The following is a 72,089-nucleotide window of genomic DNA, read 5'->3' as shown; positions in this document are numbered from 1 at the left end:
ATTATCCTAAACACAGACCACAACTCATCCGCCAAGCATTTTTTGCTGCTACAATCCTCAGTCTCCTCAAAAATCAAAATACACTCTCTGATCTTGGCACAAACGCTTGCTCTCACTTGTGGGCCTTTTCCATGGACTTTTATGTCTCTGTTTATTTTGTGTGTTTCATGAGTGGCTCATGCCTTTAAAGGAAATGCACTAACCTTGGCCTGTCATTATGGTCCTGTGCTCGCCCCACTCCTGGGATGGGTGAGCCTGGGCTTTTAATTTGCTATGATGGGAGATAATTGTTGCTTCAGTTTCTACCTCTGAAAATAAACCGGGGTGGTGCTTCCCGGCTGGAAATCCACAGAAGCAAGCTCACCCTTGGGGCCTGTGCCAGAGGAGGCTTAAGCCAGGGCTGGAGTGACTGATCTTAACATCCCTCACTCTTTTCCTTTTCTGGATTTCAAAACATACAATTAGTGTTTTCTTTAAGAGCACAAGATGGCAAAGTTACAAAAGTTCAAGGAGACTTCTTGACATTGTATGCAAGGATTCTAGAGGTGAGACTCTGGGCAACCGGTAACATATTTGATGGTGGAAACTCTGTAATTCCAGGACACTGTGTGAAGCAAGGTGGAGTGGAGCCCCCAGCCAACCTGCACTGAACATTTAATGAGACTGAGAAGTAAGCTTATCATTAGCTACTAAGATTTGGGAGTTGTTTGTTGCCACAGCATAAACTAGCCTACCCTGACTATAAAAAAACATGAAGTGCTTAGCATAGTCTCTAGAGCATCGCAGCCTCATAATAAGTGATAGCTCTTATTTTGATAGAGCTATCTTGAATTAATCACACAGAGTCTAGCACAGTTCTGAGCAAATGCTTGTATACTCTTTTACAATGACAGAGGATGAGTTCAAAGTCAGTAGAGGCTATCAGAACCCAGGAAAATACTGTGCCCAAGAAAAATGAAACCCTTACCAGAAACAGGAGAGGACTGCTATTTGCCCAACTTGTAGAGTCAAGTCATCGTATGCTCCAGTTTTCACTAACTAGAAACTCATTCCCATTTCTACTCTCAATGAAGCTATATCTGAGCCCTGAGTCTGATGCATTCTCAGTTCAGAATAACAGGTAGCAGAAGCTAGATACCTGATCCCCAAATTTATCATTGATTACTTAGTGCAGAAACCAAGATGTTATAAGGGTTTGTTTGTTTGTTTTTTTAATTTCTCTCAGTAAGTTACAAAACTCTAAGGACCTCAGTTACATTAGAGTAAAGGCAGCCACAGTTTAAAAAGCTGACCACTGTTTCCAGGGCAGTATTTAGTGCCAAAAGGAGTTTATCACATTGATTACAAATAAGAAGAGGCAGTGCAGGTAGAAGTTAAGAGTGTGGTCTTAGGTGCCCACCCACAAGATGTAGGCTTACATTCTAATTCCTTAGCTACAAGGTGATATGTGTTTAAGAACTTAGAACTATTCTTTATGCGTAGGGATCACTCAGTAAATAATAAGCCTCATCATACACACTAAATTGGTTGATGATTTTTAACATTCATATTATTGTTTTAGTCATTTATTTATTCAAAAAATATTTGCTTCAAACTTTCTCAGTGCCACTACCTCATTTAATCATCTCAGTGACTCTATAAGATCAGGGAAATTGCTCTCACTTTATACGTAATTAAACCGAGGCACAGAGACAGTAATTTTAAGACCACATAGCCAGTTATGTGGCTGGGTTTAAACCCAGATCTTAAATAGGAAAATCCTACAAAGTCTTAGTTCATTGGGAAGTGGATTTTGTGAGTCAATTCAAAAATTTTCACAGTTTCTAAAAAGGGGGAAGAGATTGTTCTAATACCACCCAGCCCACTCTGAGGTCCAGTTTGTACGTGATAGGGATATTTAATATAGAAAGGTATGCTGACAAGGGTGTGAGTCATCTTCTGAAGATAAATACCATCTGTGCATGGAACATGTGGTTAAATAAGGAAAATGCATGTCAATAAAGAGTGACCACTTCCCCTGAAAGCTGTGCAGACCCAACACGGTAGCCAAGGGCCACTATTCATTGCTCTCTCACCAAGAGGTTTCTTGAAAAAGGATGCAGAGTTGGACCTTGAAATCAGTCATTCAACACATGTCTAAATCTTTTCCAGTAAGTTAAACCCTCTCTCAGTCATCTTACCTTCATATAGCTTCACTGCATGAAAAAATCATGGATAAAAAGAGAAGTGCATGTTTAGACTCTAGTCATTAACACACACAAAGAGCTACTCTGATCGCCGGTGTTTCCTCGACCAAAAAGGGGCAAAGAGGGCTGAAGTGTTTTATGAGTTAGCCCATTCCTTGATAACTTCAGCTTTTAAGCTTTGCCAGCTGCTGCCAAACTGAAGAATTAGATGCATTGTATTTCATTATGTTTCATTCATTAATTCAACCAATATTGCTTGGGTACCCTCTAATGAACCTAATGAGTGTGGCCAGGCTCTGTGGGCAAGGCAAAGATGAATTCCCTGCCCTGGGGGAGCTTGTAGTCTGGTAGGAGACAGAAGTACCCCAAAGGAAGGCTCTAGAAAAGCAGGGTCAAACACAAAGTACTAGCTGCTGTCCAGGAGTGGAGTGGAGTCTGGACTGGAAGATGATGACAGTATTTGAGTCAGGTTTTACCAAAATACCTGTATTACTGGTAAGGTCAGTGTGCATCTCTGGCCAAGCCCTGAGAGGGTGGGAACTGGAGTCCTATGATAGAACCTGCTTCCCTGCCACTGGGGCCCTGCACCTCCCTGGTCTCTAGCAGATGCTGCCTCTGTGTTCAGCACAGAAATGGGAAGTCTGCCCCTCTCCGCCAGATCTCACAAGATTCCTCATCAGTGGGGCCTGTTCAGCCTCTGACTCACCCATTCCAGGGCTCAGTCTGAGGTGCCTGTGAGAAGAAAAGATCCAAGGCTGGGTGGGCGCCTTTCCTCTCTCTCTAGACTCAACCCCACCTGCCTAAGCACAGGACTTTTTCTTGATCTAAAATGAAAAGCCTCCATGTACATCCATTCCTTGAAACAATGCCTGGGGCTAGGGAAATGATCTCCTTTAGAGTGGCTGTAATTCATCATTCCAAACTGAGAAACTGTAGAGAGTGGCAAATGCAAGCTGGAAAGGACTCTAGAACCATAGTCCTAAGGACCGTCCCAGGAAAACTGAGATCTGCGGCCATTCTTGTTCCCAACTACATCCAGTCTCTCCTGGCCCTGCCACAGGCTCTGGGACTCAGTACTTTATGGGTGCTGCATTTACATTTGCTGGCCAAAAGATGCAAAATAAAACCATGGCCAAATTTCAATTGCCTGCCCAGAAATATAAGACCAGTACCTAGGAATTTGAATGAAGGAGCTGGTTTAGGGGTTTGAACTTCCACCAAATTGACTCCACCACCATGTAACTGGAGGCCCCAGTTTTTGGGAGATAGCTGTCTATAGTCTGGTTGGTGACATTTTTCAGGCAGAATAAGGAAATTCTCTCAGTCAAGAATGCATTTGTCCTAATTTGTACTGATTTGCTGCTGCCCGTTCAAAGGATCTTATTTAAGACCAGAGTAATTTGTTTTCTGTGCTGCCTTGAACAAAACTCCTCCCTGCACTTGAGTGTACAATATTTGTAGACATTTGTCTTCAGGCTAGTGTAGTAATCTTCCTTGTATGCAACTGGGTTTTCTCTGAAAAGACAGTTGTTTAAAGTTCAGCCCAACGTTTATTGACTTTTTTTGTGCTTATATCTACAGAGAAATCATAGTCACTGGTTTGAATGGACTAATCAAGACCTATGAACTGCTGTCTGCACTAATATCCACTTTCCCAGAGATCAAAGCCACGTGGCCGGAGAGAGAGACTTTCAGCTGCTTTTCTTGCATCCTTTTCTGATCAGAGTGATTTATCACTTGAATGCCATCATCAGGTCACAGGCTTTTTACTTCAGATATTTGGTATCAGACTGTTGAGTATCAGATGATTTAGCATTTGAGTTTATGCTTAATCTGTCTTATAAACAACCCCGTGATTTAAAAGAAAAAAATATAAAACCTGTTATATGAGAAAAGCCTTGTCTACAGGACTCTAAGAAATGGGAGGAGGCAATACTTAGGAAATCCAATAGGCCTCATTTAATCTCTTCCTCCTTTAAACCAGGGATAGACCTGCATGTTGTGATGAGGACGTTCTAGCCCTGAGCCAGGGTGAAATGGTGCAGGGTGAGGGCATAGTTCCTCACTGTGCAGGGAGGAAGAACAGGGATCCTTCAGCCCCATTTTTCAGAGGGAGAGGATCTGAGATTCCTGGCTCCTCTTGACCCTGAACTCACCGTTGTATTTTTGGGAAGAATACCCACAGTACTTCCACAGACAGAAAAACCTCGAGGGCAAGGACCAAGTGTTATGGTTCCTACGATCTCTCTACTAACCTCAAAGAATAAACTACAACATTCTAAGCAAATGGATCTCTATGTGGCCCCTGCCAGGAAAATTGTCTGAGTCTGGTACCAGCCCTTCAAATCCAGAAGAGCTTGGCCCTAAGGTGGTGCTGAGCATGTAGAAAAGGGGTTGCAAACCAATTTTCCTAGTTGCTATGACCATAGATCCTAGGGACCTCTTCAGTGTTAAGTTTCTCCCCAGACCCCACTGCTGCCCTTTGGGTTTGCTGGATATCACTTCTTGCACCAAGGGCTGCCTTCCCTCACCTTTGCCCTGCCATTTGATGTCCCAAGTCTTGACCAGGCCTGCGTGGCCTCACCTTGATAGCACCTTCACCATAGTAAGTATTCAGTATCTGGATTGGCAGACCACCAGGCAGGCCCAGTGAGATTGGCTGGTACCCAGTAGCAACTCAATTCATACTCCATGAATGACTGAAGGAAGTATGAAATTCCAGCCATGCTTCCCAAGGGAGAGTCTGCAGCCCTGACTCAGACGGAGATGGTAACAGGAGAAGTTTGAACCACCCATCACCACTCCAGCCTGGAGGCTCTGTGGGAAGAGACCAGGAGCAAGGGAGGAAGAGTAGGCCCTTGCTCTGGACAGATCCTCTAGTGCTGCCGCTGTGAGGCCAGAGCAAGGAGCCCTTGTAAGGATGAGAAAGGAAGAAGTGTCTCCTCTACAGCTCCGGCTAAGTCCAAGCAACCTCAGCATTTCTTCATTCAGAACCTTTGCTCAGCCTAGGATGTGTTGAGGACATAAAGAACGAAGTGATGAGTGCTGCCCTGACTCTCAGGGGTCCCAAAGGGGTCATCTGTGGTCTGACGATCCTCCTGGCTAAATGGTTCCTACAGCTGTTGCTTAGGTTCAGAAGAAAAGGGGCTTCCACACATCCATACCTCATCTGCTAGGATTAATATTAAAAGATAAGGCTAGTGGTGTTGCAGCCTCCTGACATCATCCTGGTCAGTCCACCTTAAAGATGGAACTTCACAGAAACGAAGGGGTGGAGAGGAGTTGTATGAAACCAGACATCTTCTGAATTCTGCAGAAAATGCTATGGCCAGATTCACTGTACAGATTCTGATAAATGCCAGAGGTGAGAGGGGGGTTTGGATGTGGTCACAGTCAGTCATAGGGCTGCAATATAGCCCATATGTCTCTGGCTTTTTTAAAGATTAATTCACAAAACAAAAAGTTCTCAAGTGTGCCTGGTAATGACAGGAGCTCAGTAAATAGTTGTTGATAGACTGACCCAGCATGTCCCTAGCTGCCTGTATACTGGTTGCATAGAGCCATTTTCCCGGAGGCCGAGGCAGATCTGAACCATGACTAGAATCCACGCAGGTGGTGATGTACACGTGGCAGCCTTTCCATTCCACTCATCCATAGCCTGTGTTGGCCAGAAGAGAAGCTCTGAATAGTAACTTCTCTATATTTTTGCTGTTAAAAATAACAAACCCTGGGCACTAGATCAGGAGCTATTTCTTTCCTTGTAGACAAGTAGGTCCTGCATGGAGAAGCAAGTCTCTTCTGCCCAGAGGATCCATAGTCAAATGCTTGCAGAGGAGATTATATTCTAGAAGCTCTGAAATAGTCAGAAATGCCCCCAGGCTCTCTGAGGGAGGGATTCATTCCAACCCAAAAGGATGTCTCTATACAGGCTCATGTGAGCATGGGGTAGCTAAAGGAGTCTTGGGCAGCAAGCACCTGCACACCTGGCAAGGGCCACAGTGACAAGTGAGACGGGTCTGAAGTGAGGGCAAAAGGACGTGGCTTTATGGAACCTCAGGCTGACTTCAGAGACACCCACCTCCTGCCCCTGCCAGCTGCTCAGCCTGGCCCCCAGGGCACCTCCCCAAAAGCTTACCAGTCATTCTCCAGCGATGGTATTTGTCACACACTGGCATTTCCTATACTCCTTCTACTGACCACATCTCCGGGGACTGCTGGGAGCCCACTGACCAAGCTCCCGAGGATGTGAGTCAGCAGGCTGGCATGCTTAAGAAAGGGGTGTTTGGTCCTGGCTTGAGAGCTTCCCAGACCCCGCATTCCTGCTCCCCTGCTATATCAAAGCCCCCAGATCACCATTTCTTAGAAAGATAAGAAGGGCATTCCATCCAGTCTTGGGCCTCTTTAATGTTCCTGCCCCATTGGTAGCCCCAGAGGGAGAGCATCAACATTATTCCTTTCGAAGGGCACTGGATGAAAACAGAAGAATCACTGAGAAGCTGTTAAACATTTAGATTCCTGGGCCCCACTCAAGACATTCTCTGGGGTGGAGGGTCAGAAGTAGGAAGCAACAATCTGCATTCAAATACATCCTCCAGGAGCTTTCAAGACCCTGCCAGGACTAGGAATTACTAAACATTAAAGAGTATAACAACTTCAAAAGTACATTAAAAATTTCCTTTTTTTTTTTTTTTTTTTTTGGCTAAGGCCTTTGGAAGAGGAATTTGACTCAAAGATAATTTTGCTTCCTGATAACTGCAGAAGTAGCTCTCTCTTTCCTTAAAACAGGGAGACCCTCTGGGATCTCTGTATATTTGAGGCCAGCAGGAATCTGAGATCATATCCAACTCAGTGTAGGCTGCAACTCGCCTTCCTAGGCATTCCAGACTCCCACAGACGATGCAGCTCCCAGCACGTTCCTGACTGCCAGAGACAAGTGAGGCTATGAGTTTCTGCCCAGGGCTTACCAGATTCTGAAAACTTCTAGAAGGGATTTTCCTGGGCTATCAAGCACTGACACCTAGAAAGAGGTAAAACTTGGTATATCTTGCAGGACCGATCCCCGGAAACCGCTTAAACTTCCCATATTATACGAAGGGCAGAGATGTGTCTTTAAAAAAAAAAAATCAGAGTGAAGCCAGAACATATGCTGCTAACAAGAATGAATTAGGTAATGAGAAAGACAATGTTTGTTGCCAGGACTGAGGCAGGAAATAAATCGTTTTTCTTTAAGGAATCTCTCTGTTTACATTGTTCTCTTTCCTCACAGGACTGGCTCAGAAAAGACCTGTTTTTGTTTTTGTTGTTGTTATTTTGTTTTGACTCCTTGGCCAGTAGGATTTGGTCCCATTGAGCCTCAGCCCAGGAGGGACCCACAGCTGAAGCCACTGTTGTGAGTCACAGCATATTCGAGGGGATGAGGGGTGAAGGCAGCTTCCCTGCTGGGGTGGCACCTGCCTGCTGCTGGCGGGGCCCAGCTGGGGCTGGCCTAGATGCTTGGAGGTCGGAGGGGGTCATGTCTGACTTTCTTACATTTGTATCCTTAGCTCTTAGTGCAGCACTTAACCAACACCTAACACAACAATGACAGGATGGTAAACGATTGATGGCTTTGAAGATGGGCAAGACAAATCTCTCTCTCTCTCAATCTCTCCACACACTTATACATATATATACACTGGGGAGAAGGAAGGAGGTGGAGGAAGAGAGGGAGAATGATAGATGCATGAAGTATTTCATAGGTCAGAATCATAGATGACTGCCTGGGGGGCTATGGGGAGGACTCATCCCTGTCACCATAGCTCAGAAGTTCCAGGCCCATCAACAGCCCATTTCATCTGTTCCTGGAATGCTGCATGAAGAGGTAGGAACAGGCCATGATTAGAAGGCCCCAGAGCAGAAAGCCCATCTGTACCCACTTTGACCCTCACACATGGTCTCTGGCCCACAGAATACCTCCTGCAGAATCATGTGAAGTCCTGCCCTTGTCCTGGTTGTTTCTCTTTCTCTGTATCTCAGAAACACACTGGTCTCATCTCTGGTTTCGCCACATCATGACATTACGTGCACGAGAGGGCTCTACCTCTTCATAGCATCATCAGCCAAGGGTGAGGAGAGAAGCCCCACTGTCCACAAGAAAATGAGGGTGGTGCCACCGCATTTAACTCCTTCCTTGCCCATCTGCTCTTTCCCTGGGAAAGGAGTGTCATGACAATATCAACCCTTATTCCACGAATAGTCACGGTTCTGTGGCATCAAGGACAGATGTCTTTGATGACAAAAGTGGCTGGTTGTGTGTGCAATGGAGAGATTGTACTTCATATGCATTTTTCTGCCTTAAAATAACCAGAAGAAAATCGCTGTTCTTTTGGCTCAAGCAAAAATAAAACTGTTTTTTTGAAAGCCTTATTTAAAGGGTTCATTATCTTGCAGGCTGCTAACTATATACTCTGCGCCACACTCAATAAAAGCTTCATATAACTGTCTTTGAAATTAACAGCCACCTCTTGTGCTTTTCAAGTTATTAAAGATGTTGGCATGGTGGAGAGATTGTAAACTTTCTATACTGGTGATTAGTCAGCGGGACCACATCCCACCAAATCCCCCAGAGCGCTCCTAACAAAAAGTTCCTTGTGACTGAAGCGCCAATTTTTCTTTCTTGTCTGTTCATTCTAATTCCACTCAATTACTCCTGAGCAAGCTGTTTTATTCCTGTCAACTCATGTTATTTACTGGAGCCTGTCAAGAGGACCGAAGTGGAGGCTGATATTATGTAGGATGTTTTGAGACTCATTAAAACACTTTAAAACAATCACCTATTGTGATATTCACAACCCTATGCGGGGTGGCCTTGCTCGGACCATTTGGAGCCTGGATCACTTTGTTTATTTGCTATTAAAAGCTTCAAGTTAGAATGGCTTTTCTTGCTGCAAAATTTTTGGACGTGGGGATGCAAGGTCTGGTCAGGGTTCCTGGAGATTTCTGGGCAAGGATCTGAAAATAAATGGATTAAGTGTGTGTGTGTTGGGGAGGCCGGGGGGAGGACTCCTGGACCCGCTCTGTATCTCTGACTGAACTGATGAGAAATGGGGGCCAGCCCCAACTTGCCAGAGAGCTCTTCCTCCTAGAACTGGGCAGATTTCCTTAGGAAAGTCGGTAAGAGCAGTTTTCCTTTGAAGATGAAGTTCCCTGCTGTGTCATTTTTAGTCCATCATTATTCATACAATAATGAACAATCTGTCTGAACAAGGCACCAGGGTAGATTTCCTGAGAGTGTAAAGCAGGTAACTCTATAGTCCTTAGATCATTAGCTGAAGAGTCCATTTAATTGATGCTATATGGAGTGTCAGGTGCCAGGTGGGCCACATGCAGCCTGAACTCTGGGCAGGGAGGGGCCAAGTCAGTCTCATTCTGTCCACACCCCTCCCAGCCTCCTCTTTCTCCCTACTCTTGTCTCCCACGTGCCGGCTGCCCATCCTCCCACCTGCTACCAGCATCTACCCCTGGCTGAGCGTTGCTAGGAACTCAGCCTTGACAGCCCCTGGGGTCGGAGGTTGATTCCTGTTCTAAGCTCCCTCAGAATGCAACAAAGAACCTGTGTTCAAGCTGGGGTGGAAGTTGAGGATTCTTGATTTCCAAGTCCCAAGATCTAGAATCCCTTATTTCTTAAAAAAATCCTTGAAAAAAAGGCCTCCTTTCTTCACTGATTCTAAGATACTCTACGATGGCACCGTCTCAAAGCAATACTGAGAAAAAGGCCAAGTCACCTGGGCCACTGCATGCATCATTTCACACACTTCTAGAACATGGTTTTTCCACCAGTATCTCATGTGTTTACACGTGTCATCGCTACCCCAATCTGGGGGTGTAGGATCAGGCAGAAGCAGCACAGGCAGAGGGGAATGAAGCGGGAGGTCCAGAGCCTATATCATCATGCAGGCGTGAGCTAGGCCAGCGCTTCCCACCTGTGTCCCTCCAGCAGTGGGATGCTAATCTCTACTCTAAGTGCAGATGGTTCCGGGTCATATAAGCCTGGGAAGGACTGCCCACTATATCCCCAGCTCCTATGCTGGTTCTCACTACCATGAGTTTAGAAAGTGCTAGACTAGTTGATTTCCAAGATTCTTCCTAACGCTTGAAATTCTAGGAGGCAATGAATAGAGAATGTGAACACACAAAAAAATTTATAAGGCATTTGCCTAAGGCAGGGGTTTTCTACCCTGGCTGTGTATAATAATCACCTGGGGAGATATATAAAAAATAAAAGCCCACAGGCCTATGTCCTTAGTCTGAGGACTAGGATTCATCAAGTCTAGGGTGAGCCCCAGCCTCTGCATTTCTAGCAACCCTCCAGTCAGTTTTGATGAACAGCAGGCATCAGAGCTGAGAAGTTGGGGCCAGGGGTGAAATCAGACACCTTTCCAGGCAGTGAGATGAAGGAAGAGCTGACGCAGGATTCTAACATGCCCGCTTCTGTTCATGGAGTTTGGCCCACGGGTGACTGTGCCTAGCACATCTTTAGGAGATACTTCTCCAGAAGTCAACAATTAAAGATGCAGTGAAACAGAATTTGTTTTGTTTTGTTTTAAACCTCAGACTGACACTCAAACCACATCCCAAGGGCAAACATCTTACAGCTTAATTGATAGGTAGCCACCAGCCTTAGCCATTGCTTGGAATCAGATGGAAAGCAGTGCTGGCTGCCCACCCTAGGAGCACTGGGGACCTGAGAGGACACAGGCCCCTGTAAGTGGTGGCCTCCTCAGTGTCCTCTGACTGCAAGCAGAGCTGACCCAGCCTTCTGTTCAGAAGGTCTCAGCTTCAGGACAGAGAGGCTGGCCTGGGTGGCGGGGTAGGACAGAGACAGCAGGAGTTCAGTAAGTGAATCAGAACAGCTGCCCAGGCCAGCGAGGTTCCTTCTCATAAACCAGGCTGAGTTCCTGGGTGAGGAGGACACTGTGGCCCCTGCATCATGGGTCCTCACATGCACACACACAGGAGAGCAGTTCAGCAGACTGACTGCTGGGCAAGTGCTGCCTGTTCCCTGGGGGTGTCTGCTCCTGCTCAGGAGGATGAGCCAAAAGAGATGAAGCTTACAGATGACTGGAGTTTAGGGAGAAGTGCAAGCCCAGAAAAGAAATCTCATTCCTGCTACTCCCTCTCATATATTCTGCAATTCAGACAAACTGCATGAGTCATTGCTGTTTAAACAAATCTTCTGATTCTCCTCTTTTGTGCATTTGCTCCTGTTTTTCCCTCCCTACCCCTGTCTGCTGGACTCCTACACATACTCCCAGGCCTACGTCAAATGTCTTTTCTTCTCAGCTCCCCACTGGGTGCAGTGATATCACTCCCCTTGGGAACTGCCAGAGTATATTGCATGTATCTATCATCTGGCATTTCTCTTACACAGCCATGTTTCTTATTCCCTCCTATTACAAGCACTCGGAAGGCAGAGACTGGGTCTTTGTCTCCCTTTGGCCCCAGCCTGTTTCAATATTGTGCTTTTTATGTATTATAGCAGGCACCCGTGAGTGTCTATGGAACGGAAGTCAATTGTGGGCTGACAGTAAATTGCAAAGCATCATGGCCCTTGCTAGCTGTCATGGGAAGGCAATTCTGGGCACTGTCTTCATCACTGCTGTCACCAAGTATGTAGCATGATGTATGAGTCCATTCTCATGCTACTAATAAAGACATACCTGAAACTAGGTACTTCATAAAGGAAAGAGGTTTAACAGACTTATAGTGCCACATGGCTGGGGAGGCCTCACAATCATGAGGGAAGGTGAAGGAGGAGCAAAGGCACATCTTACATGGCAGCAGGCAAGAGAGCATGTGGAGGGAACCGCCCTTTATAAAACCATCAGATCTCATGAGACTTATTCACTTTCACGAGAGTAGCATGGGAAAAGCCCGCCCCCATGATTCAATTACTTGCTAGCAGGTCAATTCAAGATGAAATTTGGGTGGGGACACAGCCAAACTGTATCACATGGCATCAGCAGATGGCTAGACCTCCTGAGCAGAGCCAGGGACTTGCCTGGAAGGTCCAGACCCCTCTGAGTTCCAGCCTCCCTGTGGAGTTGAAAGGCACTCCAGTGTGTGTTAAACTTGGTATCCTACTCAAGAAATCATGAAAAAAAGGACATTTACACCACTGGGAATAAAACTTGGGTATACTCATGGTTCACACTTTACAGCAGATGGGCCAATATCTGATTAATATGACTGACAATTTATCATAATGAAACATACTATTTCACGTACTTTTTTATTTTTTTGAGACGAAGTCTTGTTCTTGTCACCCAGGCTGGAGTGCAATGGCATGATCTTGGCTCACTACAACCTCCGCCTTCTGAGTTCAAGTGATTCTCCTGCCTTAGCCTTCTGAGTAGCTGGGATTACAGGCTCTTGCCACCATGCCCGGCTTGTTTTTGTATTTTTAGTAGAGATGGGGTTTTTTCATGTTGGCCAGGCTGGTTTCAAACTCCTGACCTCAGGTGATCCACCCACCTTGGCCTCCCAAAGTGCTGGGATTACAGATGTGAGCCACCACGCCCAGTCTCACATACCTTTCTTATGTAGAGTTTTTATGTTTATAGCTCTTACCTCCTTAAGAACAATTAAGTTTCCTGAGAACAAAATTGGTAACTACAGCAGTAGAAAGGATACGCGTTTTGGAGTCAGACAGAACTTGATTTGAAGCTTGGTTTTATCATTTCATGACCAGGTGTTGCCATGATTAATTTTATGTGTCCACTTGCCTGGGTCACATGGTACCTAAACATTTTGTCAAGCATTATACTGGATGTTTATGTGAGGATATTTTTGGATGATATTTGACATTTGAATCAGTAGACTGAGTAAAGCAGATTGCCCACCATATGTAGGTGGATCCCATCCAATCAGACAAAGGTCCAAATAGAGCAAAAAGGCTGACCCTTCTCTAAATAAGATAGAAACTATTCTGCCCGATGACCTTTGAACTAAAGGGAAAAATTGGTTTTTTGCCGCCTTTGGACCTGAAGTGGAATATCAGCTCTTCCTGTACCTCAAACCTGTCAGCCTTCACACTGTAACTACACCATTGGTTTTCCTGGGTCTCCAGCTTGTCAACACACCCTACAAATCTTGGGCTTTGCCAGCCTCCATAATTGTGTGAGCCAATTCCTTATAATCTCTCTCTCTCTCAGTAGTTCCTTTTCTCTGGAGAACACTGACTAATACAGGCACTTCTGTATTAAGAACTTTCTGAACAGCATTACATTGCTAGGGCCCTGCAACCGGAGGCTCCTTCTCAGTTTTATCACCTGGAACCTGCTCATCCACATGATGCAGAGGAGGTACATGTGACGTTTGTCCACCTGCTGATGCCTCTGTCACGCTGTCCCATTTTCCATGGGTACTTCTGTCCACATCCTCTCCTAGGGTGTTTGCCTCAGAAGTGCTTGAGGGGATTAGCATCCAGCAACAAGTAGGCTCTGCAATTAAGGCTCAAATTAAGAAAAACAAATGAGCTTACACTGGCCTTGGGTATTTCCAGTAGCTGGAAAATCCCACTGCTGGAAACCTAGTGAAGTCGTCTCAATATAGTATTTTATAGATCCTGCAGCAGGAGATGAATTAACCCGAGAGGACCAGAGTGGCAGGACAGAAAGAAAGTCTGTCAATGACCAGATCTTTTTAAAACAAAATGGCTGTTTCTGTTTTGGTGTGTGTGTGTGGTTGTCTTTATTTTGGATGCTAAGGTGCGTTTCTTTTTCCCACCACCGAGAGTTTCAAGAAAAGAGAGCTCCATCTTCAATTCACTAACCAGGCAAATAACAGTGAGCATGGCTCCTCTTCCAAGATCCCACTCCAAAAAGCTGACATCAAGTTTTTGACACAGACTGCCTGTGGGCACACTGTAAAGCAGTGGACTTTGTTTTGACGGGGGCCTGTGGAAGCAGACTTGTAGTGCTCAATCCCTTAAACAGATAGTGTTATGAACGTGGCTTTGACGATTGTTAGCAAAAGTGAATTTATCACACAGACACGAAACCAGCATCTGTGTCTTTGCCACAGAGTTTGACCCCGTCCTGCATATAGACAGGCATCGTGTGTAATTACTTAGCATTTGCCACACAGCACAATAAACTCGGGGTCTGCCCACTGGGGACGTTTATGTGTTACAGTGGACTGGATTAGGCCCGAAAAAGAATAGTTGTGGTATACGCTCCATCCCAACTGCTCATTCCCTCTCCTTGACCTACCCTTTGTGGGAAGCCAGGAATGCTAAATATTTCTTGTAGCTCTGCCCAGGCCTCTACTTTATTTACACTCCCCCCAACTCCCCAGCCCTAGCCCTGTCTCCTCCTGTGGCAAGCTCAGGCCTTCTTCCCTGAGCTGTTGAGCGACTACATCTTTTGTCTGAGATGATACATCAAAGATATTTCAAATAAAGAAAGACAAAAACATAAAATGCTGTCTGCTGGACAGCCAGCCATGCTCTGGCAAGGATAATTTGCGATCTCACTTAATGGACTTCCTGATATTGACAAACTCTACCAAAGTTTCTAGACCAGAGATAAAACTACTTTTTTCAAAAAGTCAAATAAGATAGAGGCAGTTGAAGAAACAGGAGGTGGAAGATTGATGGAGAACATTTTTAAAGAACCCACGGGCCACTCTGTATGTTTGTTTCCTGAAGGGCAAAATTAAGCCCTTAGAGCAGGTCTTTCATTTTTTGGTTTCTTTTCTAATTCTAGAATCTCCTCTAACCACAGTGGGCAAGACAAGTGGGAATGTGACTTCCCCTAGAGTTATTGCTACACATTTGTGAGGAAATTTTCTTCAACAAGTTTGTTTTGCCCCAAAATACATTTCCAGGCAGTATAACCCTGGAGGTGGAGCCTCAGGGAAGCTACACATGCTTCAAGTGTGCAGTAATTGCAAATTGCTAAATAGAAAAATACAGGTATGGCCGTGTGTCCGAGTCTTTCTGGGGCATGCTCCACTCATGCCTGTTGACCTGGTGTGATTATTAGTAGTGCTCTCTTTCAAAAAATGTCCAGTCTGGATAATAAATTCTATGAACATCCTGACTTTCACCCAGTGTACCATTTCTGAGTTCCATTTCAAATACGGTGTACAAATAACAGGTTCTGGAGCTGGTCTGGTGGTCAGCCTGGCCCTGCTGAGGGGAGGGATGTCTTCTGAACACACAGTCAGGTGGCACTGTAGTTTCAGAGGCTCCAGTGCTGCTAACCCCTTGGCGTAGGTCCTGAGCTTTGCACCTCCCCTGCTGACTGCATGTCGCAAATGAGATTTTTGTTTTAAAGCCCTAGACTTGAAAAATCAGACACTTGGCTTTTGAATAGAAGGCAAAGCAGACATCTGGGTCTCTTCTTCCCCACCTCAAGTCCTCATTGTCATGGAGACTCCTCAACATCTGTGAGTGGATATGACCCTGCCAGCTGAGGCAGGCTTCTCGCAGCCCCATTTTCCCTCCATGATGGATGGAACATCCTTAGGTAGAAAGAAAAACACCCAACATACTTTTACCAGCAAGTATCAAAAATGTATCAGAGAGTTTTCTCTGATGTTCATGCTTATCCAATCAAGCTATTTGCAATTCCATGTGAGTCTGGGGTTGGAGGTAGGAGGTAGATTTTGGAGACTGGGGAAGAGGAACAGAGAAGAGGTTGATTTATGGTGTATCCTCAAGGCACACACTAAATATTTGACTAATGAGTATGTGAATAATTGCATCTGTGGAGGAGATTTTTGTCCACTCAATAAATTTTAGCACATGAGAGAGTTTTGCTTATCTTTAACAAAAATTCATAGTAACGTATGCCCTCATTTCCAGACATTTTTTCCTAAAAATACTACATTTGGGTGTGTTTCATTTTACTCCTTAGGCAAAGCTGATATATAATTCTGACAGTGCAACTACAAAATTAACATGACAAACGCCCTGTTTGATTTGTGTTATTTTTTATTTTAACTGGGATTAATTTTAAATGAGTTGAGAAGTGACCTGTGATATTGCAAAATGCCTCTTTAACTTCCAAGTTAACCATGATATTGATGGACACAAGATAGATGCAGGATCTATAATTAAAACTTGTCTGCCAAGTCCCACTCTGTTGAATTTGGGGTGATGCTGCATGGAAGAGATGGTTTTGGTTAAACTCTAGGTCTAAAAGAAAAATAAAATAATTGTCAAACCTATCCACATCTATTTACATATACCATATGATATCTAAATAAGGTAAGACACAGGATCATTTGAGGAAATAAAAAGCCTGTTGGGAATGGGAGAAAATTTTTGCAATCTACTCATCTGACAAACGGCTAATATCTAGAACCTACAAAGAACTCAAACAAATTTACAAGAAAAAAACAAACAACCCCATCAAAAAGTGGGCAAAGGATATGAACAGACACTTCTCAAAAGAAGACATTCATACAGCCAACAGACACATGAAAAAATGCTCATCATCACTCGCCATCAGAGAAATGCAAATCAAAACCACAATGAGATACCATCTCATCCCAGTTAGAATGGCGATCATTAAAATGTCAGGAAACAACAGGTGCTGGAGAGGATGTGGAGAAATAGGAACACTTTTACACTGTTGGTGGGACTGTAAACTAGTTCAACCATTGTGGAAGACAGTGTGGCGATTCCTCAAGGATCTAGAACTAGAAATACCATTTGACCCAGCCATCCCATTACTGGGTATATACCCAAAGGATTATAAATCATGCTGCTATAAAGACACATGCACACGTATGTTCATTGTGGCACTATTCACAATAGCAAAGACTTGGAACCAACCCAAATGTCCATCAATGACAGACTGGATTAAGAAAATGTGGCACATATACACCATGGAATACTATGCAGCCATAAGAAAGGATGAGTTCATGTCCTTTGTAGGGACATGGATGCAGCTGGAAACCATCATTCTCAGCAAACTATCGCAAGAACAGAAAACCAAACACTGCATGTTCTCACTCATAGGTGGGAATTGAACAATGAGATCATTTGGACACAGCAAGGGGAACATCACACACTGGGGCCTGTTGTGGGGTAGGGGGAAAGGGGGAGGGATAGCATTAGGAGATATACCTAATGTAAATGATGAGTTAATGGGTGCAGCACACCAACATGGCACATGTATACATATGTAACAAACTGGCACATTGTGCACATGTACCCTAGAACATAAAGTATGAAAAAAAAAAAAAAAGCCTGTTGGTTTTAACACGGGTGTATCTTTCTTCCCTGTTTTATGCCTGGGATAATGGGCCAATGGTTAAACAGTAGAATATTTAGAATTGGAGAAGTTATCAATGTACTTAAAAAAAAATCTCTGAATCTTGTAATCTACTTTGGAGAGATCCTCTGAACAGAGGGCATGAATTAATTCAAATAAGGAACGACCTCAGTGAGAAGAACTGAAATAAAATGCAAATAGTGAATACTCACACTCACACATTGGTGAGCTAAACAAACTGAAACTCAGTTTTTGGCAGTTTACAATCAGAGTATATTTGTTTGATAAACAGTGTTTGGACAGCAGCTTTTCATATCTTCTTTGCTAGATACTTCATCATCTATTATCTCCTCTTTTCAAAGAATGCCTCCATGCCATTGCTGTGGAATTCAAGACACAGCTCTGTTTACAGAGTGAGCTGGTGCTGAAGGCCTGCCTCCTGTCGACTCCTCCCCTTCCTTTCGCTAATTAACATTCTTGACATTTGACTTGACAGTCGTATTTTAGAGGGTTCAGACACAACTCTTGTAAACAAAAATAATATTCTTGCTGTGAATTCTTGCTCTTTTAGAAGAAAGAAACTGGTGCTGTTTCCAAACTAAAACAAATGCAGTTGATTTTTGTCAGTTACAAGTTTCTAAGATTTTTGTTGTTTTCTTTCTATTTGCTTCAGAATGCACCAGAGAACTTCCCTGCCATGAACCTGGTCTGCTCTTTTAAAAGATAACTCCTTTATGAAACAATCAGAGTGTATTAGAGGTTTTTAAAAATGTATTATAGAGTGTTTTGATACATGGTGTGGCATGGATGTCATTCAGTTCTGGAACCAAAATGGATGTGAAGAATAATATAACTGATAAAAAGTAGAGTACTCCTCATCTAAGGAAACTATTTCAACCTAGACCAAATGGGCTTTCCTTTGATGCATCACAAATACCAGGCTTAAATCACTTCCAGTACAGATTATGTATCTGTCACATTTTGCTAACGTGGAGACGTAATCCACTGTTCTGATTCCTTAATTATTCCTCTGGTCAAATAACAATCTTTAAATTAAACTGAAAATATATTAATAATTACTTTAGACATGTAAAATGTATACAAACTGCTTGTATAGAATACAGAATTGCTTTGGTCCTTGACAGACCAAACATTATCAAAATATTAATAACAGCAGTGATAGTATGTTGCTGCCATTATACATTTACATCAGCAAATTTCTTTCCCAGAATATCCTGGAACTCAAACTATGAATCAAAGTCAGCTAATACCTAATAGCAATTTTTATTTACTATGTTCATTAGTTACTGACTATCTTTTAACTATTCCCCCTTTATTTCACAAAGAATGATAGGTTTTCCATTTCAAAAGTAAGATCAAATACTGTTGATTTTTGATAGATCAAAGTGGGACTTTTTATTTATACAATTAAGCACAGTCTTATCCCTTTTCAACTATATTTTGAAATAATTTTAGACTTAGTTCCCAAAATAGTCTAGAGAGTTCCCTTTCACCCTTCGCTCAACTTCTATTATGAACATCTTTCATGACCAACCACAGTACAATGATCAAGTCTGCTTTAACGTTAACCCAATACTAATAATCAAAGACTCTATTCACATTTTGCAAGTTTTTCCACTAATGTCCATTTTCTGACACAGGAGCCAATCCAGGATCCCATGTTGCTCTTACACCCTTTCAACATATTCCCAGCCTTTTCTGAGCACTTCCTTTCTGCCTGTCGAGCTCTTTTAAAAGAATGACTCAACTGTTTTTACAAAGTTGGTACATACTCATTACAATAAATTCAAGCCATACAGAAAATTACAAAGAGCAACAGAAAAATTATACAAACTCTTGCTGCCAATGAAAGAGCAACTATTAACACTGGATAAAAATTGTCCTGCACATCTCTTTATACATCCATACGGTTTAAAAAATAAAAAGTTAGAATTTTGATGAAATAGAATCCATTTTTATAGTAAAAGTAGAAATTAGACATACGAAATGTGATTTTAAATAAAAGGTATTAAATGTAAGTTTCCTTTAACAGAAGAAAAAGAAACTGAAATGTAATTGGATACGCTGGATTTCAGGTAAACATTTCTTCACAAAAGACATTATTTTCTAACTTATCTCTCTAAAGTCAAGAAAAAGATTATGAAAAACATTTAGACATTCATCATATTTAGCTTTTGTTGACTTATAAATCACCCCCAAAACACTGTGGCTGAAAATAAACACCATTAATCATTGCTGCAGACCTGCATGTCTGTAGGGATGGTCCTGCTGATATGGCTTCGCTGATCTTGGGTGAATGAGTTAGGACATGCGTCAACTGGAACCTGGCTGGCCTAGAATCACCTCACTCGTGTGGTAGTTGATTATCTCTTGGCAGGGAAAGTGGGGGTGACTTGGCCCTGTGATCTCTCATACTCCAGCAGGATGGCCCAGGCTTGTTCACATGATGGCAGCAGGGCTGTGAGAAAGGGAGTGAAAGTATGCAAGGCCTCTTCGGGCTGTAAACTCAGGGCTGCCACGAAATAATTTTCACCTCATGAAATCAGTCAAAGCAAGCCATGAGACCAGACTAGATTCAGGGCTGGTTGCCCGTATTATTTTTAAGTACTGGTGTTGATCATTCAAATAAGTTTTCATTAGAGCATTATTCTCTCAATCTGCAGACTTACGCATTTGTTCTGGGGATTGGTTTTCCTATGTTTTAAACATTTTTTCTGTTTCTTTTGTTCATTTCTTCTTTGCAAACACCAATTATGTATTTGTTGAATATTCCTTACCTATCATTCATGTCTTTTTCCTTATAATCTTTCTTTTTTATAATAATATGTGCATAGAATGTCTCCCCAGATATTTGCAGGTCTGAATCATTCATGATGTTATACAGGCTTCAGATAAAATGTCCTGCAGTGAGAGAGACTTCCATGGTCACCCAGTAACTTTCATACTCTATTATGTCATTCTGTTTTACTTTATTTATAGCACTATCAAAATGTATTCTTTACTTTTTACTATCCCCCATCCACCCTAGGTTGTAAGCTCCATGAAAGCAGAGATGTTGCCCACGTTAGACGCTGCTAAGCTCCCAGCATCAAGAAGCACTCTGGGCATGGAGGGGGTATTTACTAATTACTAGTTGAATGAATTAATGAATTAATACAAGTCCCGTCTGTTTTAAGTTAGGTTTATTCTAATTTTGGTTGCTTGTAGTATGGCTTTTTTTTTTTTTTTTTTGAGATGGAGTCTTGCTCTCTTGCCAGGCTGGAGTGCAGTGGCACCATCTGGGCTCACTGCAACCTCTGCCTCCCAGGTTCAAGCAATTCACCTGCCTCAGCTTCTTGAGTAGCTGGGACTACAAGTGCATGCCACCAAGCCCAGCTCATTTTTTGTATTTTTAGTAGAGATGGGGTTTCACCATATTGGCCAGGATGGTCTCGAACTCCAGATCTCATGATCCACCCACCTTGGCCTCCCAAAGTGCTGGGATTACAGGCATGACCACCGCACCTGGCTGTAGTATGGCTTTTTTTCTGTAATATTTTTTATTTACACTTTTCTCCTATAATTTCTTTGAGATTATAGAGAACTCTGTCTGAACTCTTCATTTTCTTAGATGATTTCTTTTGTAGTTCTTTATCTTCATCCTACATTCCTTTCTTCTTTATTTTCTCTCTCATTTCAAAGCATGTCTGTGGGATGGTTCTTTCAGATTGTCATTCATCTTGTATTCTTGCTGAAAAATCATCCACAAAGGAAGGGGAGTAGTGGGGGTTGTTAGTAAGCTTGAACACAGTATATTGCCTCCTACAGCCTCTCACCAAATCTGTTATTTTCCTTATTCTGGAACTGTATATCACCACTCAATTTTTGTCATTGAAAAGCTTGGTAATTTGGAAAATGCGATTTTCCTCCACTTTCTCTGCCTTGGTCATTCCCACAGCAAGAGAATGAATATTGGATAAAAATCAGGTACCACTCTGGTTCCTCTGCTTTTCTGCCTGCCATGTTCTGTGGTATCAAGTTGAGTCTAAAGGGAGAGTCCTCTTCTGCCATGGCCCTGGTGCCCCTGGATCTTACCTCCCTTGAAGAATCACTGGATGGCATTTCAGGGTAATCTCACTTTCTTTTGGGGAAATGTCCCTCTTGCCCAAGGTCTGAGGATATATTGTTAGTTTTTAGTGTTCTTCCTCATTTTGGTCCAGATTTCACAGCATTTGGCAGGTTTGCTACATAGTTTGTGGTTTAAGATTGCAGTCATATCCTTATTTCATTGGCAACTAAAATATTTTTCTGTTTTTAGTTCTTTTTGAGATTTTTGAAGAAGGGGAGGGTGAGAATTAATGCCTGTATACCATGATCCTTAACCAGAAGTCATTTTGTGCTCTTTCAACTGCTTTCTGCAAATTCGTATTCCACAGCGTAGGAGAGATGGTAAGTGCCATTCACCCACCAGGTTTAGGACTTAGGTCTGAAGTTTTATAAAGCTTATTTACATTTTTGTTGCATAGCTTTGCATCTATCACTTTTCTTCTCCGTTCTCTTTGACCTACCTCCAATCTCTAGAGTTTTCTGTTTGTTTTGTTTCATTCTGCCCTTCAGTGTACCCGCAATATTCTGCTTCCCTCTTTGTGGCAAGAACTTTCTTAGTTCTTCGTCTCTTTAGCTCCTCTAAGTTAAACTCCAAAGTCGTCTGGCCTCAAACAAGTAGTGGGTTGATAACAACCACTGCCACAATGGTCACCACACTTATCCTCCCCTCTGTTAATCAAATATTTACTGTATGCCTGTAATGCCACTAAAGCTAGTCCATGTATCATCTTGTGTCATCCTTCCAATGACCTCAAAAAGCCAATATAATTGCCTGCAATTTAAATGCAGAGATGTGAAAAATTACTTTTTACTAAAACTGGCTCCAGAATCATGTTGAGAGATGCCATTGTATTTGTTCAAGAAAATACTTTGAAAGATATTTGGGGTTAGTTGAGATTTTGTGATGTCAAAAGAGATGGGGGCAGGAGAAGAGAGAAAAAAGTTGTTGTTTTGTTATTGGAAGGAAAAGGTGAGAGAAATAAAAGAAGAGGAGAGGGAGCCAGAAAGTTAGAGGCTAGCCCTGAGAAAGAGCCAGAGAATTCCTAGCACTGCTGTATGGGAGCTGTCAGCCCTATAGCTCCTGTACAGGTTGGCTGTTCTCCCCTCAGGGCTCTCTTCAGCCCCAAATCTTCAGCTCATCTGCTATGCACACAATTCCTAGGTGGGGGTTTCTGTGGTTCTTATGAAAGGGTCTGGGTTTCCCATTGCAGTCAAAGCCTCAAGAGACAAAACTATATGGGATCGGGAACTGGGAAATCTTTGAGAGGCAGGGGCTTTGGAGTTTTTTTATTTTTTATTTTTTTATTTTTATTTTTTATTTTTCTTGAGACTGAGTCTCACCCTGTTGTCCAGGCTAGAGTGCAGTGGTGCGATCTCAGCTCACTGCAACCTCCACCTGCCTCCTGGGTTCAAAAAATTATCCTGCCTCAGCCACCCACGCAGCTGGGATTACAGGTACGCATCACCACGCCCGGCTAATTTTTGTATTTTCAGTAGAGACAGGGCTTCACCATGTTGTCCAGGCTGGTCTCGAACTCCTGATGTCAGGTGATCTGCCCACTTGGGCCTCTCAAAGTGCTGGGATTACAGGCATGAGTCACCTCGCCCAACCAAACTTTTATTGGCTACAGGATTGTAGTGAGGGTGATGGCTGGGGAGATGCATTAGTGCAATACTTCCTCTAATTTGAGAGCAAAAGAGGCCACAGTTGACATCTGAGTTTTATGTAGGTAAGGAAAATGAGAGTCAGAGAAATTACACTACTTTCTTAAGGACACTTAACATATAGAATGACTTCTTGCTATTTAACGAACATGCCCAGTTCCTTTCTGCTCAGGAGACTTCCTCTTTCTAAGTCTGCAATCCAGAATATTTTCCCCCCAGATCTCCTCATTGTCAGCTCCTTCTTACCTTTAAAATCACCTCCCCAGAGATACTTCCATTTTGTATCAAAAACAGTCACCATGATGCATACTCCTGACACACACTCAATCTCTATCTCCTTACCACATTTTATTTTTCTGGAGAATAGTATTTACTACTCCCAAATATAATATTATGCATTTATTTTTAGTCTAGCTCTTCTAGTAGGATGTAGCTTCACAAGGACAGGGATTTTGTCCGTCTTATTCACTACTGTATCCATGGTGCCCAGTGCAGAGTTTATAACATTTAGATGGTACTCAATAAAGATTTGATAACTACCCTCAATAAAAAGTTACTGCCCTTCTATGATATAGGGTACAGTCTCTTGACTTTGTAATTTCAACATTCAAATACAACCCAGTCCACTTGTTTCTAAGCTAGTCATGCAAACCACCTGTTTTCTTCAGAACTGAGATAATTATGCATTATACCTGTTCTCACCAATAGCTGTGTCTGCTTACTGGCTTACTTTGAAGACCACTTCAAGGAGCTCTTGTTAAGAACCACTGCTACTTCAGTCAGATACTTGTTATCTCAGAAATGGTCTTTTCTCCGGTAGAGACCTCAGAGCCACTGAGCAGGCCTTCTAAAGGTTCTTTCATCAGGGCTAAGGAGGCAGTGATTCTGAGCACACAACAGTGTAAGGAAGTGCTTGGAGGGTCTCTGCATCCAGCTGTGTCATATCCCAGCCCCGTGACCTAGGTCAGTCACAGGATCTTCCTCGAAGGTCAGTTGTGAAGAAAAACTTGTCAAGACCATGTGCAAAGCAGCACAGCAAGGGCAGAGGATCCAAGTAGAACACCTGGTGAGCTGACCAGCTGAGAAGGGACTCCTGACCGGAGTTTAAATGAAAAACTGAAGCATGCATTGAGGGAACAGATGGCAGTCTTGATGGACAAGGAAAGGAATTCAGATTGGGCACTGAAAGCCATGTTGGATTACAGAAAGCATTCATTCCATAGGCGGAGTAACCTAGGCTGAGCCAGGTCCCTGTCCACACTTGTTAGGTGGGTAAACTCAAGCCAGCTTCATCCTATCTGAACCCATGTTCTCATTTATTCATTGTGATGCTGGTAATCAAAACCTATAGATCCACGGAAAGGCTAAACAATGACAAGTAATGTTTGTGAAATGATTCTAAATCATAAAGAACTTTCCTAATGCATATTGCTGATGTCTGGGCCAGTAACCTGGTGGTGCAATAAAGAGCTTCAGGCAGGATTAGAAAGACCCAAGCTTGAATGCCTGCCCCGCCACCTATTAACTTTATGGCCTTGGGCTGATTATTTATTCTCTCTGAGACTTTCTCTTTCATCTGTAAAAGGGAAATGGATACTTGTGAGGATTCGCTTATATCTAAAGAGACTAGTCAAGCACCTAGGACATCATCTCCACCACCACCACCATTGTCATCATGGCCAAGGTTAGTTTAAGCACTCACTGTCTGCTGAGCATTGTTCTAAGAGATTCAGGTGCATGTAGGTAGATATTGTTATTCTGAGGCCTAGGGAGGTTAAGTGGTAGAGCTTGGATTAGGACCCAAACAGTTAAGCACAGCACATGGGGGTAGTTTTTGACAATAGTACAAATCTACTACCAGTGTAGGCCAATTTTTAGAAAGTCCCTTTGTGAAATAACAGACTGTCAGAAGAATTCATGGTTTCTAAAGAATTTGATCACGGAAAAGAGAAATCCCTTAGAATGGTCCCTAGATCCTTATCACCTGCTATTTAAAAACAAGAGTTGATTCTGCTAGAGAATATGTCATTGATTCCACTTCCAGGAAGAAAGGATGTTGAATTAACAATGGAAACTGAAATCCCTACCTCTGAGCTCTTCTCTCCTATTTGTAAAATCCCTGAAAACAATCCTGGTCAGCTTTGGGGTTATCTGTATCAGTGAAGGAATTCCTCTAAGCCCACAAAGGAGGCAATGGGATGGAGTGAAAACATGATTTCACAAGGGAGTAACCTATTTGCTTCCTTGAGAGGGTAAGAAATTGCAGCCCACAGCAGAGGTTGCCGGTTCACCCAGTGGTGATCTGCTGTTGCATTTCTCCCATCCACATATGAGGTCATAAATCCACAGGGCAGGAAAAAGTTTAGCCCCATGACTTAAGCTTTAAGCAACATTCTCTGAGAAATCATATGCCTATTTATACATTTTTTATCCTTGCTCTCTGGGTCACAGGTCAGTGCCATCAGTGGGTAGAAGCTACCAGTCTGCCCTTACAAAAGACTTCTCCATTCTTTGGCCAAAGTAGAAAGGCATCTAAAGGGAAAGAGGCACTCCACTTCATGCCAGGATTTTCCCCTTAGATATTTCTCACTGTGTAAAATACCAGCAGTAATGTTAGATACACAGATCTAGCTACAGAGCCTTTATCTATGAGCTCCAGCCACATCACCTCTGAGGAGCTGCAATAGCAATGCTTGAGTCTTTGCCAACTTTGAGACCACAAGGTATTACTTAAACTTTCCTTTTATTATCTTATCAAGATCATCTCTCAGTCTGTGAAATGGGTCTTTAAATTAGCAAGATTTTGAAACACCATGTGCCCAGAGAATTCCTAGGAAGAATATGGTCATAAAAATAAAATCACGCTATTTACCAAAAAAAGGCAACAACAACAGACACAAAATCATAAATTAAGGCAATAAACTACATGTATTGGGAATGACTGGGGCAAGACAGAGGGTCCTTTCTACATGCCCAACTGAAATGTTCTATTAAGTTTTAAGCAATCCTGTTTACAGCAGATATAAATTAAAGTAACAGTGAGGCCATAAAATAGAGCAGCTGTTCTCTATCTTCACTGATGACAGAACAAGAGAAAAAGGCTAGTCAGAGGTAAGGAAGACTTCTTGGCAGAGAGACCTGTAATGCTAATGGGGACAGTGAGAAAAGATGGAAGTGTTGAGAAGTCATCTCCTTTGATACACATTTAAAGGATACAGATTAAGTGAATTTTACACGCACCTTGAAGTCCTTCACACTTGACCAAGGTTCTATAACAACCCTCCATTTCTCTGTACATTTAGCTATTCTACTCTAAATAAATGGAACTCCTTACCAAAAATGCCACAAGTATACAATTGCACATCTAAGACAGTTGTGGAAACTAATAAGCAACTGGTAATCCAAAGTGAAAATGAGCAATGATTTCTGTGCTGAAGCAGCTGGGTTTAAGGCCAAAAATTGAGTGATTTAAGGGATTTCTGACCCCATGGCCTACAAGCCCGCATGATTAACAGCTGAGTTAACAAGACACACATAATGCCTGGCTCGCGTTTGCCTCTACTTGCTGGACTTACCTTCCCTAAAATGCTGCATTTTTAGGGTAATCCAGAGTATATGCCATGCCCACCAACTCTGCACTATCCCTAATAGCCCCTACCCCCCAGGGATTTGGAGGCAGCAAATGGAAGTGCAGGTAATGTGGAAAAGAATGTAATATTTGAAATTATGGCAGAAATTCAAAGATGTTCTATAAGCCATATTGAATCCTGCTTGTCTAATAAAGTTTGATTCATCAGAATGACCTAGTCATTTTTGTTCAATTCAGATGTACTGTATCTGACAACATTCCAAACATAATAATTTCTTAAAATTACAAAAACATCTTCAATTTACAAAGTTATCTCAGGGACTTTATTTTTGTTTCTTTTTTATTTGGTTGGTTGTTTTATTGCTAAATGCTTTTAATACAGTGGTTTTTAGGGTGTATGTGTGTGTGTTTCTAGCAAATATAAAAAGAATTATATACCATGACCAAGTGGAATTTATCCCAGGAACTCAAGAGTGGCTCAACATATAAAAATCAACCTCTTTTATACACTAAGTCAGTAAAATGAGGACAAAAACCACATGACTATTTCAATAGATGTGGAAAGGGCATTTGACAAAATCCAACACCCTTTCATTATAAAAACACTAAAAACATTAGGAATAGGATGGAAATTCCTCAAACTGATGAAGAGAATCTACAAAAAGAAACACAACTAAATTATATGTAATGGAAAAAGATTAAAAGCTTTTTCTCTAAGATAAGGAACAAGACAGGGATGTCTACTCTTGCCACTTATATTTGACATTGTATGGGAAGTTCTGGTCAGGGCAATTAGGCAAGAAAAGAAAGAAAAGGCAAGCAAAGTAGGCAAAAGTTGATATTGCAGTTTTGAGTGTAAAAATTGTAGGGTAGGCCAGCAGGCAAAATACAGACAGAACTTCTGCGTAACTGTCTTGAGGCAAAATTCCTTCTTCTCAGGGAGACCTCCATTTTTGCTCTGAAGGCCTTCACTGATTGGATGAGGATGACTCACATTATGCAGGGTAATCTCTTTTTCTTAAAGTCAATCAACTGTAGATGTTAATCACATCTACAAAATACCTTCACAAATGACTGGGTACCATAGCCTAGCCAAGTGACACAAACAATTTAATCATCGTAATAAGGGTACCAAGACAAGTCAATGTGGAAACAATAGTCTTCTCAACAAATGGGCTGGGACAACTGGTAATCCATGTGCAAAAATGTAAAGTTGGGCTCCTATCTCACCGCATATACAAAACTTAACTCAAAGTGAATCAGACTTAAAAGTGGGAGCTAAAACTATAAAATTCTTAGGAGAAAATATAGGAGTAAGTTGTGACCTTGGATTAAGGAATAGTTGGTCAGAAACACCTGTACTTTTCAAAAATAAAAACACGCATGAGCCACCGTGCCCAGCCTCTTTTGTTTTTATGAGTTTGCCTATTGTTGTTGATATTTTATATAGATGGAATCATACAATATGTGGCCTATTGTATCTGGCTTCTTTCACATGGCATAATGTTTTCAGTGTTCATGTATGTTGTAGCATGTATCAGTATTTCATTCTCTTATGGCTAAATAATTTTCCATTGTAGGGATATGTCAATTTTGTTTATTTATCAATTGATGGATATTTGAGTTGTTTCCATCTTTTGGCATTTGCAATATAGATATTAGGAATATTCATGTATAAGGTTTTGTGTGAATATGTTTTCTTTTCTTTTTTTTTTTTTTTTTTTTTGAGATGGAGTCTCGCTCTGTCGCCCGAGCTGGAGTGCAGTGGCCAGATCTCAGCTCACTGCAAGCTCCGCCTCCCGGGTTTACGCCATTCTCCTGCCTCAGCCTCCCGAGTAGCTGGGACTACAGGCGCCCGCCACCTCGCCCGGCTAGATTTTTTTTGTATTTTTTAGTAGAGACGGGGTTTCACCGTGTTAGCCAGGATGGTCTCGATTTCCTGACCTCGTGATCCACCCGTCTCGGCCTCCCAAAGTGCTGGGATTACAGGCTTGAGCCACCACGCCCGGCCAATCTCAACATGTTTTCAATTCTCTTGAGTGTATATCTACAAGTGGAATTGCTGGATCATATGGCAAGTCTGTGTTTAACTTACTAAGGAATGTCCAATTTGTTTTCCACAGTGGCTACATCATTTTATATCTTCCCAGCGATGTATGAGAGTTCCAGTTTCTCCACATCCTCACCAACACTTGTTTTATTTTCTTTTACTATAGCCATCCTAATGGGTATCAAGTAGTATCTCACTGTGGCTTTGATTTGCATTTCCCTGATGGCTAGTGATGTTGAGCACATTTTCATGTGCTGAAATACTCAATGTTAGATTGTTTAAATACATACATACAAATACCCCTCCCATACCACACACATCACTAATAAGCATGTTACTGACAGTCATTTAACACAGAACCAGCAAATTTAGAATACTTGCTTTTTGTGTGTGCAAAAGAAAAATGCATACAACTCATCTTTAAATCTGATAACTTGAGAACATGTTAGAAATGCAAGATCTCTAGCCCCTCCCCAGATCTACTAAATAAGACTTTGCATTTTTCAACAAGATTCCCAGGGGACTCATATGTACAATGAAGTGTGAGAAACCCAAGCATACAGGAATTTAAAAGCCAACTTAAAATTTGTGTATCTAATTCAACAGCCATATGAGGGCTAATGACAGTACCTACTTCATAGAGTTGTTTTGAAGATCAAATGAACCCATGCATATGAAATTCTTAGAATGGCACCTAGCAGAGTAAGGACCATCTAAGTGTTCACTATCAGTATTGATTTGTATTGACTGTTGCATTGATTTTGGTTGATTATAGTTTTCTAAGTGCTTTATTATACCTCTTCCTCCTCATAAGAGTTCAGGGAGATAGGAGAGAAATATATATTGTTTTCCCAATTTTATGGTATAGGAAACTGAGACTCAGAGAGGGTAAATGACATGCTTACCATCACATATTACTTCTAATTACCTGCTTTTGCCCCAATTTCCATTACTTTTAATGCCAAAAACCACAATTACTTTTGTACCAACCAAATAGCTAATAAATGGCAAGATTCAAGCCCAGGAATTTCAATACACTGTCTATGCTTAACTTTCAAGTATATATTACAAAGAGTTATTCTGTTGCTGGAGAGAAGTTTTAGCTTAGATTAGCATCTCTCAATGGTGGAGAGTAAAACCTCAGAGTTTGGTGTTGGGGTTTCAGTGTGCCTGTACCATTAAAGGTAGGTCTGAAGATCTGTTTCCACTTTTACTTTCTAAAAATTGGCAATATAACTTTTCAAGTACTTTCTCTCTTATTGGAATGGGTCAGAGTGTCTACACAGAGGTTGAGAAGCCCTGGAGGGTGCAGGCTGGTGAGCATTGGGGAAGGACGGCTACGGCTTCACCTTCACCCACACTCAGCTCAGCTCACCGTTCACTTCCAGGGTGGTTCTGACCATCATACCCAGTTTACAATTGTGTTTATTCTTAGTCTCACACAACTTAAGTAGACCTTAGTAAATTATTTGCTAAAACCAGGAAGTATAAGGAACACTCACTTTAAAAACAAGCCAATAACAAGCGTAAAAGAGACAAGCACCCTGCAAGTTTCCCTCGAAATGCTAGTTACCAGATGTGATGATGTTCATCTCTTCAAATTCTCATTAAAAAGTCTGCAGGATTTCAAAAACCAGTGTTGAAGAAAGAAACTCTACACATGATCTTGGGGAATGATATCAACAATGTTAAGGGCTGAATTGTGTCCCCTAAAAGTAATATGCTGAAGTCCTAACCCCTAGTACCTCAAGATGTGATTGTATTTGAAGATAGGGTTTTTAAAGAGGTAATTAAACTGAAATGAAGTTATTAGGTGGGTCCTGATCCAATAGGACTGGTGTCCTTAAAAGAAGAAATGCAAGCTGGGCACAGTGACTCACACCTATAGTCCCAGCACTTTGGGAGGCCGAGGCAGGAGGATCACTTAAGCCCAGGAGTTCAAGACCAGCCAGGGCAACATGACAAAACTCGTCTCTAAAAACCAAACCAAAACAAACAAACAAAAACATAAACATAAACAAAATTACCCAGGCATGGGGATGGATGCCTGCAGTCACAACTACTTGAGAGGCTGAGATGGGAGGATCACTTGAGCCTGGGAGGTAAAGGCTGCAGTGAGCCGTGATTGCATCACTACACTGCAGCCTGGGCAACAAAGTGAGACCATGTCTCAAAAAGAAAAAAAAAAAAAAAAAAAAGGAAATTTAGGCACAACAAGTACAGAGGGAAGGAAGGGAGAACCATGTGAAGACACAGGGAGCAGGCAGCCATCTACAAGCCAAGGAAAGAGGCCTCAGGAGAAACCAAGCCTGTCGGCACCTAGGTTGAGTCCTCTGGTCTCCAAACTGTGAGAAAATTAAATTCTGTTGTTCGAGCCTCCAATCTGTGGTACTTTATTAAGGCAGCTCTAGGAAACTCATACAATATCTAAAATTAGGCGGTGTTCGCTATATTCTAGGTACTTTGACACATGTTTACAAGGCATTTTCTCATTGAAACATTACAGCAACGCTGTGATGGATGTTTCTGCTATGCCCTGATAGTGCTGTTGAGAAAATTAAGGCACAAATAAGGCACACAGTTTGCTCTATGTAACACAGATAGTAAATGACTGTCAAAAACTGGATATGAATCCAGGTTTTTTTTTGGTTTTTTTTTTTTTTTTTTTTGAGACGGAGTCTCCCTCTGTCACCCAGGCTGGAGTGCAGTGGCGCGATCTCGGCTTACTGCAAGTTCCGCCTCCCAGGTTCTTGCCATTCTCCTGCCTCAGTCTCCTGAGTAGCTGGTACCACAGGCACCCACCACCATGCCTGGCTAATTTTTTTTTTTTTTTAATTTTTAGTAGAGATGGGGCTTCACCGTGTTAGCCAGGATGGTCTTGATCTCCTGACCTTGTGATCCACCCGCCTCAGCCTCCCGAAGTGCTGGGATTACAGGCACGAGCCACCGCGCCCGGCCTGAATCCAGATTTTCTAATTCCACAGACCATGCTGTTACCCAGGAATAAGTTTATTCACAACACCCATGTGTCATTCCAAAGAAATTTGGAATTTGCATTCCAATCTGAAAAAGTCTTTCTGATCTTTCCATTTAGAAACAGAAATATTAAGGGAATCTAGTTTTTGTAAGAATTATATAAAAAATAATATTTCATGGTCAGAAAGTATTTTATAAGAATATTATGAAAAAAGAATATTTCAGGGTCAGGAAAGTATTTTGATGCCATAAAATAAAGTTCAATCTATGTTTTAATATGCATTCATGACTCAAATTATGTTTTCTGACATAAGCATCAATTGAAAAGTGAGAAAGTAAAAATAAATGAGCTTGAAAGTATATGTTATATATGATTTCTAAACAGTAGCTTAAAATAAACATTGTAATAGAAATTTCCATATACTTCTATCAAGTGAAAAATTGCATACACTGCATCATATCATATCCAAATACAATCAATCCACCATTCATTTCACAAATATTTGCTGAGCTCTAACTATGTCCCAGGCAGTAGACTAGGCACTAGGAATAAAAAAATCACAAAAAAGATTTGGGCCCTGTCTTAGTGGAGTCTGTTGTCCGAAACCAAATAACTACAGGTAAGCAAGCCAATTCAATCATTGCAAGTTGTAAAAGTGTTAAGAAGGGAGTGGGTCAGGATTAAGAGCAACAGCAGGGTAATTTCCTGTAGACACAGTGGTCGGGAAGATTTTCATGACACTTAAGCTAAGACCTGAAGGATGAAATAGAGCTGAACTGAAGGCAAGAACATTTTGGGTGAGAATGAGTGGTTTTGAGCCACTGGAAGAGAGGCAAGAGTGGTGAGAGAAGTTGGAGAGGTGTCCAGGAGCCAGGTCACGCAGGGCCTCAGGGCTCTCATGAGGAACTCAATGCAGTGGAAAGCCAGAAGGGTGTTAAGTGGGAGTGAGGAGTGATGCCATCAGGCCTGTTTTGGGAAAGCACTCCTGTTGCTATGTAGAGGTGAATTGCAGGAAGCCGAGCCCTTGTGGAGAGACTCAGTAAGAGACTCTTGCAACATTCCAGGTGTGAAAGAGTTCACTACAGAAGCAGCGGCAGACATGAAAAAGAGATGAATCTCAGATCTATTTTGCTGGTAGAATTGATAGAATTTGGTAATAGATGGAACATACAAGAGTAGAGGGGATGGTAAGAGAAAGAGGAAAATCAAGGATGACTCCTAAAGCTTTGGGGAAGATGGCGGTTACATTTCCTGAGGTGGAAAAGTATGTGTATATGTGTGGCGGGCGGGGGGGGGGGGGGGGGGGGGGGGTGGGTGAGGGGACCGGTGGATGCAGAAGGAGGTAGTCTAGGTCTGCTGCTGGAGACACATCAAGTCTCAGGCTCCTACCATTTTTCTGTTCCCCCATCTCAGTGCATGACTGTCATCCTCGCTGTCACAAAATGGCTGCTGAATTCTAGTCTCACACTCATGTTTAAAACAGGAAGATAAAAAAGGGAGCAAGATGGTTTCAACTCTCACCTGAAAAAAGAAAACTTTACTGGAAATCCCTACAGACTTCTGTTTATACCTCCTTAGCTAAAACTGTACTCCAAAGCTAGTCCTTGTTGCATGGAATGCTGAAAAGTATAGCATGGAAACTGATACAATTAAGTCAATTATACCCACCCCTAACAAAATCAGCGTTATCTTATCAGGATGATACAAGAAGGGATATTGGGTAGACAGCCCACAGTGTCTGATAGACCGCCCTGTGATTGAGTTAGCCTGTGAATATGATTAGGCTGAAGGACAAGATGGTTTTAAGTTTCTTCATGAGTGAGCAATAAGCATAATGAGCTCTGGCAAATCTGGAGCTGTCCTCTTTCTGCTTAAAAACAACCTTTAATTTGTCAAAAGAAAAGACCAGTCTTCCATCATTGACCTCCCCACTGTCTCCCAACTGTATCCCTAGAACTTTTCTCTTCTTGTAGGGATTGTGTCATGTGGAAGCATTGCCACTGGGCTTGGTGTTCTGCCACTAGTATGTTCACACCAAATGTCCTGAGAGTATGGCGTGGCCAAACTGAATGTCCACTCTTTTTTCCTGCATATTGCCTTTTGATCCTGGGAAGGTGAGTGCTACTTCAGCTCAGGGCAGCCTCCTCACCTTAGTCTCCAGATCATTCTGGATGACTCTGGTATATCAGTCAGTTCTCAGCATTTCTCTTTGGAATGCTGCAGCCTTTAGTCTCTGTGCATTATACCTGAACCTTTTCTTCTGTACCAGAAAGCAGGGGTCTGTCTAAACACTGTAGTCCATTATCCCGGTATAAAGATAGACTGTACTCTGCTGGAATTTAATCTGGAAACGTTTAATACATTTGCAGCACAAGTGCCAGCTACTTTAAGAGGAGAGATGATCACTTTTCTTCTCTTAAAGAGAAACTTCAAAATGAATATAAATCAACTTCCTCAATATGCTCATCGTACCTGATAATGAAAACAGTCCTCATTGAGAGAAATCTGTGGTCTCCTGGGAAGAACTTTGGCCAACAACAAAGAAAAGGGGAAAGAAAGAGGGAAAAAAAAAAGAGGGAGGGAGAGGCTCTAACTGTGTTGAATCAGAAACCAGTCTTTATCTGGAAGAAATTCAGCAAATGAGTGCCTTGACAAGCTACTCTAGTGGAAACAAGGACAATTAAGACAGCACAAACCATCCCCAAATGCTTGCATTTGGGACTTGCTGAACATCTCGAGCTATTTTCCAAATGCTTGGGGTTTGGCACAGTCCAGGCTCATGGTGGGAAACTTTCCTGAAGGTCTGTCTAAATGCTCCTATTTTTATTCCATCTCCTGGCAGTTAATATCCGGTTAATTTGCTCCAAATTCTGCATTTGATATATGTTAGATATCTTCAGACCCTGGCTGTGCCCATTCTCCTTCATGTGGTTGCCAGAAATTTCAGAGTATTATCTTCATGCCTGGTTTTCAGAGCAGACAGTCGTTCCTTCCTCTTTGTCCACCATTCTTGGGGATTAGAAGGACTGTGATGAGAATACAGAAGGGACCATGATGTGTGTGGTACTGCAGAAAGATTTGGGAATGCTGGCTTTGAGAAACAAAGCCTCAGGGAGAAGCGATAGCTGTCTTCACAGTTTTGAAAGAATAGCAAATGGAAAGGGATTAAACCCATTCTGTATGGCTCCAGAGGGGTGGAGCTAGGACCAGAGGCCTACATGGGCTCTATACAAGAAAGACTTTCTCATTTCAGAGCAACCAGAAAGAGAGATCTGCCTCTTCTTCACCAAAGTGATAGGTCTTTGTTGGAGGTTTTTAATGATGCACCATTAATTTTTGGAGACTGAAAAATGATTTAATAAAGCTATTCAAGTACAGACTGAATAGTTGAATATAAAGACTTTGAAGTGCCTTTCTTTAAGTGCTGGGCACTGCATACCAACACTTAGCACAGTTGCCTGGCATATAAGAGGTGCTGAATAGTTATTTGTTGAATGTGCAAGTAGTTGATGGGATGAAAAGCTGACAGTGTTATTGAGAGTATCAAGCATTGATACATCCTTGAAAAATTGGGTCAGTAGGAAGGAAGCCCTGGATGTATTAAATACAGCCATCTTTTCTCTGAGCAGGGCCATTGTTTCCTGCCTCTTTAAAGCTTAAAGAAGACAACCTTCTTGACTCTAATTCCTTCTTCAGCGTTTCACCAAGGCCCAGGTTGAAACTGCTCTTCTGCTGCCACCCAATATGGTCTCTAAACTTGCAGCTGAGGATGAGTAGGAAATAGTGACCTCTAAGTTGGATTAGGCTTAAATGACACTCATATTCTTTGTTAGCCTTCAATGAAATATAAATAAAATCATCATATTACAGAGCCTACTTGAGGGGGTCCTGGGTTATGAATTAACACTCAGGCCAACTCTGTTCTTTTATTCAATAACTATTTTTGAAGGTTGGCTAATCTCCAGCTTTGTGCACCCCAGGAAAAGGTGCCCCTGCACTGATAGGCTGGTGAGGCCGCCTATCAGAGGAAGGAAACACTGCACATGTCCTCAGACAAGGTGGGCAGAACACAGGGACCTCATCATTTCAGCAGTGAGTAACTGTGTATTTGGCTTTTGAAGGCAATGAGAGATATTCAAGAGCCATGTCTGTGAAGTACAGGGAGGAGAAACTGCATCAATTAAGCAACTCTGCTTATCAGTATTATTTCCCATGAAATCTCATTTAATAGTCATAAGAATACAATAGATTAGGAAGGTACAGCCCTATTTTACAGGTGAGGAAACAGGATTGTCACAGCAAAGTGAGTTGCCTGAGTTTGTTCTGCAAATACCAGCAGAGCCGGGGGCAAGCCAGGGTGTCGGCCCCTAAGGCTTGTGTTCTTGCCCTGACATCATGAACAAGAGATATCAACATACTTTTCTTTTTCTAGGTTATTTGTCATTATTGTTTGTCTGGCAAACAACCTATCCCAGCCTTTGGCCTGAAGCTGCCTTTTTTTTTTTTTTTTTTTTTTTTTTGAGATGGAGTCTCTGTCATCCAGGTTGGAGTGCAGTGGTATGATCTTGGCTCACTGCAGCCTCTGCCTCCCAAGTTCAAATGATTCTCCTGACTCAACCTCCTAAGTAGCTGGGATTACAGGCATGTGCCACCACACCTGGCTAATTTTTGTACTTTTAGTAGAGATAGGGTTTCACTATGTTGGCCAGGCTGGTCTTGAACTCCTGACCTCAAGTGATCTGCCCACCTGGGCCTCCCAAAGTGCTGGGATTACAGGAATGAGCCACCACATCACCTGAAATATTTTTTGCTCCCTAAGATTGTCATATACAGATTTTAAAAACTAAAGGAGGAAGGCTGAGCCAGTCGTTTCCCAGTATAGCCCAGTAGAAACAGGAAAGGAAACCTCTTCAGGGGAGGAAGCATTATGGGTCTGAGTTTGTAAACAGCCACCTATTCGTGGAGGTCTGAGCCCATTTCCACCCCCATCCAAAGGTGAGTTCCCACTGCATCCTCAAATTTCTGAGACTTTATTAACTTCGTATGTTCATAAAGTACCAGATCACTGCAAATTCTACTCCATTAAGGGTAATTCTTCTTGGTTGAAAGATGAGCTCTATCCCAGACCCACCACTTAACAGCCACATGATCTCGGGCAGCATACTTTGCTTTGGATGGTCAGTTTCCTCAGGCGTCAAATAGAAATGGGAGTCCAGGTCCCAGTGACCTTAAAAGAACTGTCATGGGACCAAGTTAAAAAAAAAAAAAAAAAAAAAGCATATGAAGACATTTTGCAACTACAAAAGGCTAATTATACAAATAAAGTTAGTCATCATTGTTTGTTAATACTTTTCTATGGGAATTAAAACACCTTTGTTTTGAAGTTAGAAAAAAAGAAAGCCATAAGCTGAACAGATTGACTATCCTTACATAAGTTCATTTTTAAAAACAGACAATTTTTTATAGTATGCTATGTGAAAATGGAAATTTCATACTAGGTCTCAAGATTTCTAATTGAGCTTGAAGGCAGTTTCCTAAAATAAGAACTGACTCCTTCATCAATTGGCTCCAACTAAATTGTGCATCTCAAAAGAATCAGCCCCTAGTTCCAGAAACTAGAAAAAGAAAAAAGAAGTCTATAGCAGCTTCCAGTTTTCCTTGGGTCATTAGTAGCTGCGCTACAGAATTTCAATATTTTTTTCTATGAGCATAGCTTCGGAATTACACAAAGCTTAACCCAATTACAGCTGCCACAACCCAGAAGGTAGGGAGGAGAGGGAAGAGGAAAAGGAAAGCCAATGGTGAGGCCAGTCTCATATTTTCCTTTTGTTCCAGTAAATAATAAAGTATATGAGTGTTTCAATGAGAACCTGCAGAGCTTGGGGGAAATCCTGAAGGCTGGCAGGTGGGGTATCTGAAAGGTGGGAGAGGTGGCCTGTGAACGTTATGGGGGGGCCTTGGGGGCGCTCCAAAACACTGATGGGAAGGTGGTTTTCTATCTCATGATCATGCAACAGATGTGAGCTGAGAAGTTAATTTCATAGTCTTTATTCTCTCTTTTTTTTTTAAATTTAATTTTGTTTTTCTTTCCTCATCCCTGTGATCACTGGGAGATAAGCCTTTTTTTCTTTCTTAATTGACACATAATAATTGTACGTATTTATAGGGCATATGTAATATTTCAGTACATGCATACAATGTGTAATGATCAAATCAGGGTAACTGGCATGTCTATCAGCTCAAACACTTATTATTTCTTTGTATTGGGAACATTCCAAATCCTCTCTTCCAGCTATTTTGAAATACACAATAAATTATTAATTAGAGTCACCCTGCTATGCTATGGAATACTAGAAGTTAGTCCTCCTGTCTAACTATATTTTTGTATTTGTTAATCAACCTCTCCCTGTCCCTTTTCCCTACTACCCCTCCCAGCCTCCTATATTTTACTTTCTACTTCTATGAGATGAATTTCTTTAGCTCCCACATATTAATGAAAGATATGATATTTGTCTTTCTGTGCCTGGCTTATGTCACTTAGAAAAAATACTCACCATGGCTGGGCGTGGTGGCTCACGCCTGTATTCCCAGCACTTTGGGAGGCCAAGGCGGGTAGATCACGAGGTCAGGAGTTCAAGACCAGCCTGACCAACATGGTGAAACCCTGTCTCTACTAAAAATACAAAAACAGTAGCCAGTCACGGTGGTGTGCAGCTGTAATCCCAGCTACTCAGGAGGCTGAGGCAGGAGAATCACTTAAACCCGGGAGACAGAGGTTGCAGTGAGCCGAGATTGTGCCACTGCACTCCAGTCTGGGTGACAGAGAGAGACTCCATCTCAAAAAAAAAAAAAAAAAAGAAAAGAAAAGAAAAGAAAAGAAAAATGAAAAAAAGAAAAAAGAAAAAATACTCACCATTACTAATCAAGAAAATGCAAATTGTCAACTCTTGTTTGAGAACAATTACCTGAAGGCGTTTTGAGAGTAACGTAGGCGAACTCAAGACCTTCTACCAGTTGATAAAGCAAACAGTAAATACAGTAAATATAAACTGCCTAATATGTTTATACTAAATAATTTGGTTTAAAAATATGCAAGCCAGCATGCAAACATTAAATTAATAATAATAATAAATGTTGGTCATTCATTCCTTCTTAAAACACAGCTATTTGCTCTACTGTCATAAAACTATCATTTATATTTAATTCGTATTTCTTTAACATAAAGAATACATTTCAAGCACTCAGAAATGCTTAGATAGCATATTTTACTTCAAAACTCTAGAGCATTTTTGGCCACAGTATTCTGTTTTCATAATTATAAATGAATATAGTTACATGCTTTAGGATCATTTAAGTTTGCACTTTTGGGGACTCTCATGATGTTCACCACTTCAAACTTTCTTAATGAAATATCGTTAAATATTGTTGACTGAATGAGTAACCAGGTTAGTGACCCTGTCATGAACATCTTTTTGTCCACTGAGCTATGACATCACTGGGGACCCAAGGAGAAGTTCTCATTTGGGGATTCCTTTCCTGCTTCTGAGAGCTGACAGCAGAAAAGATCCCTAGAGGTAAGGTGGGGAGTGGAAGCAGAAGGGACTGAGATCAAGAATGGAAATCTCATCTCCACCTCCCACAGCAGTGTCCAGAGAGATGAATAGAAGATTAACAGCTTCACAGCCCTCTGAAGACGCAGCCAAGACCAGACCCCAGAGCCTGGACTTCCACCCTATCCCATACAGCCAGGGAGTTTGGGGGAGCCATAGCAGGAGGATTTATCTTCTGGGAGCTCAAGGAGAAGTTCTTCAGCTGCTCACCTTAAGATCTGAAGACCCTTCCCTCTGGCTCCCTCACCTCACAGTCCCTCTCACTTACCGCCCCCTGGAGTCTCCCAGCCAGATGGTCCTCCTCAGACTTCTCTTGTACCTTGAGCTTGACACTGCTCTGCCCTGCTAATCTTGCACAAAGAACCATAAAGAACTGTGCTCGCTAGAGTTCCTGATAATGTGACTGTCACCACAGAAGAAAGAAGGGTCCGAAAGATTCAATTGGCTCAACCATAGCCTCGTCTGAGTCCCTCATTGTACATTAAATGGCACAAGCCACATTGGAGATAAAAGGGCACTGAAGAAGAGTAAGAGACAATGTCCACTTTTCTTGTTCATTACCAATGATGATGAGAAGCACAAATTGGAACTCTTTCTGGGATTTTTTTTAACTTCCTTCAGATACCCAGCCATCATCACCACCATTGCCACCACTACCGTCATCACTGTCTTAATTATTATCATCATTGTGATCATCACAGTTCACATGTACTGACTACTTATTATACAGTGGGCAATATTTTAAGCCCTTGTATATTTAAATCTTCATAGTAACCCTCTGAGGGAGGTACTATCAACCCCATTTTACAGATGAGGATAGGAAAACACAGTGAGTTCAGGTCATTTGCCCAGCTAGCCAACAGGAAAGCCAGGATCTTAAATTCCAGCTAGTCTGATTCTAGACCTGGAATCAGGGTTCATAGATTCCACTGCTATATTTTATTGTCACAAAATACAAATAGATTTTGAACGTTTGATATTATTTTTGCATTTAAAAAAACTTTTCCTTATTTACTGTAATTTCCAAAAGAGCTGAGACTTTGTTTTTCATTATTATTATTGTTGCCATTGTTTTAGAAATTTTAGATATAATGTAATTCACCTTTAAAGCAGATGCTCTATATTTGGGTGGAAAGGACCAGAAAGGGCACTTTAATTTCACAAAGCTAAAACACATGCTTTTATTTTTCTTGGAGAAAATTGAAGCTATTATAAACCCAGATATAGATGCTGCAGACCTTTTAAATTCTGTTTTGTAATATAAATGGAATGTATTTTTAAGATGACTATATCCTTGCAGAATTAGAGCCATTTTTTTGCCCCTTAATATGGATGGGAGCCGTGTGTTTGGGATAGCACATGAAGTGTGATTTAAGACTGGATAAGCCAGCATTTGGAGGGCAGAGCTCACCATCTGGGTAGCGGCAGGAGTTTCCTGGGAGGAGATGGACGTTTCTACTGTGGGTCATTCTGTGATAGGAAGAAAGCTGGAGATCAGGCCTGTGAGGTGGGGAGAGGCCTGGAGAGGTTCAGTGGGGGCTGGGCTGGGCTTCTGGGGACAAGACAGAGAGCTGGGGTAGTGGAGTAGGAGTTCAGAGGTCAGGAATTGGTCTGCAAGCCCTAAATGAAATCTCTGGTGGTATTAACTATGTTACTGTGTTAGTCTGTTCTCACACTGCTGTAAAGATATACCTGAGACTGGGTAATTTCGAAAGAAAAGAGGTTTAATCTACTCACAGTTCTGCAGGCTATAATCTACTCACAGCTTCTGCTTCTGGGGAGGCTTCAGGAAACTTAGAATCATGGCAGAAGGCAAAGGGGAAGCAGGCACATCTACATGATGGAGGGGGAGACGGGGGAGGAAGGTGCCACACACTTAAACAACCAGATCTCATGAGAACTCTATCACAGGACAGCACTAGGCGGATGGTGCCAAACCATTAGAAACCACCCCCATGATCCAATCACCTCCCACTAGGCCCCTCTTCCAACACTGGGAATCACAGTACGACATGAGATTTGGGTAGGGATGCAGAGCCAAAACATATCAGTTACTCTTCGTTGTTCTTGGACTATCCTTGTTTTTTCAGTTAAACTCCAGGGCCTTGTCTTAACTGTGCTTTGGACATTTGAAAAACAGGCCAGTCCTCATAATGGGATCCACCAGGGCTCTGGGAACACCTGTGGCTGGGGGCAATAACTAACAAGGACACGCCAGCTCCAGGCATCCCAGAACTTACAACACACAGGTGCCCAGTAAAATAACGCGTGCCTCATTTGAGAAAGAGGCTTGGATTTGGTAGTCTGAATATTAGATTTAATTGACCAGCCTGGCCAACATAACAAAAACCCATCTCTACTAAAAATACAAAAAAATTGGCCAGGCATGGTGGTGCACACCTGTAATCCCAGCTACTCGGGAGGCTGAGGCAGGAGATTCACTTGAACCCAGGAGGCAGTTGCAGTGAGCTGAAATCATGCTGCTGCACTCCAACCTGGGCGACAGAGCAATACTCTGTCACAAAAGAAAAAAATAAAAGATTTGATTACCGGTTAAAGAAGTCTGGGGATAAATTTCAATTGTGTTGAAGTCATTTACGCTGTTGAACAATAGCAGAAATCTAGGTCAGTATGTAGTGGAATATGTGGTGCTTCATTTTGCTAATCAAGGATTTCTTAAAATTAAGAAGCAAATAGACATTTTATAAAAAGGAAAAATTCTTAAAGATTCTCAATGTTATATTTTATTATAATATTACTGAAATGTATACAACTATAAATCTAGGTATAAAGTCCTTAATTTCATATACAACCATAGAACCAAAACAATTCAAAGTTAATACAGACTTACAAAAGCACACTATTTAATTAATAATAGCAAGTTAATGGCACTGATGATGTTATTTTGATAAGCAAAATGACCAAAATGAGGTTTAGGAGCAGAAGTAGGAGGCTTGGCTCCAGTTCTACATGTAATTCTGTTCTTGAATTTTGACCTCAGAAAGCTACTGTGGTGAGTATTTATTAGGACAAGAATACTATTAAAAAATTGCAAAATTCAAAAGTTTTGTTTTCTAGTTCAGGATAAGCAGACTTCAAATTCAATTTTAAAAAGTTCTGTCAGTAAGCAAGCCTCAAATGCCAATTTTCTTGATTTGCCATTTGTTGACCTTACAAGGCTGCCTTACATATTCAAAGATGAAGCTACATTAGAGGAATTGTGGTGTGAATCAGAAACAGAACATTTTCCATCGTGTATTTCCTCCTCACTGCAAGCTGGTCTGAACAACAAGGCGGTCTGGGTAATGTATCTGTTCACCACATACATGAATACACTACTCACAGCTCAGTGCTGGTTCAGCATGCCTCTATCATCACGGGCATTGACTAGCTCAATTCTCCCACTCCTTTTTCTACTGCAAAATCTACATTCAAGCAATATGCTATATCTTCATCCTTTATTTGATGCAAGCATAAACAGAAAACAGAACTACAAATGCAAACACTGAATTATGTAGTGGTATTTCATGATGATGTGGTCATCCAGATGGTGAGTAGAGATCCAACCTTTTTAAAGATTTTCATCAAAATGATAACCCCCAGATAAATTCCTGAGTGGAAAATAGCAAATCTCAAGGATATATCCTGGGGCTCTAGATGGAGAACCAAGTAGGTGCTCAGGCTTCCCAGACATGGATGTGAGAACAGGGTAATGATACCAGCTGTGGGACAGGGCTGCCCTGGCTTTGCCACCATCTACTCTGGGTGAAGTCTACCTGCCCTCAGATTCTCTGAAAAGAATTCTGGGTGTCCCAGATGTCTCACCTGAACTCTGAGAACAAGTTCTCACAGTAGTGTCCTTTTTTTTATTTTTTTCCTCCCTGCACGCTCTCTCTCCTGCCGCCATATAAGAGGTGATCTGCTTCCCCTTTGCGTTCTGCCATGATTGTAAGTTTCCTGAGGTCTTCCAAGCCATGCAGAACTGAGTCAATTAAACCTCTTTTTGATTATAAATTATTCAGTCTCAGGTATTCTTTATAGCAGGGTGAAAATGGACTAATACACCTGGAAACTCTTTCAAGGCAATTGCTAGAATAATTGTAAGGCTCACCTTGTTTCTCATCCCTCAGGGATCTCTGTCCTTCATTACCTGATGTTCCCTGTCTTGAAAAATATAATTTCATCTAATTTATCAGATTTTTCTTAGGTTGCTTCAGGCAGGTAATTTCAGTCCCTATTACTCCATCTTGGCCAGAATTGGAAGTATCACAGTAGTGTCCTTTTTTTTCTCCTTTTGCTGTGGCAATGCCTCTGGTCATTGCTGAGGAAGAAAAGCATCAGTTCTCTCCCTTGGTGCCCATTAATGCCATCACCTCAGCTGCTTCTGCTTAGCAAGGGCATCATTGCTGTTGTCTGCTGTCATTGCAATGTCAGTGCAAAGCCCAGATGACGTGCTGGTGGCCGAGCTGAGGTGGTGGGACCTGCAAACTCCTCTGCAGTGGCTGCCATCGGTGATACTGATGCCTCAGCTTCTTTGTATCTTATGGGAGTTCATGGAGAAACAGCTTTCCCAGTTGCTGTAGGGCCAGGCTGGAGACTAGGCCAGATTTAACTTTATTTCCAGCTTTCCCAATAGCTCTAGGGGCCAGGCTGGAGACTAGGCTGGATTCAATCTTTGTTTCAAATTACTGCTCCCTTCTAACAGGCCCATACTTTTCTTAAACAAGGTGGTAGACCACAGCTGTCTTTACTTTTCGACCTTTTTAATCTCAGGTGGTCCTTTCACTCTTCCATATAAGCAGAGCTCTGAGACACTGCATCTTGTAATTCACCAAATGCACCAAACAGGCCTGAATCCACAGGTGACCTCACTGAGGCTCGTATTAGCGAAGTAACTGTTTTTAACTATATTTTCTTATTTTCCATATTTGTGATGCTCTGACATTTGGGGTTCAACTGACCAGGGAGAGACTGACCCTCCCAGGATTAACTCATTCCTAGAAACGGTAACCATTTGCCTTGGAGCATGTCTTTGATATGCAAACTGACCAATCCTGAGTCTATACTCATACCTGCCCCTTTACCTGGCTCTTACATTCCAAGAGGGCAATATTTCCTCTGCCTTAAGCATCCCAGGGCCAGGGACGACACAACAACAACGAGCCACTCTGATAGGCCAGAGCTTGCAGAGGTTATTCAAACCCCCTAAGCCTGCTCAGCTGCGTACCTTGCTTCATTCATTCTTTCCATTCTTTAAAGTCTTGCTTTAAAGATTTGTTAGGCAGGGCCAGAAAAAAATGTAGTCTAGAGATAATTATACTCCCCACTGTGGAGTTAAGATTTCTGAATAATCTACCCAGGACCCTGTGAATTGTGAAGATTTCCAGTCTGGCTGGTTTTCTTTCCATGAAAACCACAAGCAAGGCTTTGCCTACATTTTCTCCTGGCTCCTTCTGCCTCCTGACCAACCCTGGTGCTTCCCCGTGTGGACCACTGTGACATGGCATGCCGTTCTTGGGAGCTGTAAGTTACAAACTATCTTTTTAATGGCCATTGTCTCCTGATATTTTGGTCTCACTATACCTGAATAATATCAAAATCCCAGGTACAGTTTAAAACAACTGGGAACCTGCCATGGTTGCAGAGAAGGATGCTGAGCTCCTAAGAACGGGGGCCTGGTTTCTGTTGTCTTTAAACCCAAAGACCTAAAATAGCATTTGGAATGGTTGTAAGCCTAAATCGTGCTACCAGGGTCAACAAGATGGGCCCTAACATACTTGTACAATTACAACTGCCGAACAAGACAATCCAAAATAAAAACCATGCTGGGTCCACAATCTAACATGGAAATGAAGATTCCCCATTATTAGGGTAGACGGACAGGGCTGCAAGATGTGTGGCCATCTCTGCAATCAGCCACAAGAATACAAATCACTTTCCTCCCTGAATGAAAGGAATAACAAAGTTTAGAATCCATAGGAAAGAAATAATTGGGTTTTGGTATATAATCTGATGAATCATGTGTCATATTAAGTTCTGCCTTACTAGCAATGTTGTCACTGATGGGTGTGCAGTGGTTTTAAACATGTTCTCAAATTCTTCGACACTCTTCACATCAAAAGGTGGTGTCTGTTTCTCCTCCTCTTGTATTTTCCTCTCTTCTTTGCATGACTAGTATACTTTGATTGGATGCCAGACACTGTGAGTTTATCTTGTTTGGTGCTGGATATTTTTGTATTCCCCATAAATATTCCTAGGCTTTGTTCTGGGACACAGTTGAGTTGTTTAAAAACAGTTTGATCCTTTCAAGTCTTGCTTTAAAGATTTGCTAGGCAGGGCCAGAAAAATGTAGTCTAGAGATAATTGCTCCCCACTGTGGAGGGAAGATCCTTCTGAATAATCTACTCAGTATCCTGTGAATTGTGAAGATTTCCAGTCTGACTGCTAGAAACAGGCATTACTACCAGCCTGGTGTGAGTATGAGTACGTTCCTTCTAATCGTTTCAGATAGTTTTTTCCCCAGCTGGCTTTGAGTAGTCTCTCCACACACAGGTGCTGGTCAGTACTCTGCTGAGTTGAAAGGGCCCCTCTAGAGATCTCCATGGTTCTCGCCCTGTGCAGCTCTCTCCTCTCCAAGACCCTGCCCTATCAGCTCAAGTCTCCCCAGACTACCAACTCTATCTCCTCAATTCAGGTAGTCTATTGGGGTCTTCCTGGGCTACCCCTCCCTGGGATGTTGCCTGGTGATACGGTTTGCCTGTGTCCCCGCCCAAATCTCATCTCGAATTGTAATTTGAATTGTAATCCCCACATTTCGAGGGAGGGAACTGGTGGGAGGTGATTGGATCATGGGGGTGGTTTCCCCCATGCTGTTCTCGTGATAGTGAGTGGGTTCTCAGGAGATCTGGTTGTTTGATAAGTGTCTGGGACTTCTCCCTGCATGCTGTCTCTCCTGCCACCATGTAAGATGTGCCCTGCTTCCCCTTTGCCTTTTGCCATGATTATAAGTTTCCTGAGCCCTTCCCAACCATGCAGAACTGAGTCAATTATACCTCTTTTGATTATAAATTATACAGTCTCAGGTATTCTTTATAGTAGTGTGAAAATGGACTAATATACCTGGAAACTCTTTCAAGGCAATTGCTAGAATAATTGTAAGGCTTACCTTGTTTGTTTCTCAGCCCTCAGGGATCTCTGTCCTTCATTATGTGATGTTCCTTGTCTTGAAAAATATAATTTCATCTAATTTATCAGATTTTCCTTAGGTTGTTTCAGGCAGGTAATTTCAGTCCCTATTACTCCATCTAGGCCAGAATTGGAATTTCTCAAATTGTTTGTTTTTTTGAAACAAGTTCTACCTCTGTCACCTAGGTCGAAGTACAGTGGCATAGCCAGAACTCACTGCAACCTTAAACTCCTGGGCTCCAGTGATCCTTCTACCTCAGCCTCCCCAGTAGCAGGGACTACAGGTGCTCTCTATCACAGCAGGCTAATTTTTCTTTTTGTTTCCTTTTTTTTTTGTAGAGATGGGGTCTCGCTATATTTCCCAGGTTGTTCTCAAACTCCTGGGCTCAAGTGATCCTCCCACCTAGGCCTCCCAAAGTACTGGGATTACAAGCGAGAGTCACTGCGCTTGGCCCCAAACTGTTTAAAAAATAGTTGTTGTTGTATAGGAGTTGCTACTGCTCTACATCCTTAGCAATTCTTGTTTTTTTTCCAGACTTTCTAATTTTTTAAAAGGATTAACTAGTTCACACAAGAGATTTAATATGCCTTTCCTCCCAGATTAAAATTAAAATTAATCCAGATTTAGATTAAAATTAGAGAGGACAATATTTAAGCTAAAGGAATAAATCTTCAATCATGATATTTCAAGCAGTAGGGTACCAGATGGGAGGAATACACAAGGACCAGGGGAATTTAGTTCGATATTCTTTGCCATTGGAGTATTTCTATTTGTTTACTTTAAGTAAAGCAAAGTCCTTAACTCATTAAAACTAATGGGACTGTGAATAGAAGTAAAGTTTAATGCCTCATATAAATCATAGAATCCTACAAGCATTTAATTTCATGAATAGAAAGTACTCTAGAGAGTCTTGACTAAAATTTCCTACTCAAAGTCCAGTGAAAGACACAAAGATTAAGTGTCTGCACACACACAGGATATTCTGGGTCAGAGGAGCAGCATCAGCTGCCACTTGGGTCATGTTATGAAGCCCCCTTCCTCTCCAGGGACTGTGTTGCCACACTTAAAAGCATTTTAATTGTCTCTGAAAAATGGCCGTATTCTCCAGAGAAAAGTGAAACCTGCATTCAGCTCTCTGGAAGGAATCTAATTATCTTGAAATTACTGAATTCTCTAGGTGACTTATTCTGGATAAACAGGATCCTTATTTTTACTTTCTTTTAGGAAAGATGGTTTGGTATTACTCATAATATACTGTTCTGTGCTTCCCCTCCCACTTTGGTTCGATGAGAGAAGCAGTGGAATTCTTCAATGCCTCCTCTACACCTGGCCTTCATCAGACTATACAAACACCCAACACTGTGTATAAGTATTTGGTTTTATTTTTTTTAAAGCAAAGCTTTGGTAGTGAGCATATTCATTAAACTATAAAAATGTCTCTATAATCTTTTTATTTAGCTCTTAGTATTTCTACATCCATAGTCTTCATTCTGAAATAACGTTTGTTTTGTGGTTGCTGGTGGATGTGATGAAATGGTCTAAAATTTGCATTCCACAATGCTTTACAACAGACCAAAATAGCATTCTTGTTCACACTAGGATACCCCAGTGCTGGCGCTCACTCCAGCTAGCTAGAAAAGAGCTAGAAGTTAGTTCCTGAGTGCCAAAACAGAGTCTTTATGGCTTCAAACTTGCTCCTTCTAAGGAAGAAACAAAGCTGCTTCATGCTCCTCTTTTTCTTGGTCTAACTCAAAGGGTGCACTTCATGAGAAGCGGGAGACAAGAGTAGCCACACCTTTGTTTCTGGAAATCAAATGGTCTTATTCCCTTGTGAATATGAATTCCAAGAGTTCACCGACAAAAATTAAGTAAATGTTTTCCATCAGAGGTCTTTATTTTGGAGGCTGTAAGACCCAAACTGCCAACACATCTTCCATGTAATAAGCTGTATTTTGAAGTTTTTCAGATTTTTTTTAAAGGATGGTAATTTATACTTTTTATGTATGCCTCAAGAAACATTTGCAGCAAAAAGAGGTAGTTCAAATTTGGGTGACAGTATTAGAGTTTTTGTCTCCCACTCATTACTGATTAAACATCAGGAATGAAACTGAGGGTCCAGGGATATAGTTAAAACAACTGTTAAGTCTCATTCAATACCAAACTTGCCTCTGAGAAAACTTCCCAAATCCAAAAACAGGAAAGATCTTAAAAACGACTTCTCTAATCATGGCATCTCCTTTCTTCATGAGAATTCAGCACATTTCAAACTTGGTTGCGGAGTCTTGCATTAGAATGAAAGTACTCAGAATCTAATAGCTACATTCTTGTTGTCAAATGAATTTGGAAGCTACCATATCACTCACTGCCTTCCTCCCAGCATCTGAAAGAAAACTTGGGATCATCTCCAGTGTACGCTTCCCTTCTCCCCAGTCAATCAACCAGCTTTAGAAACACCTCCTGCCCGTGCCCACGGTGAGATGCTTTCTTCAGGCCCTAGCATCAGGCCCCAGTGGGTCTCCCTGCTTCCTGTCTGTCTCTGTTCCCAACTCCACAGTGCTGACAGTTTGTTAACAAAGTGTTGACCTTTCAGAAACAGAAACACACAGCACTGGACCACTTCTTTGCTTACAGTGCGGTCCCCATTTCCTTCTAGTTTGACTTTCAGATGGCCTTCTGTGGGGAACCGGAGGGGCTGAGAAGATTGAATCCCAAGCTCTCTCTTTCAACTTCTAAGAATCTGCTCTGCATCCATCTCTTTTACACTTGAGGCTTGAATTTTTCATTGAAAAGGAAGCATGTTGATCAAAACTGAACAATCAAACCTACAAGCCACTGGATACAAGATAAAACCCTAATTCCTTATAATGGCATAGAAGGCCCTCCTCCATGGAAAGCCACATCTGCTGTTTCTCCTGGTAACTTCTGCTCCAAGCTCTCAGAGTCTCTTGATGAGCCTCTGATACACCAGGGTTTTGACATCCCTTAATGGGACTACCTTTCTGATCCTCCCACCCTAAACAACTCCTACCCAATCTCGAGAACGCAGCTCAATTGTTACTTCCCCACTGAACCTTCCTCAACTTCCATCTTCATGCTCCCCAGTACTAAAATCTTCTCTTTTTTTTTGTTTTTTGTTTTTTGTTTTTTTTTATTACAATCTTCTACAATCTTATGTGTCTTTTTTCTGGGACCATATTTATCTTTGTATCACTGGCATTGAGCACAGCTTTCTTGGCACGTAGCAAGCATTCTCATGCTAATTAACACTCTCATGTTGCATGCCATTAAATCTTTTCTCCATCACTTTTATTAATGCTTGTGTATGAGACCTTCCAAATTTAACCTTTAAAAACAGAAACTCAAACAAATAGAAACCCACTTAAAATACACGTACTAGAAAAATAAAAGAACCTTTGGAAAGCGGGAAGAATGTAGGAATGACTGAAGGAAACTAAGAACCATAGCTGATTCTCTGAATCTATACTAACAGTTCTGAATTTTGCAAAGGTCTGCTACTTGTGCACATGTGGAAACTTTTAGGGGCTTGAAAGCACCAGAGTGAACTGGTTTTGGAGGCTGAGACTAAAACTTCTTCCCTTTATTTTATGTACAAGTAAGTCTCACTCATTCAGACTAAGGGGTGGGACAACGGTTCGAATTAATGAAATTCCATATTATGGAATGCTCTAAATGTAATTGCTTTTTTTTTTTTTTTTTTTTTTTTTGACGCTTTAGACTTAGTTTACGTAAACACAGCATTTTGGCTTTCAGATGGCCTTCTGTGGGGAGCCCGAGGGGCTGAGAAGATTGAATCCCAAGCTCCCTCTTTCAACTTCTAAGAATCTGCTATGTATCCATCTCCACATTCAAAATGTGCACATTCATCATATGCAAGTTACCTTGTTGATCACTTAAGAGTTCAGTCTCCGGCCATTTGTTTGTATCATTAATTCCACTACAAACATTATTTTTCAAAGTTCAACTTCATGATATTTGTTCAGATGATCACAATTCTGATCTAGGGTCTTATGGATTAATAACATTTACATTGTCATATTTCAGCAAATATGCATTAATGCATAGTATTCCTGAGACTGGAATGAAGAACTGGGCTAGAAAGAGGCCGCTCTGTACTCTCTTCATGTTTCCAAATTATTTTCATGGTGAATTTAGCCAGTTTTCCATGGCTCATGAAACTCCAAGCTGGCTTGAGTTTCCTGCTTCCTTCTTTGGCAGGAGTGTATCAAACCTTTTCAAGAGATGTGTTCTTACTTTAGAGGGAAAGGAAATATCAGATCCAAGCCATTTTACATGCACTAGATGCCAAGCACCAAACAAAAGCAGCTCAGCTTTTCAAAGATTTGCAATCTTAACTGTAGCCACTTGAGTCAAGACTTGGTCCCCAGAATGGCCAAGTAAAATAAGGCAGAATTAGGGCTAAATTGATCTCCACATCTACTGTTCATAAATCTGCATGAAAAAGTTCTGAATCAAAGAAAATAAATTAAAAGTGTGTAATGCTGGTTCACATCCAGCAGAGCTGTGTGTTTTGGAGAGGACACATGTGGCTCATTTTTGCAGTGAAAACTGTCTCTTCTCAGTGGAGGCTGAGTTTGGGGCTGCTTATGATGATGGAGCCAAGAAAATCCTAAAATTCTAGAAAACAGCCCCTCAGTAGATCACTCACTTGGAATCTTCCCCTCTAAATGAAGAGGAAGAGGGAAGAAGTCTCATACAGATGCCTTGAGAGCCATCAGAGTGACTTTCAGGAAGGGAAACATGGAAGATCCACTACTTCTTCTATCACTAGATGCTCATCTCAGACACAAAGATACAGAACTGTAAAGAAGGAGACAGATTGTAGGTCTCACAGGTTGTAGGTCTTACAGGTTGGCGGAATTTCAGGCCCTGAGTGGAGGAAACATGGCTGCTAAGGTTTGTTAAGTGGAAGGGAGTTGTATTGAGGAAAGGGTTGACTTTCTAGCAACTACAATTAGTTAGCTAGATATAGTAAATGCCTTTTGGCTATAGCTGACAATAGTCCCCCTTACCTGAGAACTATCTCCAGACAACAGTAGGACCTCCCATTGCACAACTCCACTGGGCATAATGCGTACACAACAAAGTATGAGTAGTGCCCCCTGGAGGTGTGCAATGAAGAGTTATTGCTCAATAACCCACTCTGCAACAGAGGACCCTACCTCCCCTGCTGCAGTTGGTTGAACCAGGGATAAACCCTTGACCATACTGAGCCAATCAGAGCCACCAGATTATCTCTTTTAGGAATTTGGCATTTGGATTGAAAACCTTCCAATTAATGCAGGCTGTTTCCTTACATGAAGATAAGGCAAACTTTAGTCATCTGGAGCAGGGTGTGTGTGTGTTGGGTGGTGGTTGGGAAAGGGGGATCTTCTACCTGCAGTCGCATATTCTGCAGAGGGGAAATAATATAAGCAACAATCAGAGAGAAGTAGCAGTAAGAAGAAAGAGAGAAGGCCCCACCAAGGCTCCTGACAACTTTTCTCCTCCTAGCTGCAGACCTCTCCTGAGGTCCAGCTGCATTTCTGTTCTTAGGTTTCATAAAATGCCTCTGTCCTTAAAACCACTGTTGCTGAAACTCACTTAAGCTGGCTGTGGTTACTAGCAATCTAAGAGTCCTAAAAAGATACTGAACAAAATAGTCACTTATGGTAAAATTGGCCCCTGTTTCTAGGAGAGTCTGCCTTTCTTTTTAATTGATGCTAGGCCCAGGTAGGTCTATATGCAAAAAACATCTATAAAGGCAGGCCATATATATTATTGATTTATTTTTAAGGACTCCTAAGAGCAGTCAGATTAACAGCATAATCCAGTCCTGCATTTAATATTTCTCTTTATGGTAAAGCTATTCAAATTCAACCTGTACACTCCTTGCTGCAACTTCAGCCTCCTTCATAATGGTTCTCATCTAGGTGAATCTGGAGAATAAATGACAACCAGCCACTCTCTGGATAATAACTTAAAGTGCTAGACATAGAAAGAGGCAGAAATTCTTACTTGGTTCAACCCTCTAATTTGATGAATGAGGAGGCTGAAGACCACAGAGACTTATGTGATTTGCCTGAGGTCACATGTCTAACCGTGGCAAAGCAGGGAATAGAACCCAGATTACAAACTGCCTCAAAGCCAACTGTTATCCAAGAGAAATGCCAAAGGCAAAGCTAGTCATTTTTCTGGTCATTAATTTTAATTTCCCAGTTATTTCATCTGGATAGCTTCTAACTCTGAGACACTTTTACAGGTAAAAATCTTGGCAAATAATTAAATGGTTTCTCTGTTTAATTATTGACTCAATGGTATGTAGTAAAATCATTGGGCTTTTAAGGTGATCTTGACAATGTTATATATGTCAGAATAAAAGGAACCTTCTGAATTTTGAGTTTATAAATCTCATTAAAGGAGTATGTAGTCAAGGTGTCGGTCAAATTTTAGAAAAGTATATGTCACATGAAGTTAAAATTGTTCCAAACAAAAAAAGAAAAAAAAGGAAAAAGCATGTATACTTAACTATGTGTTAATAGTGTGCTTGTGAGTCATGACCAAGTCAATTTTCAGTATGAGTTATAGGTGGAAATGGTTCTTATTATTACCATTTAATATGATGTAGGTTTCAGGTACAGTACAGAAACACATATGTGAGGTGATTTAATCCTGCTAAGTCTATAATGTTTCTCTAACATTGCATTAGTCAAAGAAAATGACAAATCCTGGGCAGCTAAATGCATTATTCTTCATTTAAAGAAATTGGATGGGTCCTTAGAACCCAGTTAAAATACCCTTCCTTTCAAATCAATAGGGGTTATTATATTTAAGGCCCCTTTTTACCAAAAGAAAATAAAAGAAGAGAAAAATATTTAATACTATTTAGAATACTGGTTCAGTGGGAAAGAGAAGAGAGACAGGGCTGGTGGTGGGGGTGGTAGTGGTGGTATGTAGGTATGTTAGGCTGGGCCCTCAGTGGACAGTGCCTTTCCATAAGAGGCAGGTGCTTGGCTCAATTATGGCTCTACTCTGGTAGGAAAAATGATGTCTTCTAGCATGAAAAGAAACAAAACCAAAAATATTCTAGATAACATCCAGCATAGTGGAAAGGAAGAGAGGGGAAGGGAAGGAGGGAAGGGAGCAGACTCAAATGAAATACTTCGCCATTCCAGCCCTGTCAAGAATTTGCTGCATGACTTCTAGCTGCTCACTTCTCCTCTCTGGTGCCATCTGTGAAGGTTGCACTAGAAGACCTAAAGCCCTTATCCATTATAAAATTCTATGATTTTGGAATATGGATCCTGGAAACAAAAAATATATGGCTTAAGAAAAAGCCATAATATGAAGGTGTTACCCCAAAATAGAGTTCAGATACCGTAAACACCATAGTATAGTCTCATGTATACCATTTTCGAGAATTATATGTATTATACACTGGATTTTAGTCTTTGACCAGATCCTTGTCAACTTGATCCCGACTTTCAACATAGGTAATAAGAAATGAATACAAGTCAAAATAGCACAAAACTTTCTTTTGAGTAACTTTTATCTGTAAGAAGCTCCTGTCAAAGAAATTCTCAGTGATGCTACACCAGTCAGGGGCCAGTGTCCAGTGAGAGCAACCTTGAATACAATGGCAGATTCCAGGCTTTCTCTTTCTTCAGGTTGATGGCCCTATGTAAGGTTGACTTTTCTACCTGCTCCAGCCAAGCTGCACTACTTACTTATAGCTCAGAGGACAAGCCAGGTTTTCTCTTACCTCCATTCCGTCTGCCCTTCTTTCTACACTCTCTAACCAGCCATCTCCAAACCTGCACATGCACATGGAGACCACTTATCCTTTAGGTCTCAGTTTAGTCATTAGCATTTCTCAGGAGCCTCCTCAAGACCTTCAAGCCTGAGTTTGGAGCCCCTCATAGATTTGCCTACAGTAGTCTTAGTGTATCAGTCAACTCTTGCTGTACAAATAAACAATCATGAAATCTCAGTGTGATACAACTAGAAGCATTATTTATCATTCATCCATCTGCAGGTTGGGTGGGATAGCCCTTGCTCCACCGGTAGAGATGCATAAGCTCAAGGACTTGGTAGGGCACAGTGGCTCATGCCTGTAATCTCAGTACTTTGGGAGGCTGAGGAAGGTGGATCACTTGAGGTCAGGAGTTCTAGACCATCCTATCCAACGTGGTGAAACCCCATTCCTACTAAAATTACAAAAATAAGCTGCACGTGGTGGTGCACATCTGTAATCCCATCTACTCTGGAGGCCAAGGCACAAGAATTGCTTGAACCCCAGGGAGGCGGAGGTTGCAGTGAGCCAAGATTGCACCACTGCACTACAGCCTGGGTGACAGAGTGAGACTTTGTTGCAAAAAAAAAAAAAGGACTTAAGCCCAACCTAGCAGGCCCATTTCAAGCCTCTGCTTGTATCCCACTGCTCAAGGAAGCCACATGGCCAACACCAGCACCAAGGGCAGGGAAGTACATTCCATCCACTATGAAGCCACGGAAAGGGTGGATATGTAATAGTACTACTTACTAGGCAATCATTCAGTCTTTCCCACCTATACTAATAGTGCCTATCACAATGTATTGTCATCATCTGTATAAAGCCCCCTTTAGGCTATTACCTTCTTTAAAACAGAGGCTATGTTTTTTTCATCTTTGTATTTCCAATCCGGTATACAACAGGCACTTGAAGATATTTGAGTGAGCGAGTGAATGAATGAACTGGAAGCAGGTAGTATTCTACCAGGTTTGGTTCCTGATCCTTTATAATGCCCCTCCTATGCACCTACTCAACGTTTTTACTATGGCTACCAAAATGAGAACAAAATTATTATGAATGAGCCTGGTTTCTGTAGGGGTAGAGAGTGAGGGAGAAGAGAACCAGATCGTAAGTCACTTTACCTACTTTGGCTTTTGTCCTTGATTGCCATTGGTAGCCTCCCCAAAAAGATATCTAGCCTAAGTGGATCCCAGGCTACAGTAGTGGGACTCTAGAACACATTTAGAAAAGATATTTCAGAATCCTATCTGCTGCTCAGTAATTTGATTTTAGAGCAAACACAGGAAATGGAACACATTTCTAAGCAAATACTTCCCTGATTACTTACACATGCAAATTCATGGACTAAGTTTAGATGCATAATTAAGCATCTAGTTATTTTCGGGCCCATACTCATAGGCCAAATCAGATTCCCAAAGGAGGCACGTGGTAGTTTATTTCTGTGTATTTGCTTACATCCTCAACTGCAGGCTTTCGCCTGGAGGAAAAAAAAAAAAAAAAAAAAGCATTGGCTCCGAGATCTCAGTGATCTGGTTGTGGTCCTAAAAAACAAGGTGAATCAAGGACATGGCAAGTTTTGTGATTTTAAAGGATACATCTGATCTGAATGCTGCTTCTGTGGGCAGAGAAATGCATGATGATGACCTCCTCTTTGAGAGTGGGAAATAAGGGCAAGGTAGGCGCCATCCTTAGCACAGCTGTCACTCTTGTAATGAATGATTAATGGTCTGCTGGCCAAAGCCAACATCAACTTCCCATGTTGCAACTGCTTTTTATATACTTTCATCATCCATATGAAAATGTTAATGCCATGTGATTTTGTGCCAAATGACATGCTCAGATGCCAGTTTTACACATGCAAAACAGAAGAGTGGTTTGGAAAGTTTGTATTCATTGTTACTTTACAAGCAAATGGCATCACCCCCTCACCTCCTGGTCACAGTGATCCACTGTTCAACGTGCTTTTTGATTTTCCTAAAGGCATCATTTGCTTGAGTTTCTTCACAAGACATCCACTTAACACTTTCACTATGAGCAGGGATTTGTGACAGAGAGCAGTTGATGAATACCACAGTGAGACAAGGCCCCTCTGGGGGCACTGGTGGCCTGCTTTGCCCCAACTTCCTACATCATCATTACGGAGAAAGACCTCCTCTGACCAGCTGTGCTGGAGCATTCAGAGAATGCCTTGTGCTGTCTACTCTTTTTCCTCTCCACCTCACCTCTCCCACACATTTCCCTTCCATAAGCCTCCCATGGAGGATGGTTTCAGAGTCTGTTCTCTGCTAATTGGGAAAAAAGGTCCTCTGTTTTTAAGGGATTGTAGAGCCCATGATGTACATATGAGCCACCTTGTTTTAATACCATTTGGTGAGAATGTACCACATGGCTAGTTACTATGTTCAGGAACATTAATATGTTTGTACCTCAAGAACAACTCTAACAGCTCTACAAGCTAGATATTATTATCTCCATTTCACAGATGAACTGAAGAAAATTTTCCAAATCCCAAGTAAATGAAAAAGCTGGGATTTAAACCCAAGCCTGTCTGATCACAAATCCTAGGCTCTCAACCAATTCATACAAGCCTCCTCCACAATCCTTGTGGATACCTACAGAAGACTCACAAGGCCCAAGTCTAGTTTTTAATTAAAATAACACTTGTTAATAATGCCTTGCTTTAAAGACGTTTGAGTTCTTCATTGCAAAGTATCACTGCAAAAAGCAATGAACTCAATTTGGCTAAGGTTTTATTTTCTAAATGTATACTTTTCCCTGAATATCCAAAACTAAGATTGCAAATCTCTCCTTGCTTCCACGTTCCCGCTGGATATAAATAGTATGACCATGTTGAAATCTTACATTCTCTTATCCACTTCATTTTTAACAGGCAGAAATGAGTAATGTGAGAGCCTGCAATTGTAATCTTCACAAAGTATATCACATACAGTTCAAAAACATCAAGTGGCATGTTAAAGAAGCTTTTGGAGAATAAATTGAGCATGACACAAGAAGAAGAAAAACAGAATCCATGACTTTTCAAAACATGATCTTGCTTCAGATGAGAAAGCTCTGTGCTTAGTTTGCTGTGGGTACTTCTTTGTGTCCATTGTGGCCTCCTATCTAACATAAGGATTCCTTTCCCCAGGTGGTGGACACAGTGGGTAGGAGAGTCTGTCCATATCCCAAAGGTGTGCCAAAAGGATTTATCAAGAAGGGGATGATGGAGGTTGCTCTTCCAAAAGTGTCCAGAGTCACTGAGACCTGACCTGTGTATTTTGTATTCCATCCCTGTCAGGTAAAGAATATATTATTTAAGTTCATCTTCTTGGGAGAGGGAGATGAGAGCTGGGGGCTAATGTCCAATCAAAATGAAAAAGAAAATGTGTTTGTGGCTAAAGGAAGCATCCAGAAGACATAGCAAGGATCACTCTGTTCCCTTTTGTCAGAGCTTTGCTTTCCTTTTGTCTCCAAAATTCAGGAGCTGGAAACAAGCCTGAGTGTGTGATGTTCTTGGAACCTCTAGGAACAGCTTTAGCTCCAGACACATTTTGCAGTTCCCACATTAACAGTCCTGCTCTTCTTGCTGATGAGAAGTAGTTGAAACACTTCTTGGATAAGCAGTTGCTTGGGGTATATTTACCTTTTCCAACAAACACAAAGGCTGTACCTCTCCTACATAAAGGTGTGAGCAGCACAAACATGTGACACAGTGCTATGCAGCTGAAATCAATTTAAAGAATTAGAGAATGGACCGTAGTCCAAATTGGCTATTATGCTGCTGCTGGGGTCTTTAAAAAAATGCCATTTTCCTTTGCTTTGTTACTTTAAGCTTATCTTTTAAGCACAGATGTTCTGTGCTTCTAAATTTCATGTGTCCAGAAAATTGGCGGATATAATGTAAATGAGATTACCCCTTGCCCCTCCATGACGATGAAATTGGACAAGACCTCTGTTGCCATTGCTTAGACCCCAAATGCACAAAACCAGGAATTAGTCTCTTGGTTCTCTCCACTTCCTGTTCCCATAAAAACTGTTCGCTCTAGGACACTGTCCACTTCTTATCAACAGCATTTCCTTCTTGGGTATTACCAGTGATAATAGCTCAGGCTTGCCTTTTTCTCCAGTACTCACATGAATATCTATTGACACCAGGGTGCTGGTGGAGAACATATCTCCAGAGAGCCCAACAGGAAGCTTTGCAGAACCATTGTCACAGTTATTTCTTGATCATATGGCTTTCTAATTAATTTCTAACTTTTTCATGAATACACATGAGAAGAAGGGCATTGGGGAGAAACAGACTTCTGTGGAATATTATTTCTCATTTATTTGTATTCCAAAAAATAAGATCCTGCATACCTTTCAAGGCCCAGCTTCAAGTTCACCTCCACCATGGAGTCGTCATCCAAATTTAACTCAGCTGTTACCTCTTCCTCCTCTGAGCTTCCTTATCTTTTGGGGGTACCTCAGTCACAGCACTCATCACATCATGTTTGATCATTTAGTTTTTATTACCAATCTACTTCTAGACTGTAAACTGCTGGTTGGCAATGGCTAAATTCTACTCAACTCTGTCTCTGTATCGAGCATCCTGCATGGTGCTTGTATATAATATCTTTTCAATAAATGTTTGCAGAAATTTCTGCATCTATGAAATAGTTTTTTGAAATATCACATTCCAGAGAGGTTAAGATGCACTATTTCAGTGGTTCTGAAACTTTATCATGCATCGGAATCACTCAGAGGGCTTCTTACACCAGATTGCTGGGTTCTACCTCCAGAGCTTCTGATTCAGTAGGTCTACAGTGGACAGGCTGTATAATTTGCATAGCTAAAAAGCTCCCTGGTGATACTGGTGATGCTGGTCCAGAGACCACACTTGGAGGAGTAATAAACTATCATTTATTCATATTTTAATATCTCGTATCCATCTAAATCTGAAATTTGTTGACATGTCAGTTTAGTTGACAACTTTTTGCTTTCATAGTAGTATATAAAATAATGGTTTTACAATCGACAGCATCTTAGATTAAATGAAATGTGACAGGCTTCCTGTTACATATTTGAATCTGTATTATAAAACATCAATTACCTCATAAATGAATTAATTCCCTTATAAAAGGGCTCAAGGGAACTAACTAGCTCCTCTTTTCTCTTCTGCTCTTCCATCATGGGAGGACAGAGATATCTTGGAAGCAGAAACCAGACACTCATCAGACACTGAACCTTGGTCTTGCACTTTCCAGAGTGCATAACTATGAGCAATAACTTGATGCTGTCTATAAATTACCCAGTCTGAGCTATTTTGTTATGGCAGTAAAAAAGGGACTAAGACACTCACCAACAAATGCCAGCTCTTTTCTCCAAAGCTAACAACAAAAACCAAGCAAGAGCAATAACACCAGGGAGCCCATTAAATTGAAAACATTCCAGCAAGTATCCCAAGGTCACAGACCCAGATAGGTTTTGCTAGCCACCTTCCTGGAAGGAGTGGGCCACGTTTTCCATCCTCAGAAAATGCTGTTTGCAAGGAAAGCAGTGAGAGCAGAGATAATCAATCTAGGCATATCATAGTCAAATTGCTGAAGACCAAAGATGAAGACCAAATCTTAAAACCTCCTAGAGGGAAAAGACAGATTACATATGGGGGAAAACAATACAGATGAAGGCTGACTTAGAGAAAAAATGGAACCTAGAACAATATGGAATAGCATTTTTTAAAGTATTGAAAGGAGAAAATTGTCAGCCTAGAATTCTACAAAAACATCCTTTAGAAATTCAAGTAAAATAAAAGGTATTTGCAGAAAGACAAAAGTTGAGGGATTTATCTCTAGAAGACTTATTGTACAAGAAATAAATTTTTAGGCCGGGCGCGGTGGCTCAAGCCTGTAATCCCAGCGCTTTGGGAGGCCGAGACGGGCGGATCACGAGGTCAGAAGATCGAGACCATCCTGGCTAACATGGTGAAACCCCGTCTCTACTAAAAAATACAAAAAACTAGCCGGGTGAGGTGGCGGGCGCCTGTAGTCCCAGCTACTCGGGAGGCTGAGGCAGGAGAATGACGTAAACCCGGGAGGCGGAGCTTGCAGTGAGCTGAGATCCGGCCACTGCACTCCAGCCCGGGCGACAGAGCGAGACTCCGTCTCAAAAAAAAAATAAATAAATAAATAAAATAAAATAAATAAAAAATAAAAAAAAAAAGAAATAAATTTTTAAAAGAATGAAGAACAATAGGCAGGGTAAATACCTGGGTAAATGTAAAATAACCTTTTCTTTTTAAGTGATATATATTCATATCAATAAATAGATATAGGTATAAATAGACATGTATGAAGATACATATGTAATTCTTTAAAAGGTTATTGAATGAAGCAAAAATAACATTGTGGAATTTATAGCATATATAGAAGTAAAATATTTTTTAAAAATAGCGTAAATGGTGGAGGGACTCTAAATGAAAGTACTCAATTGGAAATATCTTCCATTGATATGAAGAAGTATATGATTGAAGGTAGATTAAGATGATTTAAATATGCATAGCATAATATCTAAAATAACTCCAAAAAATCTCACAGAGTTATTACAAAAAGGTAGAGCTTAAAGGTTGATACAGGAGATTAAATGGTATATTGAAAAATACGTGATTCACCTGAAAGAGAGCAGAAAAAGCAAGACAAATGAATGGAAAAAGATGAGATAAAAAATAGATTCAAAATATATGAAGCAAAACCAAGTAGAATTAATGAGAGAGAAAGACAAATCTACAGTCATGGTTAAACATATTAACATCACTTTCTGAGCAACTGATTTAAAAAGTAGGGTATAAGAGTATAATTTAAAAATATTTGATCAACACCATGAACCAATTTGACCTAAACAATATTTACAAAACACCACTCCCAACAACAGCAAAATATACATTCTTTTTAACTTTGCATGAACTATTAACCAAGATAGATAAAAAATGTTGAGCCGTAAAATAAGACTCATTAAAATTAAAAAGATTGAAACCATACAGAGTACATTTATGACCATAATGACATTGATATGGAAATCAATAACCGTAAGATATCTGAAAAAAATCAAATATTTAAAAATTAAACATTACATATCTAACCTATGGTCAAAGGAGAAATTACAAAGGAAATTTGAAATCATCTGAACTGAATGATAATGAACACACAACTTATCAAGATTTGTGAGATGTAGCTAAAGAAGGACTTAGAGGGAAATGTATAGCATTCAATTTTTTAAAAAAGGGAGGTATAGAATCAATTATCTAAGCCTTCACATGAAGAAGCTAGAAAAATAACAACTAAAACCCAAAGTATAAGAAAAAAATGATGGTAAGAAAGTCAATTAATAAAACAGAAAATTGACAAAAAGAGAGCATCAACAATGTTAAAAGTGTGTTTTAAAAAAGATTAATGAGGCCGGGCGCGGTGGCTCAAGCCTGTAATCCCAGCACTTTGGGAGGCCGAGACAGGCGGATCACAAGATCAGGAGATCGAGACCATCCTGGCTAACCCCGTCTCTACTAAAAAATACAAAAAAACTAGCCAGACGAGGTGGCGGGCACCTGTAGTCCCAGCTACTCGGGAGACTGAGGCAGGAGAATGGCATAAACCAGGGAGGCAGAGCTTGCAGTAAGCCGAGATCCGGCCACTGCACTCCAGCCTGGGCGACAGAGCAAGACTCCGTCTCAAAAAAAAAAAAAAAAAAAAAAAAAAAAAAAAAAAAAAAAAAGATTTAATGAAACCCAGGGCAAGACTGATAAGTGAAACAGAAAATCCCCATTACCAGTATTAGAAATGAAAAAAAAGGGGGGGGGGGGCATTTCTACAGACCCTATAGTTATGAAAAAGATAGCAAGGAAATATTCTGAACAACTTTAAGTCAAAAATTAAACAATTTAGATGAAATAGAAAAATAATTTAAAAAACACAACTTACCAAAATACATAACAGAACTACAACAACATAAATATTCTTATGTCAATTCAAGTAATTGAATTTATTATCAAAATTTTTTAATAAAGAAAACTTGAGATCTAGGTGACTTCACCAATGAAGTCTATTATTTAAGGATGAAATAATACCAACTCAACACAAGTTCTCTCAAAAATACAGACAGAGAGAATAATTCTCATGAAGCCAGCACACTGCCAATGCCAAATACTGACAATGACATTATAATAAAATAAAATTACAGACCAATATTCCTTATGAGTACAGCTGAAAAATCCTTAACAAAATATTAGCAAAATGAATCTACTAATATATTGCCAAAATACACATCATGACCAAGTGAGGGTTTTTAAAGAAATGTAAGATTGGTTTCACATCTGAAAATTAGTCAATGAAATTAAAGAATAGAGGAAAACTATACGATGATCTCAGTAGATGCATAAAAAGTCTTTGACCAAAGTCAACCTCCATTCATGATAAAAACTCTTGAGCAAATTAGAAATAGAAAAGAACTTCAAACTGCTAAAAAGGATCTCTTAAAACCTACAACTAATATAATACTTACTGGTTTTTCCTTTTAATATCAAGAACAAGGCAAGGACTTTCACTTTCATCCTTTCTACTTTACATTTAACTGGCAGTTCTAGCCAATGCAATAAGAAGAGAAAAAGAAATAGAAGGCATACAGATAAAGGAAAGAAAGAAGTAAATTCGTGTACAGAGAAAAGTAAAACTGTCATTCTTTGCAGATGACAGAATTGTTTATATATAAAACTATGGATACAAAATAACTACAAGAAACTAAATAATGAATTTACCTAGGTCAATATATAAAAATCAATTCTATTTCTATATACCAGCAGTACACAATTGGAAAACAGCATGTAAAAAATACCATATGCAATAGTATCAAAAAATATGAAATACTTAGGAAAAAGCTAAGAGAAATGTACAATATCTCTATGTAAAAAACTGTAAAACATTGCTGTGAGAAATTAAAGAAACCCAGACAAAAGGGAGAGACATTCAATGTTTATGAAGTAGAAGATGCAATCCTGTTAAGATATTTATTTTCCTCAGATTTATTTATGAATTTAATACAATCATCAAAATTTCAGTAGGACTTTTTAGAGAAATTTATAAGCTGAGCCTAAAACTGATATGAAAATGCCAAAGCAATCTTGAAAAAATTAAAGTTGAAAGATTTATAATACCTGGTTCTAAAACTGAATGTTAGACTAATCAATGCATTGTAGTATTGACATGAAGACAGGCAAATACATCAAGAGAACAGAATCCAGAAATAGACTCACGTGTATAGAGTTAATTTTTTTAAATGCTTTATTAGAGTAGTTTTAGGTTCACATCAAATTAGAATCAACTGATTTTTAACTAAATGTGACAAGGTGATTTCATGAAGAAAGGAAGACTTGTTAACAAGTGGTGCTGGAACAACTGGATGGCCATATAAAAAACAAACAAAAATCTTGACTCCTATCACACTCCATATAATAAGATAGTTTGAGATAAACTTAGAACAAAATATAACCTAGAACAATAAAGTTTCTAGCAGAAAGCATAAAAGCGTAACTTACAACCTTGGAGTAGGCAAATTTTTTTTAGACAGAACACAAAAAGCACTAACTATGAAAAATGATAGCTGGTTTTCATTAAAATAAAAATCTCTGCATACCAAAAGATACCATTAAGAAAATGAATACGCAAATCAGTACATATATCTGACAAGGGCGTGTATCTATTGTATATAAAGAATTCCTTCAAATCAATAATAAGACAATTTAATTTTTTTAATGGGCAAAAGATTGAAGCTGTCATTTCACAAAAGAAGAGACATACAGTAGTCCCTCCCTTTATCCTTGGTTTCACTTTCCAGTTTCAGTTACCTACAGTAAACCACAGTCAGAAAATACTAAATAGAAAATGTCAGAAATAAACAATTCATGGTTTAAAATCATCCACTGTTCTGAGTAGCATGATGAAATCTTGAGCCATCCTGCTCTATTCTACCAGGAACCTGAATCATCCCTTTGTCCAGCATATCCACAGTCTATGCTACCCACCCATTAGTCAGTAGCTGCCTTAGTTATCAGATTTTTAAAAAATAGTACATATAGAGTTCAGTAATATCCCTGGCTTCAGGCAGCCACTGGGGTTCTTAGAATGAATCCCCCAGGGACAAGTGGGTACTACTATGTAAGAACAACCAATAAGCACATGAAAGTGTTTTCAACATCATTAATCATCACTGATATGCAAATTAAAACCAACATGAGATGTCCTTTTGCACCTATTAAAATGGCTCAGATATAGAGGTAAGACAATACCAAAGGTGATGTGGATGTGGAGAAATGGAACTCTCAAACACTGGTAGGAATGCAAATAGTACAACCACTTAGGAAAATAGTTTGTCAGATTTTTATAAAGTTAACTTCTTCGTCTATCCTACAACCACAATTCCACCCTCAATATTTCTCAAAACAAATGAAAGCATATGTCCACAAAAAGAACTACACAAGAATACTCAGAGAAGCTTTTCCATAATAGCCCAAACTGGAAACAACCCAAATCAATATGAAGGTGGATGAACATACTCTGGCATATTCATAAATTGAATATTAGTCAAAAAGAAATAGATATGTATTAGTCAATAGATATATATTAGTCAAAAAGACAAAGAAAAAACTACTGGCCGGGCATGGTGGCTCACACCTGTAATCCCAGCACTTTGGGAGGCCGAGGCGGGCGGATCACCTGAGGTCGGAAGTTCAAGACCAGTCTGACCAACATAGTGAAACCCCATCTCTACTAAAACTACAAAATTAGCCAGGCATGGTGGCGCATGCCTGTAATCCCAGCTACTCAGGAGGCTGAGGCAGGAGAATCACTTGAACCCGGGAGGCAGAGGTTGCGGTGAGCCGAGATTGTACCATTGCACTCCAGCCTGGGCAACAAGAACAAAACTCTGTCTCAAAAAAAGAAAGAAGAAAAAATTACTGATGATGTAACAGTGTGAATAAAACTTGAGACTTCCAGTTATGCTAAGTGAACGAAACTGCACAAAAAGTGTGTAATATATGAACCAATTCTATAAAGTCCAAAACTAGGCAAAATTAATCTCTGGTTAAAAAAATACATGAACAGTGGTTGCCTCTTGTTTGGTGTAGTCAATTGACATGATGTATTCAACTGTCAAAATAATTGAACTGAATACTTAATACTTTCTGGTAGATTGTATGTAAATTATACCTCAGTTTTTAGAAAAGCAACTACATCTGGTGGATAGCAGCTACACAAATTACTGTGAAGGTAAAGTTTGCTCATCTAAGAAACATTTATTAATAACTTACATGACAAATACCATGCTAATCTCTGGGAATACCAAACTCTACAAGATGTGATCCCAGCACTGAAGAATGCATGGATTCTAAGGGATGGAGAAAGCACAATTTCACAATGTCAAAACAAGTGTTTAATGCAGCTATAGACTATGACTGTATATGGGAGCACAGAGGAGTGAGCAAGATGTTACAGACCAGGATAATGACCACTTGTCTGACTATAGTGGCTGAATCATTGCTTGGGGTAGAACGTTGCCTTTTATTTTTGGCCTTTGGGACTCGGGGAAATATCTTAGCAGGTGTAATGACTCTAAATAACAGTTCCCCAAAACTTTAGGACAAAGTCTTTTTCCAAGTGGGAAACTGGAGATACCAGAATAAGCAGAAAAAGGTCAAACACTTCCTGAGTAATAGATTTAGAGAGCAGCAGGTCTCTCAAGCCAGGGTCCCTATGCCACGCTGCAGAGCAGCCCACAAAACACCCTAGAGGATGTGGCTTGCTGGCCACACCCCTTAAGTCATGATAGCCCTGCCAAAGAATGTAGGGCCCCAGCAAAGAATGTCCTGAAAGCCATTTAAGAGCCTTCCAGGAAAACCACAGCCAGCAATCCACCACTTGCAATGTGTGTGGCTGGGCTCCTGCTTCTCTTTGCCTTCCTTGGCTCCCTGAGCTCCCATCAAATCCCAAGTCATCTCAAAAGGAGGTGCAGGGCCAGTTGCAGTTTACTTGCTGGTGATAGAGAGGACAAGGCACCTGCCTGCAAGTCTCCAAAGACAGCACTAGGGAGCCTCCCTCTGAGTGCCTTCAGGGTCTCCCTGCAAAGCTCCAGCTCCTGTAAGATTGCGATTGTGACTCTCAGCAGATGAATCTCCAGAGAGAAGTCATTGTAGGGGAAGCTCCAACAAGTTCATGGCCCCCTCCTCCATCTTCAGAGCCCCCATCCTCAAATCTCTTTCTCTCTGTCCCTCTTTTCTGTTATCACACCTCCTCCTGTCTGATCTGACTCCTGCATCCTGCTTATGAGGACCCTTGGGTTTGCAATGAATCTGCTCAGATTATTCAGTATAATCTCTCCATCTCAAGATCTTCAATTTGATCACATCTGCAGAGCCTCTTGTCATATATGGCAAGATTCACAGGTTCCAAGCTTTAGGATGCAAACATCTTTGGGGGATCATTACTCAGCCTACCACTACAACTCTAAGCCAATCTTACCTCGAGAGAATAATAATAACCAATGCATCTAGCCATTGAGTGCTTACTATATGATATAGATATGAAGATAAATATTGCTATCTGTATATAGAGAGATTTTTATAGAGATATTTATACACTTACATTGATAGACTATCTTCCCACACATACGTATTTTCTCACCATAGCCCTGCAAAGTCATTTCATTTTACAAATGAGGAAAGGAAGCCTGAGGAATTTTGAAGGACAAAACACTGTATAACGGGTAGTCAACGTGGGTTTTGATGACTCCAGAGCCAATGCTCTCTACCTTGTTGTCTCCTATTTCTGTTCCATGTTTTGGTGAGAAACCCAGAGTATGAATTTTGCATATATGTCTTCAACCTAATTTTTTTTCTCCAAGTTAGGACTGGAAAAGCCCACATCTGTGGCTTGGAAGATAAGGAAGGTGTTATTCCCAGTTGGCCACATCTCTAGAAAACAGAAAATTCTGCATTTCCCCCAGTAACAAAATTGTTCATTGCTTATCCGTAGTGTATTGTTTTTTTTCTTGCTTTACCTCCCTCAATGTTTTTACTTTTCCTCATCAGTCTCCAACGTCAGTAGAAGATGTATTTCCAAGCAGAACCATTCACCAATCTAAAATGTTTTCCTTTTTTTTTTTGAAAACTATTTCTTCATAGAATCCATCACAAATTATTCAAGCATTCTGGAAAGAAAAGTCGAGAAATACTACAGTAAAGGAAACAAAATTGGAGGCTGAAAAATATACATACATTAAACCATGGTTAAAAAACTAAATAAAATAATTTTTGTTTCACTATCTTGTGAAACAAAAATTAGTGAAGATTTGTTTTAACTCTATTACCTGGACAACACCATTCTTAGTTTTCTTCAGCAGAATTTATCTTAAAATATTTTAATTTGTTGATTCGATCAGAATTATTTCTCAAAAACAACACTTAAATGGCAATTGCTGATTCTTGCTTGCAAGAGCTCATTCATCTCTATTATAGTCAATATTGCTCTGTTAAGCCTTTGGTTGAGGACAAGAATGAAATACACTCCTGATTTCCATATGCCTCTTTCACTGCAAAATCGTGTGCTCTGGGAATTCTTGGTCATATTGCATAGGTTTTGTTGTTGTTGTTGCCTCCTCAAAAAAATGGCTCAAGCATATTTATTGATAAGTAAGACCATGTTAAAATCTGTATTATGAGTAAGTTATTTCAAATAAAATTGGGGAAATCTAGGGCAGCTGGGGCAGGAAGGTAATAAATCAAGTATTGGGGCTCCTGCCCTAAGCTGTGGTAAGCACACCAAGGTAAGGCCACCCCGAGGGCCTCCAGGAGCTCAGAGAGGGACCTCCTGCCCCTAGCACCCTGCCTTGCCTCACTGGAACCCTCCCCATCCCCCTTCCCTGGCAAAGACATACCATGGCAAGACCCCCACCCAGAGGTTTATACTGAAAATAGTAGGCAATGCTCTGGTTGTAATATGAATGATCATAAATTGAGCAATGGGTTATTCACATTTTTATCTTAAAATACTTAAGTGCTTGAAGAGGATTTCATTATCACAGCATGAGTCAATAAGTAGGCAGTTTTGAAGATTTTAAAGGACATATCTGGGTAGTTTTAAGATCACCAGAGGCCGTTAACCCTCATAATTTACTGTCTATGTTTCCTCGAATCTTTTCAAATTGATCTCCCTACATCCACATTTGCATTCCTCCAACTTGATTTCCACACTATCAGAATTTTTGTTTTAAAATGCAAATCTGATCAGCTCTCTCTCACACACATATAAACACATATGCACAGATGCACGCACACTGACATGCAGGTACACACACTCCTGTTTAAAATCTTTTGATACCTTTTCATTCTCACATTTGAAGGCTAAAACCCTTAACACGGCTGACCTATGTTCCACAGTCTGTGATACATGACCCTGCCTGTCTCCTCAACCTGATTTCTCACCATCATCCCCGCTGCTCCCTATGGTCAGATCACAATGTCCTTTTGGTTCCCTACAAGTCCTAGGTTTCTCCCCACTGCAGAACCACTGGGTATCCTCAGCCCCTGTCTGGAATGTTCCCTCATCTCTATTCCCGACACACACACACACACACACACACACACACACACACACACACACACACAAATGCACACACAAGCATTATTCAACTAATTACCTCCTCCTCCTTCTCTTCCTCCCTAGATCTCAGTTCAAGCCCACACTTCCTCAGAGAATGTTTCCATGACCCGCTAAACTGGGCCAGGCCCCTTGACACATTCTCACATAACCCAGTGGTCCATGGTACCTGGCACACAGTAGGCATTCCAGAAGTATTGATAGCATAAGTAAATTAGCAAACAGACATTTTATTCATACAGATTTATCACTAGCACAAGACAAAGGGGGCCATGTTTTTTAGCCAAGTGAGTAAGCTGGGGAGGGGCTGAAAAGCAGAGATTTCCCTGAGGTAACTAAACAAGAATATTGGAGGAATTCAAAGGTGGATTTGGGTGTGTGTATGAGAAAGGGGTCATCTGAGGTAAAAGTCACTCTGCGAACTGCGAGTGACCCAGAAAAATATTAAAGGCAGAGGAAGGGAGAAGTTGCTTGTTGCTGTCAGCTTGGAAGTTTTCCTCAGAGAACGCAAAGTAATCAAGGGAAGAAAAGGGGAGGCAGAAGTCACTGACACATGGTAAGTTTATGTGTGTGCTTCAATTCTTGTTCTGAAAGGTTTTAAAGAACCTTCACAAAGATGCATTCCATATCACAAAATAAAACATATTCCACATAAGTAATAAACAAGAGGAAAACAATGTATAAGCATGAGATTAGCAAGGAGTATCTGCAGTTAAGGTATAAAGCCTTTAGCCATTACTTTAATTTGGCAAATTCTTTGCAAAATATTTTATTGACTTCTGAAAAAAACTATCTACAACTTTTATGAAAATCCATATTAATATATACCATTTATGTAAAAATTGTATGTTTCTGTGTTTGTACATATTCTAAAAGTATGGAACTGGGCTGGGCACACTGGCTTATGCCTGTTGGCACTTTGGGGAACTGACACAGGAGCATCACCTGAGCCCCAGAGTTCGAGACCAGCCTAGGTAACATAATAAGATCCCCTCTGAAAAAAATAATTTAAAAAATTAATTGGCTGTGGCAGTGAAGCCTGTAATCCTAGCTACTCAGGAGGCTGAGGTAGGAGGATTGCTTGAGCCCAGGAGGTCAAAACTGCAGTGAGCTGTGATTATGCCACTGCACTCCAGCCTGAGCAACAGAGCAAGACCCTATCTCTTCAACAACAACAACATAAAAAGTATAGAACTGATCTGGAAGAATATGCAAATATACATCAAGTGCAACTGTGGTTACCTCTGAGAAGGGAGAGGGATGGGGACAGTTGAGATGTAGAAAAGGTTTTATTTCTTGCCTTATATATATATGTGAACTTTATATAATTAGCTTAATTCATGTGTAACTTTGTAATTTAAAAGTTAACAGTAAAAACAAAGCCTCTACAAAGATACCAACAATATTTACAGCTATTGACAGATCTTAGATATTGAGAGATATTTTATTAGCATATGTATCTAGTCATTTACTGAAATCACATAGTAACAACAACGACATCCACCTGAAGCGTTCAAAATGTTTACACCTACTATAGTATAGCAGACCCTCGGTAACCCTCCCAAGCAGGCAGGGCCAGGTGAGGCAGATCCCACTTTTCCATCCCTACTTGAAAAAGGAAGGAATGGAGGCAGGAGCAGTTGGGTGACCAGCCCTGGCCTGGAGCTAATGAACAGCAGAGTCTGCAAAGGAACTCAGGCCTTCTGATTCTTTCCCCTGCATACTGCCGCTCATTTTTGTCCTTTGTTCGCAACGTGGCTGGGAAGTCTTAGCATTTTGAAACTGAAAGAAGGAAAAGTTTTTTGACTGCTGTATTTGATTGCTCATAAAAATGCTTCATTGTAAACTGTCCTGTAACTTCTGAATTATGCTACATAAGTGGTCTGAGGGTTTCTCATTATTACAGACAAGGAAAATGTACTGCTTTCATTTAAAGCCCTAGCTCTCTCTAAAGAAAAGTTGCAGTAGCCGAGTATCTTTATTATACTCTCACCCTCAGAGCCAATATCTCGAAAAGCTCTGTTGGGGGCACAAATTCGTGTTCAGGGTAACGCATTTCTTAATTCAGAAACATAAGGTGATAAAGCATATTTGCTTCCTTAATAGTCTTGGACAGTTGCATTTCTCTTAAAGACAGATATTCTCTTAGGTGGCTGCATTACACGTATCCACTGGGGCCTTAGTCAAGGCACTACGTACAACTTTTTCCTCCCTTGTAGCAGTTTGTCAGAAAACATGGCTGCAACAATTCCTCCATTTCTGTGCATGCACGCCACTCCTTCCACCAGGAAGTAGAGTCTATCTTTCCACCCCTTGGCTGGGCTGGCTTTGTGACTTGTTTGGGTCAATAGAATGTTACAGAAGTGATGCCTTGCCGGTTCTGGACCTATGCCTTTCTTTTTTCTTTCTTTCTTTCTTTTTTTTTTTGAGACAGAGTATCTCTCTGTCACCCAGGCTGGTGTGCAGTGGTGTGATCTCGGCTCACTGCAAGCTCCGCTTCCCAGGTTCATGACACTCTCCTGCCTCAGTCTCCCAAGTAGCTGGGACTACGGGTGCCCGCTACAGCGCCAAACTATTTTTTTGTATTTTTTTTAGTAGAGACAGGCTTTCACCATGTTGGCCAGGATGGTCTCCGTCTTGATCTCCTGACCTTGTGATCCGCCTGCCTCGGCCTCCCAAAGTGCTGGGATTATAGGCGTGAGCCACCCCACCTGGCATCTGGGTCTGTGCCTTAAGAGAGCTGACAGTTCTACCGTTGCCCTCTAGGTTCCAGGCCTCATTTAAGAAACTCAGCCTTGAGCATGGAATGGTATGAGGCTATGCTCAGAGAGGCCCTGGAGAAGGCCATCTTAGATGGAGCTGCCAGCTGTGCAGCCTTGTGAGTGACGACAGCCAACATAATATGTAGCAAAAGGACTACTCAGCCGAGCCCAGCAGATCCACGGGATAGTGAAACTACTAC

At 41.0% G+C, this 72,089-nt stretch overlaps 2 long non-coding RNA genes across 3 annotated transcripts in view; both read left to right on the top strand.

Moving 5' to 3' along the window:
* Positions 1-8,410, top strand: part of LOC115894256 — a 9,450-nt gene extending 1,040 nt beyond the window's left edge. The window contains exons 2-3 of the long non-coding RNA XR_004054330.1: positions 601-670; positions 3,768-8,410. This is a non-coding gene — a long non-coding RNA (uncharacterized LOC115894256). The remainder of the gene's footprint in view (positions 1-600; positions 671-3,767) is intronic.
* A 13,380-nt stretch (positions 8,411-21,790) lies between these two features.
* On the top strand, positions 21,791-67,759 carry LOC115894373. Of its 2 annotated transcripts, none has more exons than XR_004054504.1 (3): positions 21,791-21,901; positions 57,595-57,744; positions 67,654-67,759. It is a non-coding gene; the product is annotated as an uncharacterized LOC115894373 (long non-coding RNA). The 2 variants fall into 2 exon arrangements; XR_004054505.1 differs by lacking the exon at positions 67,654-67,759 and adding an exon at positions 67,378-67,510.
* Positions 67,760-72,089: the final 4,330 nt, after the last annotated feature.

Source organism: Rhinopithecus roxellana, chromosome 17 (genome assembly GCF_007565055.1).
Source record: "Rhinopithecus roxellana isolate Shanxi Qingling chromosome 17, ASM756505v1, whole genome shotgun sequence".
Classification (NCBI taxonomy): Eukaryota; Metazoa; Chordata; class Mammalia; order Primates; family Cercopithecidae; genus Rhinopithecus; species Rhinopithecus roxellana.
Note: the sequence above shows the minus strand (reverse complement) of the source record. Positions and strands in the feature narration are given on the sequence as shown.